The sequence below is a fragment of the Molossus molossus genome, unplaced genomic scaffold (assembly GCF_014108415.1).
Source record: "Molossus molossus isolate mMolMol1 unplaced genomic scaffold, mMolMol1.p scaffold_m16_p_5, whole genome shotgun sequence".
Lineage (NCBI taxonomy): Eukaryota > Metazoa > Chordata > Mammalia > Chiroptera > Molossidae > Molossus > Molossus molossus.
The window spans coordinates 54216519-54288607 of NW_023425388.1; the positions used below are offsets into that span (position 1 = coordinate 54216519).

At 38.4% G+C, this 72089-nt stretch overlaps 1 protein-coding gene across 1 annotated transcript; it reads right to left on the minus strand.

Moving 5' to 3' along the window:
• Positions 1-10156: 10156 nt before the first annotated feature.
• CLDN1 (claudin 1) lies at positions 10157-23966 on the minus strand. The gene is made up of 4 exons (XM_036243783.1): positions 23516-23966; positions 14396-14560; positions 12130-12214; positions 10157-10446 (listed from the first exon to the last, which is right to left on the minus strand). The coding sequence occupies exons 1-4, from the start codon at positions 23736-23738 to the stop codon at positions 10284-10286; spliced, it is 636 nt and encodes a 211-aa protein (XP_036099676.1). The 5' UTR covers positions 23739-23966; the 3' UTR covers positions 10157-10283.
• Between the last annotated feature and the right edge of the window lie 48123 nt (positions 23967-72089).

A 72089-nucleotide genomic window follows, 5' to 3' on the forward strand; every position in this document is an offset into this window, starting at 1 on the left:
TCACTATTTCTCTCTCTCTCTCTTTATATATATATATATATATATATATATATAAACATATATATTAATATATAATTAATTGTTGACATTATTATAGATGTCCCCCAATTTCTCCCACAGTTGCCCCCCACCTCCCAGCCCCTGCTCAATCCCAGGCCTTTCCCACACTATTGTCTGTCCATTGGCTATGCATATATGTATATAAATTCTTTGGTTAATCCTTTCCCATCTCTCTACTGCTCTCCCCTCTGAGACATTTGTCAGTAAGTTCCATGCATCCATGTCTCTGGATCTATTTTGTTCATCAATTTATTATGTTCATTCAATTCCACATATAAGTGAGATCATGTGATATTTATCTTTCTCTGACTGGCTCATTGCACTCAGCATAATACTCTCCATGCTGTCATAAAGGGTAAGAGATTCTTAATTTTTAAAGCTGCCTAGTATTCCATTGTGTAATTGTACCACAGCTTTTTAATGCACTCATCTACTGATGGGTACTTCTGCTATTTTAGCTATTGTAAATAATGCTACTATGAACATAGGGGTGTATATATTCTTTCTGATGGGTGTTTTGGAATTCTTAGGATATATTTCTAGAAGTGGGATTACTGAGTCCAGAGGTAGTTCCATTTTTAATTTTTTTAGTAAATCCCATATTGTTTTCCATAGTGACTGTACCAGTCTTCATTTCCACCATCAGTGTACTAGGGTTCCCTTTTCTCCCCATCCTCACCAGCACTTGATATTTGTTGATTTATTGATGGTAGCCATTCTGGTAGGTATGAGGTGATATCTCATTATAGTTTTAGTTTGCATCTCTCTGATGATGAGTAAGATTGAGCATTTTTTTATGTCTTTGGAAATCTGTATGTCCTCTTTGGGGAACTGTCTGTTCAAGTCCTGTGCCCACTTTTTAATGGGGTTATTTGTGTTCACTTTGTTGAGTTGTATGAGTTTTCATATATTTTGGAAATCAACCTCTTATCAGATGCATCATTGGCAAATACGTTCTCCTATACAGTGGGTTCTTTTTTCATTTTGGTGATGGTTTCCTTTGCTGTGTAGAAGCTATTCAGGATTAGTCCCATTTGTTTATTTTTCCTTTGTTTTTCTTGCCCTTGGTGACGTATGTGTGAAAATTCTGCTACGTGAGATGTCTGAGATTTTATTGCCTATGTTTTCTTCTAGGATTTTTATTGTTTTGTGACTTACATTTAAGTCTTTTATCCATTTTGAGTTCATTCTTGTGTATGGAGTAGGTTGGTGATCTAGTTTCATTTTTTTACATGTGCCTGTCCAATTTTCACAACAGCATTAATTGGAGAGACTGTCTTTACTCCATTGTGTGTTCTTGCCTCCATTGTCATATATTAAACTACCATAATGATATGAGTAAATTTCTGGGGTCTCTCTTCTGTTCCATTGATCTATATGTCTGTTCTTGTGCCAATACCAGACTGTTTTGATTACAATGGCTTTATAGAGTAATTTGATATCTGGTATTGTAATCCCTCCAACTTTGTTGTTCTTTGTCAAGATTGTTGTGCCTATTGGGGCCTTTTTTGGTTCCACATAAATTTTTGGAATATTTTTTCTAGATCTGCCATTGATATTTTAACAGGGATTGCACTAAAGCTATAGATCATTTGGGCAGTATGGCAGTATTAATTCTTCTAATTCATGAACACAATATATGCTTCCACTTGTTTGTATCTTCCTCTAGTTTTTTTTTCAGTGTCCCATAGTTTTTCAAGTACAGGTCTTTTACCTCCTTGGTTAAGTTTATTCCAGGGTATCTTATTTTTTTGTTGTTGTTGCAATGGTAAATGGGATTATTACTTTATTTTTTTTTATTTTTTCTTCCTGAGAGTTTATTGCTGGTGTATAAAAATGCCATTGATTTCTGGACGTTGATTTTGTATTCTGCCACTTTGCTGAATTCATTTATTAAATCTAGTAGTTTTGGGTGTAATCTTCAGGTTTTTCTATACACAGAATGATGAGAATTTTATTTTCTCCTTTCCAGTTTGGATGCCTTTTATTTTTTTCTTCTTGTCTGATTGCTGTGGCTAAGACTTCCAGTACTGTGTTGAATAAGAGTGGCGAAAGCGGGCATCCTTGTCTTGGTCCTGTTCTTAAGGGAAACACTCTTAATTTTTGCCTATTAAGTATGATGTTGGCTATAGGTTTGTCATATATGGCCTTTATTATGTTGAGGTATAATCCTTTTATTCCCACTTTGCTGAGAATTCTTATCAAAAATTTGTGCTGAATGTTGTCAAATGCCTTTTCTGCATCTATTGATATAATCATGTGATTTTTATTGTTCATTTTGTTTATGTGATATATCACATTTATTGATTTGTGAATATTGTATCAGCCTTGCATGCCTGAAATAAATCCTGCTTGATTATGGTGTATGATCTTCCTAATGTATTGCCGGATCCGATTTGCTAATATTTTGTTCAGGATTTTAGCATCTATGTTCATCAAGGATATTGGCCTGTAATTTTTTTGTTGTAGTGTTTCATCTGGTTTTGGAATTAGAATAATGCTGGCCATGTGAAAAGAGCTTGGAAGTGTTCATTCCTCTTGAAATATTTGGAATAGTTTGAGGAGGATAGGTATTAGTTCTCTGAATGTTTGGTAAAGCTCAACCTGTGAAGCCATCTCTTAATTAAAAAAAACAAAAAAAACTAACATCACCTGAAGAACAACATTCTTTAAGGTTATTTTGTCCCAACAACCAAGTCACTGATTCGTATAGATTCAGGCTTTACTTACATTGTTCCTACCATATTAGTTTAATATAAACCATAAACTACATTGCTCATAAAAATTGGATTAAATAGATTTTTTGACAATGTCTTAAAAACTCCAAAACAAGTGATCAATGCAAGGATTAAAACATAAAGTTTATCCCAAATTTTATATTTTCTCCAGTAAAATAAAAATATAATGTGGAGACTGCTCTTTTATAGCTTTATTTTAATCATCTTCTAATAAATATTTAAAATATGAAATCCAATTGAGGTGATCATCTAAGGCCTTGAAAGCTGTAAAAGCTAAAAAAACAAAAACAAAAACAAAAAACCCTACAAAGTTTTACGATACTATAGGCAAGACACATTCATGTTTGTATTTAAAGAATAGAAGTTTTCAAATGCCCACTTTCTGCCAGGTTCTTCTCTAGACATTTTCTTCTAGTTCTGACAGCCCCAGGATTGAGCTTGGAGGGGTTGTCACGCCCACCTGGTGAACAGAAGCAGCGCGTGGGTTACATTCAGCAGGATGCAGGGAATTAAAAGATTTATGACGTGCAATAAGCCGGGGGGGGGGGGGAGCATGAATGTTACAAGTGTCTGAGGAAAAACAAGTCTTTATAAAAGGAATTTTCCTCCCTCTAGCAAATCTATAGATTAAGTTTGGCTGAGAGGATTAATCCTGATATTTTCTTTAGAGGAATTGTGTTCTGTTTTGTTTTGTTCATTTTCTTTTTTTCTGAGTGAGCCTCCTGCACAGTGAGGTAGCAGTTTAAATTTTAAAAGATTAAATAACACAGGGGACTTCATCTTAACCTACTTAATTTCCTAGGATTCCTGGCCCTAATACTGGGCTGTTTTGTAAATGTACAGCAACCTGAGATTACAGGAGGGTTTGAGTTTGTGTGTGCAGCCAGCTGGGCAATGGAGTGAAAAAAAGACCAGGATTTATACCCAGAAGATCCAAACTTAAATTTTAATTCCATCATTAATTTTGTGAGTTTGATCAGAACTCTTCCATTTCTCAGATCTCAATTTACCTATTTTCATATGAGGAGATTGATAATTATATCAGTCATCAGTCAGGACTCTTTCAGAAACAAATCTCAGAAATTCAAATCAAAGTGAATTAAGAAAACAAGAAATGTGTTGGTGCACATAACGGAAAAGTCCAGGGTCGCCACGGGCTCTCAGCCTGGCTGGACCCAGGGGCTCAGGTTATGTTACCAGGCTCTGTTCCTCCTCACCCATCTGCTCTCCTCATGGAGTTGGCTTTATTATTATTATTATTATTTTGGTTCTAGGCTTTTATCTTTTTATCTAGCAACTTTTAGAGAGAATTTTATTTCTTCATAATTATAATAAAAGAATGGAGTCTCTGTGGTCAAATTTAATGTTCTTCATTAAGTTAATCACTATTAGTTTATTAATTTATTTACTAATTATCATTTCAGCTTGCCTATGGAATAGACACCGATTTAGGCATCTGTGATATAATGATAAACTGACATAAAGAATGTATATAAATAAATAAATCCCCAGCCTTCAGAGATCATTTATTCAGTGGGACAATCCAACAATACACTAACACACAAATAAATATATATCCTTTTTCCATTCTTGTCATATTATAAGAAAAAATAAAGCAGGAGAAGGGAATAAAGAGTGATAGGGTCCTATTTTTGTAGGGTTATCAGACAAGTCTTTTTTAATAGGGCAATATTTGTGATTCGTCTGGGTCAAAAGTGATGCTGGGAGAAAAACAATAAATTTAAGAAGCTTGTGGGTATCATAGGAAACGCAAGGAGACCTGAGTGGTTGGAGCAGGATAATTTAGGACAGTATGAGGTATGAAGATGGGAGAGTAGCTAGTATCAATTTTATTTTAAGTTTATTGGAGGAAGATTTAGAACAGTCGAGAGGTAGGAGAATTATCTGATGTCTTCAAAGGATCACTGCCATTTCTATTGGAAGAATAGACTGTAGAACACAGGACTGGAAGCAGAACATCTACTGGGAGGTTATTCCACTGGTCTAAGTATGAGATGGTTGTGGTTTGAATTATAGTAGCTGGTGGAGTGAAATGGTCAGGTGGTAGATTCTCAACCAGCCCTCAGTGATTCCCTTTCTACTAGACTTCCTCAGAATCTCTGAAACTATTAACTGCTCTCTGCCCCTGGGCTCCCTTCATCACTTAATACCAATAATTTCTCCTTTATCATAACATATCACACTTGCATTAGTTTCTCAAAGTTATAATCTCAAGTTAACATTACTGGCTCACATCGAAAGGATCCATTTTATTAGATATTTTAAAATGGGCTCTCCAGAGTAGTTTACCAGTTCATGCTTCCAAATAAGGATGAGAACTCATTTCCTCATAGCTTAGCCAATCCTTGGCATTTTATATTTTACAATTTTTTCCAAAATCTGAAGAATGTAAAATTGTTTTTCACTGATTATTAGTGATCATTCAAGGTTCTCATAAACCTTTATTTGTATCCTATTTGATCTATATTTATATTTTTCTCAGAATTTCTGTTTCTGAGGCCCCTGTGTGTAGTGCTTTGGGCTATACACTGCAAAGCTTCTAGGGGGCATTGTTCACATAGACCACGATGAGAATGGTGCACTAGGGTGCTGCAACAAGGTGGCTCTCAGGCAGAGGTTGCCTTCCTACCTCTCTATACAAAACTGTGCTGAGATCAGGATTTGGCCTATAGTTACCCCGAAATAAACTACCCTAGAAAAGTGGTAGTTTTACTCATATTTCAGTAACATTGCTTTGCTTCCAATATCTCATGAGGAAGTAAAATAGTTTAATGGCTTCACTTGACATTATTTTTATTGTATCTGCTTTTACAGTTTTATTGTTTTCTGCAAGTCACATCATCAGGCAATGTGCTTGTCTATATGATGTATTATGACCTCTGGCTTCTTAATTCTGTAACATGGGACTCCCAATACTGAGTTCATATATTATAATGGAAGACATACATTGAGGTAGGATGATATTTGAGGCCAGGTAAAGGATCCTACCCAACTAATTGTGTACTTGAATTTGTCAAGACAAAGGCTTTCATTTCACAAAAAGAATTATTCTTGTGAACCTTAATCCTTTATATTTGTACAGTAGTTTTAGTTTGCAAAGGATATTCACATATATTATGCCTTTTGACTTTCGTCAAAATCCTCTGAGTTAAGTTGAATATATATTGTTTCTGAGCCGGAAAGATCTTAATAAGCTACTCAAGGCCATAGAGCTAATGTGGCAGGCAAAATCTGATTTTAATGGGCAGTGGTGTGCCTCTCTGTAAAACCAAATATTCCAATTCATTTGCTGCTGAATGCAACCATGGGAAACCATGCTATCCAATGAGAAATAAAAATGGAATTTGGCTAAGAATTTGCTTCATAACATATTTCTTTTCTCTGTCATAGACATAGCATCCCATCTTTTGCAATTCTAACTCTGCTCTGGAGTTCTGCTTCCCAGAATACGTACGCTAATACATTTGGTTTCAGCTACATTAAATTACTAAAATATAATGAGTTAAAGATAGTGCTAGTAACGGGTCAAATCAGGACTAAAATCCAGGGCAGGCATATGACTCTAATATGCCACACTCTTTGATAACACTCTTAAGGAGAATAGTGGACTAAATAACTTGGAAGATGATGAAAGATTCAATAATGGACAAACAGGTTTGTTCCTCACTCTTATTGACCTTTTGGCCTAGTGATTGTAAACATCAACCTAAATGTCCAAAGACTGATATTTTTTCAACTTGATAAACCATATGAAACTGGTGTTTGATTACTCTCTTTTCTTAAAAACTCTTTCTTCATTCCAGTTACCTATACTTCTTTTGTTTGTTTTTTTCTACTGCCTATTGAACACCTCTACTTGGATATGCAATTGGCATTAAACCTAACATGTTCAGTGTGAAACTTCTGATCTTCTCTTCCAGTCTTGCTCCCCTACAGTCTTCCTTCCCTTGGTTTTTGGTAGCTCTTTCCCATCAATTGCCGAGGCCCCAAATCTCGGAGTCAACTTTGACTCCATTTTTAATTTCACACTTCATATCCAGTTAATGAGCAAAACCTGTTTGCTCTATTTTAAAGTAATATCCAGGTTTAACAACTTTTCACTACCCACTGCTATTACTTGTCAGGATTATTGTAATAACCTCTATCTGAACTCTGTGCTTCTTTTCTTTCTCTCTTATAAGTCATTCTCAATACAATACGTAAAATGATCCTATTACATCATAATTTAGATCTTGTGTCTTCTCTGCTCAATATCTGACAATATCTTTCTGATTTACTAAGAGAAAAATGAAGTCCTTACAATGGTCCTCCATGCCCTATATAGTTCAGATTCCTCTTCCTTTCATGTCTTAATTTCGTATTACTGTTTTTAGCTTAATCCATTACAGTTACACTGAACTCATTGGCCAAGGCTCCATGTGAGATTTAAACCTGTAGAGTGAGAATTCTGGTGCATCTGCTCAATTTGAGGAGAATTTAAATTAATCTGACAACCATCTTAGTTTCTCAACTATCATGCTAATGCCTGAGAGTCCATGCAGAGCTACAATCCTTTGTGCTTGTCCCTTTACTATGAAAATTGCCCAGGGAGAGGCTATAATTATTTTTGAATAACCAGTGTACACATTTCATCACTTGCTTCCTAATAGGTACTTTTGACTGTAATCAAAAACAATAATGAATCTTTCACTCTTCCTCCTTGTGAGGAACACAGACACCGCAGGCTTGTAGAGTGCTTCATAGTTGGTTATTTTATCATTCAGTCCTTCATTACAGTATGTCCCCTTTTTCTGGATGAGTAAAATTAAATAATTTCTCCTTGAATCCTCTCCTATTACCAGCTTTGATAATGGGGGAACTCAGTTTGAGAAAAATAGGGCATTCTAGTAGGTGGAGTCACTCAAATATTTGATAGATGGCCCAGACGCACCACTGTTCTTCAAGAACAGAGTGAGTCAGATCCTATCTCAAGTCATCTTCTCTTCCAAGCATGAAAATCTTGAAATAACAGTTAGAAAAACAAGCCAAAAATCTAAGTTTTTATTTTAAAAAAACAACAACAATTTATTGAAAAAGAATAATGCTCTATACAAATTTCCATTACAAAATCCCAAATATCCATTGGGTTTGTTTCCAGGTACAGTAGCAGAATACAAAAATATCAAAATGGACTAATTTCTGGTGTAACAATTCTGTTGGTCATTTGGGATTATAGATTTCTTTGAAGAATTTAGCAATGAGTAAACCACGTACATTTACAGTTGCACATTGTCAGGATTTATGTATCTAACAAAGGCTCTGAATTATACCTTCCAGAAGCATAGACTCAGGTTTGGAAGACACCAAAATTTACTAGATTCAAATCCTCATCATATGATGCAATCCTTTGGATAACTTTCTCATGTGGTTTCACTATGAATTACCCTTCACAAACTATCTTAGCAGTGTTAGCAACACCTAACAGGAACACTTCTGAAGGCATCACTTAATAGATATCCACCTTGAATATCCTTGCAAGTTATTGTAATTCAAAAAAATCTTCCATATTTGACTTTGCCAACACTTACACTCCCGTTTTACCCATTACATCTACAGGCTTATCCTAGGTCAAGTCTATATTCCCAAGAGAAGAAAAGCTTAGCCACAAAAAAAGCATCAGACCATAACTGACTTCCTTAGAATCTTCTTCATTTAGTAAGCTGAATTTCACTGTAGTGCCTCATCACTTGAGAGACTGGTTATGGCAAGAAACTAATTCTTTAACGTTTCTCTTTTCAGTTATTTGAAAAGTAACCCCAAACTTATGCACTTAAATTCCTTAGTTCTTTTCTTTATTACAGTACTTTTTACCTTACAAACCATATTTGCATATATTCTATCTCACTACATTCCCACAAAAGCCCTGCGAGGTAGGCAGGTCAGGAATTAATCCCTTTTTTTAAACAGATGCAACAATAAATCTGGGCCACTCAAGTGCCTTGCTCAAACTCAGACAGTAATTGATAGCACCAAGACTAAACCAGGTCTCCAGACACCAACACCAACACCCTTTTCATTACATCATCTTGCTCAGGTAAGGTAGCATTTTCCACTGACAAGAAAACTAAGAGCAATTGTTAAAATGGGACAGAGCACCAACAGCACGGTTAGTGCAGCTGAAAGAAAGGAAGTGGACTGGGGGGGGGAAGGAAGGTACAAACAACGTGAGGTGTGTGTCCAGGTTTGGTTCAGTAAGTTCTAACAGCCAACTGAGCAAATAAAAACACTACTTAGACATACTTCATGTTTAAAGAATGAGCATAATACCACCTAATTAATACTCACACCACCTCTACCAGCTAGTTAAGTATCATTATCTCAATTTGACAGATGGGAAAAGAGGAGAAGGAATAAGTGACTCGCTTATAGCTACAGAGAGAATATTTGTCAACAGATTATCACTACAGAAAATCTAGCGCTTTATGCAGAACAGCAAACCATACTTCTCTGGCAATAGGTAAACGATATGATAATTATATAAGAGCAACCACAGAGCTGAGGAAGGAAGGGGGAGAAAAAGGTTGTGTAGAGGGATACAACTGTAAATAAAAATTCAATCAATAAAATTGTGTTACAACACTGAGAAAGCAGCTGCTCAATAAGGCAAATATTTTCAAAGCAAACAAGTATTACAGGTCAGAGTACAGAGGTGAGGTGGGAAAGGTCAATGGGAATATATCATCTGGCCATGCAGAAAGATTTGATTCTTAATGATTTTAAAATCAAATAGTATGTTTAGGAAATGTGTTGTTGTTCAATTCAAGAATTAAGCCCAACGTAATAAAAAACAAAGATATGAAGAATGAATGACTAATGACAAATCAAGTGCTGTAAGATCATGGTTAAAAGGTAAAGTAAGTACATGTAAAGGGCACATGTGAAGATCTAAAAGAATTTATACTTACTTTAGTAGGTTAGATCTTATGTCAAAGACACTAAAAGCTGATGGAGGAGGGTAAGTGATATTTGACCTATTGTATATGTGTACATATAGAAAGAAGAGACATATACCAAAGATACTGCTTATTTAATCAATATAGACTTAAATATATATGTATATTTAGATATGTTTTAAGTATGTTGATACCAACATAAGAGATTTTACTATCTAATTTTTATAGAAAAACACGTCTATATACATATCTATAATTAAGGAGCACCACTCCCCACATTAGAGATGATTACTCAGTGGGAAGCAGTAATACAAATGAAAAAGGCTTCCCTCCCATATTAAGGAAAGGAGATAAAATAAGACTAAGTTATTTTTAGCAATAGGTATTTAAAAAAATAGTTTGTTTTTTGTTTGTTTTTTTTAGTAACACCACAGTTCAGAACAATAGTCAAAGTTCAAGGTCTTTAAGTCAGTGACAGCATCTCAGTGTCCATTTTCTGCTTGCTCCAGGGTTGTCTCGTTTTGCTTCTGTGTCACACGTAATCCTTCCCACTGGAAGGTGCAGGTTTGGGATATGGCCGTGGTGTTGGGTAAGATGTTGTTTTTCGGGGACAGGAGCAGCAAAGTAGGGCACCTCCCAGAATGCAGAGAGAAGCAGCAGCCCAGCCAGTGAAGAGAGCTGGACCAAATTCATACCTGAAGAGGAAAAGACAATGCATTTGCTCAATCAATGAATCATTGAAAACTTCTAAAAACATAATTAGAAATGTCATATTTTTCCCCCCAATGGAAATAATCCCCCATGATCCCTGGGGGAAGTACTTTCAGGTCTGTGCTCACACACACAAGAATGTTTGCATTGCAATTGTTGACGATTTGCAATAGCAGATCAGGCAACACAGCATGCAACACCAGGTTAATTACACAAATATTTCCAAAGACTTCCACGTGTAGGAGACTTGTAAAGCACGTTTATACACTTTAGAAGTCAGGTCTGAACTACAATTTCCAGACTAAAGCTTAACAAGTCATGTTATTACCAAGTTGCAATCACGTTCTATAAAGAAACTGCTCAAGTGATAGACCATTAGAGTTTTTAATAGTTGATCCCAGATACCTATTATCACTGAAATCTGAAATTTATGCTTTTGTAACAAAGACTTTTAAGCAGCTCTTGGAACATTCTAGATTAAGCTGATCTAAGTGTTGTATGAAGCCAGACTCTTGGGGAAAGGATCTATGACTGACGGATACTAACCAACAAGAGTAGACAAAGCTAGCTCTAGAGTGATAAGGCCTAGATTTGGATCCAGATGCAAACTCTCAACTGCTGCAACTGTGTGCTACTGATTTCACTTCTCAACCTCACTTTCTGCTTCCCTTAAAGGAGGATGATCCCACCTGCCTTGCTGGACAACTTTCATGATCACCTGAGACATGAAAATAATATGTGTATGGTGCCTAGCAACTTATAATAAGTGCTCTCGCATCCACTGCTGGTAAAATTTTAGCCTGCTGACCTCCAGCAGTTTCTGTCCCTGCATTGTAAATCTTATGGGATGGCTCCAGTACAATCATTGCGGTGTGTGTTCTCCTGTACGTGGGTGATTATATAAAAAGAATCACATCTTGTCTATCCAACCACTGGGATTTTCACCTGTTCATCCTAACACTCACAAACAATAATTACATCTTAACATCCTGACTTGGAATGTAGTTATTAGGCTTTAAAGACATGAACACAGTGAGACAAAGGGCCTTGTCCCTGACCAAAGAGTGTCATTACACGACAGCCAAGAATTAGTCCTTGAACTTCCACAACTTGCAGTATTAAGAAAGATGACCTTTGGAAAGTCAATTTTATAGTTCTGATAGAACATAAAATTTCAAAGTAGTATCACAACTTATTTTTTATAAACAAATTAAACTTTTTTTCATAAATAAAGTTAAACTATTGAGAGTGAAGTATTCATTAGGCCATAGAGTAGTACCATTTTTTAAATCATAATCTGTGTGCTAGTTACAAATAATCACAATTAAGTGTTATAAGTATCACAATATACTTCAGATAGTACATTCCAAATATATTAAAATCTTTATTATTATTTAAATAAAAACAAGAGAAAAGGCCTAGCACACAACTGCAAAGTATAAAGCTTGGAACTTTTCTACTTTAAATACGTTCTGTCATCAATATAGGCTGTTAAAGCAATTATCAAACTCACTTTAACATGAGTCACAGGCCTTTCAAATTATTTTCCAGTTTGACATAGAATTCTGGAAAGCAAATCTGGGAAACTGTGCCACTAGCTGGACTGTGCAGAACATAAAAAGGGTATTTTCTCAGAAAACAAGCTACTTTAACGTGAATAGCATTACCTGGCATTGACTGGGGTCATGGGGTCATAGAATTCTTGAACAATTCTATGGCCATACCATGCTGTGGCAACTAAAGCAGCCAGACCTAGAGAAATTCAAAACAAAAGACTGTTAATCACCATGGAACACTGAGCATGACTATACAGCCCATTACATTTATAAGGATTTTACAAGAATTAAATCTCATCAATAGTGCTGACATTTTTAATTTTTTCAATTTTAATTTGGACTATTTTAATTTAGGGAGATTAGAAGTACAGATCTGATTTATTCCAAGTAGTCTGTTAAAACGGATGAAAATAGTAGATCAGAGTGAGGCATAGTTTATTCTCTGTCATCTATTCATTTATAGTTTGTGGTCACTGGCACACATAAAGCTTTTTTGGAAACAATTCAGCAGGTTCATGCCATTTAAGATCTTCAAAGATACAGTTACACATCAGTGTACTAAACTACTTTTCATAAGATCAATGTCCTTATTACTGTAGATGAATCAAATGAAAAAGGGAAGAGGAATACCCTTCTACATTCTTCTTGACCAAACTGCCAAATTTACATTTCTGTAAGATCGAAAGGAAAGTAAGCGGTGGGACAGCAGGGAAGAGCAGGCCCTGTCTCAGAATGGACCAGCCCACCCAACTTTCTGCTGCTCCACTGGCCAGGCCTGCCAGGTGTTGCCTTGAGATGGCTGAGGCGCACATCACATACATTTATGCATCACACTCAGTTTTCCATACATTTCCTATTTCAGCAATACCAAAGAAACTACTTAGTCAAAACAATTCATTCCATCATTTGAAAGAAGTATAAACTATCTTGATTTTTCCAATCCAAAGAAAGTAAATAACTTCCTTTCGTAGTCATTCTAAGAAACCAACAATATAGACAGATTAAATCTTTCAATGCTTCATCCTCCTCCCCCTCAAAAGAAAAAGAGGTGATCTAAGCTAATTGCCTCTAATACTTGAGAGAAAACACTAGTGCTTTTGTCTGCTCAGATGCGCTGAGAATGCTCTAGGATGCCTGACCCCCGCTCCCTAGAAAATCCTTACACTGAGCTGGGAGTGATGCAGTCCCTTAGGGGAGTTGCAATAAGGCCGGCGAAGGAAGTGCTCTGCAGAACATTTATTCCCAGCCTTTGTGTAAGATTAAACTTCTGGGAATAAAACACCATTCATGGGTTTGTTTTTTGTGGGGAGATAATTTGGATAAACTGAAAGACTGGTGACTTTCAACTAACCAGATCTCTAGCAAAGCCACAGGCACTCTTTATTATTGGTTAAATCCACTAATTAGGCTGGGGCAAAAGCCCCTACCAGGTCTTTTGCCAAAAAGATGAAAAAAAAAGTCTAATTCTAGTTTCTCCTAGTGGTAGATTATATCACTGGTATTTTCAAACACAATAGACTATGATATATATTATGTGTAGTATATACTAATTTCAAAAATAGACCATATATGTAAAATACTACTTTATACACACAGATGCAATCTTATTTAAAATAAGCATTATTATAACACTGAAATGGGGCTGCCATGTCTTCTCTGGCTCTCATTTTCTGAAAGGTCACATATCTAGCATGAATCAACATTTCAATAAGGCAACAAATACATATTGGTTTTTTTAAGGCCTTTCTGTATTTTTTTAATTCTTAATGCATTTAACTTAATTTCCTATCATCCCAACATTCTACCTTCGCTCTAGTTGGCCTTTCTCTTCACTGATCTATGGGCACATCTGCTTTATTTTGCAACCAGACCTGCCCACCTGAAATGATGTTCTCATTTTTCTCCAATAATACCAATAGCATCCATTCCTCAGATGCCTGTGTGATTCACACATTCTTTATGTTCTCTCTTACTACTCTCCATCTTTGCCATATATTGTCTCTGGGATGCCACAGAAAGGTTCTATGTAAATAGAGTTGTTCCTTAGTGTTTGCTAGATAGAGATCTCTCTCTTCACCTGGGAGAACTGGTTCTCATAAACCGGTTGGCACCCGAAACCTCAAAGAATAGACCTGGCCACCGTGAGCACAGATACCACATTTTCACTTGGTTCCTCTTTAAGAATGTGAACGTCAGCTGGACGAAAGGTTTCTCTGTCTTTAGGTTTTAAAGGGACTGAAATACATCAATTCAAGTGCAAGAAATCCACCATCACTGAAGGAAGTGGAAAGCTAGATCTCAAACCATGCCAGAGGTAGTCTAGTAAGGTAAAACCATGCCAGAGACAGTTTAGAAAGAGGGGCAGGGCCTCGCTTACCTGCCGTAAGAAATATCACGCCTCCAATGACAGCCATCCGCATCTTCTGGACCTCATCATCTTCCAGGCACTTCATACACTTCATGCCAATAGTGGCCACAAAGATAGCTATTAGTCCCAACAGGATGCCAACCACCATCAAGGCACGGGTTGCTTGTAAAGTGCCTGGAAGAAAATATTTTAGACCATGTAAAAATAATCATGTGTAGACCAACAAGAGAAGAGTGGTAGACCAACAAGAGAAGAGTGGTAGACCAATATATTTCATGTTGTATGAAAGAAAGAAAATTAAACTAGGAGTCAGGAGACTCCAATTCTAGTAGGTAACCAACATGGCTTCTTCAGAAAAACAGTCAACTGGCTGGATATGAACTAGAAGCCCTCCAGCTCTAACAGTTTATGTTTTCAACATTAAATTCAAATTCCTCTGAAAGAATAATGATTTGGTTGAATAGGTTTAGCTGATCTAATACATCTTTAATCCTTATTAATGGAATATTTTAATTCTGAAATACAATCATATGTGTTATCCTTAATGTTAAACCATTTATAATGAAAATGGTTTACAATATATCTTGGTAATAGTAAACAGCTTTATACCCCAGCCATCAAGCTTCAGAAAAAACACAGGTGAATTTGGAAGATAAGAAATAAATTTCTCATAAATTATCATGGCTTAATAAACAGTATTTCTATCTTCAGTGACTGACATGATATGAATGCCATTTTCTAAGAACAATACTAAATAACCTTGCAATTGTTACTTTAGAACATAGTAGATTCACATTCAGAACCACCAGTTTTTACCACTACGCAGGATTCCACTAATTGTCTAATTTCCTGTTATTGTCATTTCATACTAAGTCATTACCACACCAATGGGGGCAGGTTTCAAAGATTATGCCAGCATGTTTCTTAAAGGGTAAAACCATGACACCATAATCATGGCAAGCGATGCTAGTGAGATGAGTTTGATCAGTTCTAGATTTATTTCCTCCTTCACACAAAGATCGTATCTCACTGACAGTGCTAACATGTAACAAGCATTTCTGCATATATAAATACTATTTATATCCTAACAAACCATGCTATTTTCAGTAAACTACTTATTATTCTTTGGGACCATGTTTCTATTATATACAGTCCGAGTGATGGTATCTCTGACCAGGGAGTTGAAACAACTGGCTTCTTGATGCTCTTCAAAAGCAGCTGACATGAGAGAAAGATTTCATATCTCACTGTCCAATTTAGACTGAGCTCAGTCTTGGTATTTTCAGAGTTGAGAACTTAAGTTACCACTCCTAATGGACACTAAGATGTCTAAAACATCATTGAATTTTATATTTTTGATATTTCCTTCCCTACCATAACCAACCTATGATAAAATCATAGTACCCTCGATCTAAGAAGTATCAAAGTTTTTTTTCCCTGTATTTGAGAGATATTTTGGAAGCCAAGGCACATTTTTACTTGATTGAATTAAAAAGCAAACCAGAGACACTCCCCTCTGCCCCCACACATCCACCTCTTCTTCATAAGTAGGTGTGAGCACAGATGCACCTACCTACACACTTCTCCTAAGACTCCTGCGTGGTATAAGAGCTGCTGAATCAAAACACAGTGGTTTGAAGAGGAAAGTACCAAGGACTTCACCGTGAGGGTGTGTCTTTCCTTCTGATGTACCAACAGTTTTTGCAAAGACAATCATTACTAAGAAGGAAAATTAAAATAACTAAGCTCTTATACACAACACAGATTTCAAATTCCATTCAGAAGGAAAACATTTCAAGCAAAGGCATATTGGTAGAGGAAATGCTGAAAGTTACAAAGGTGATCCACATGGCTGGAGGACAGGGTGACTGCCGGTCCATTTGCCTGGATTGTCTTGGTTTTTTTGTTTTGTTTTGTTTTTTTATCCTCACCCGAGGACATTTTTCCACTCTTTGTTCAGGTAGAGTGGGAGGGAGAGAGAAGAACAGAGAGAGAGAGAAACATCGATGTGAAAGGAACACATCGAGTGGCTGCCACCCGCACAACCGGACAAACTGCAACCGAGGCACGCGCCCTCAGCGGGAACCGAACCCGGGTCTCCCAGGACCGCAGGCCGACGCTCTAACCGCTGAGCCAAACCGGCCAGGGCTGGATTGTCTTGGTTTTAAAAGTACTTGTCCTACACAGACACTAGTGTGGAGAAAGCCTGGGGTGGGGCGGGGGCTGGGTGAAGGGAGGCAATAGGGTAAAAATGGGGGATATCTGTAATACTGTCAACAATAAAATATAAATAAAATAAGTAAAACTACTTGTCTTACATCCAAAGAAGACCCTTGATCCTGGACCAACTGGGACAGCTGGTCACTCTACTGGAGGATGATAGGATGTGCAAAGTAAAACAAGGCAGGGCTTTGCAAGTTAGGGTAAAGAGTTTGGAGTTTATTCTAAGTGCAATCATAAGTCACCAGAGGATCTTAAAGTGGGGGTCGGGGGAGGATTTTTACCCTGGGTATAGAGAGCACAATCAGTCAGAATTCTTTCTATGCTGGCCCTTTAAATATGCAGAACCTCCTACAGCTGTCAGCCACCTCCTCTTTGCTCTCTCATAAATACTCAGTTTTCTAACTCTTTATTCATTACTTCTGTTTCTTTCTCTGATCTCTCTCCAAGCTTTCTACCTTGTTGAAGTTGTAGGGCCTCAAACCAAACCCAGCTTCCATAATAATCATTCTGGTGTGCCCTTCACATAGAAACAGCAGGCCACCCGCCCAGCAGGTCCGAGCACTCTGATCACAAGGTGTTCTTCACAAGGAGTCTGCTGGGCCTGTCTCATGAGTCAGGTTTGTAGGAAGCCATGCAGGCAGGGAGCACACATGGATGAACTACTTCAAAGCTCCCCTTGTGCTCACCTGGAATGAGCTAAGATTCAGTTTTGATCGCTAAGTTTTTTCTCTTTTAAGTTTCCAAAGGAAACACATTTGATTCATGCTGTACCCATTTTATTCTCCCACTTCTTTTACAAAGTTTCCGTGGGGGAGAGGACAAATCCTGGTGTGTTTTATGTCCCTATAGAATAATGTCTTGCTTGATGCACAAAAACAATGGAGAACATTAAAACAAAACAAAACAAACAAACAAAAAAACTTTAATTAGGAGTCATAAACTCTATAGAGCAAGGGATTTGTGTTTCATTTTTTAAAAATCTGATAAAGCAACAGTGCTTTTTTACAAAGCAATAGTTTTTCATTTCGGTCCTTGGCATCCATTGACTCAGGATACATCCTTGTATTGTACAACACTAAGTGGGCATCAAACACAAAATCTCATCTGGCCTCATTGGAGACGTTTAGATTAATTCTTAACTATTGTGATGCATGTAGGAAAATGTAAAAATGTGAAGGAAAGAGGCTGAGAATCACAACAGCATAAAAACTCAGTAGCTGGGCATATGTAATGATGGATTAAAAATCAAAGTAAGCAAGTGTGTTAGAAGTTATGAGGGTTTTATGTGCAGGTAGAATCTAAATTTCACAGTTTTAAGCTGGAACCAGGTGGATTCTTCAAATTAATGTCTACGAAAGTATTTTAAGTCAGAGATCTAAAATATATCACTGTGAGCTCCTTGATGACTTGGGTCAAATATTTGTTCATATTTCCATCCAAAGAACTAAAAATGGCACCTGACAGGCTATGGTACCTAAACAATCTGTGTTCAATGAATTTAAATTAAAACATGTTTTTATTCTTTACAAATTCTAATATTAGAATAGATAAAAATACTATCTTGTGTTAAGCTTAACCATTGGGGAAAAATGTACTGAGAAATGCCTCACTAGAGTCTGTGCATACAAACATTTAACTACATAAAACCAGACTCAGTTTAGAACATTAAAAGCTAATAACTCATACAGGGAGGAAACATTCATATATTTTCCTTAACCAGACTTATTTTTTTAATTTTCTAAAATTTTAAATTATATATTTAATGAGCTTTCAAGGAGGTCCCAGGTTGGGACCTCCCCCCCCCCCCCCCCCCCCCGGCAGTAGAATGACGATCAGCAGAGCAGACAAGTTGAAAAGGGTGTTTAAAAGCTACAAAATAGCCCTGGCCGGTTTGGCTCAGCGGTTGGAGCGCCAGCTTGCGGTCCTGAGAGACCCGGGTTCGGTTCCCGCTAAGGGCATGTACCTTGGTTGCAGTTTGTCCCCGGCTCTGGTCAGTCGTGCGGGTGGCAGCCACTCGATGTGTCCCTTCACATCGATGTTTCTCTCTCTCTCTTTGTTCCTCTCTCTCCCTCTCACTCTACCTGAACAAAAAATGGAAAAATGTCCTCGGGTGAGGATAAAAAAAATAAAATAAAAGCTACAAAATAATATTTTGGACCAGAGAGGTACAGCATAGCCTTTGACTATTCACTCAGAGCCAGTCTGATTAAATCAAATCTAGAAGCAAATATGTTCCTTCTCTAGCTCTTTACATTTGCAGATACCTCTATAATATCATCACTAAGTAAAGTCATCTGCGGAGAAAATGGTTAACAAACATTGGCCACCTATTGTTTCTCATCGTTATTCAGCAATATGCGGAGAAGGCAGTCTTTTAATTATACTCAGCTAGACTGATAATCTTGGAGATGAAAGACTCTCTGAGAAGTTCTTACCACTTGTAACCTGAAAGTATAATTTGAAAAAATATTTTAAAAGATCTCTACTTACAAGACAAGAAATGAGTTAGAAGTTACTGATCCACCACAGTTAGGTTAATCAACATAGTGGAGCAAGACAAGCACAGACAAGTGGGATTGTATTTTTCTGAAGCTTTTCTCAAGTTTTACTGTACAAGAAGCAGAATCTTTTTTAAACACCTGACATTGTTCATGCTATTTATTGGCCATATGATTACATTACTACACTGTGTATTCTATATCATAAACAAGATAGATTTTAAGTATATCTACATCCTCACATAGTCCCACTTTGCATCAGTGGTTGCTTAATAAGTAATAAAGAAATCGATGAACTGAACATTGGGTCAATGGAATAAAGCTGCTTTCATCTCCTCTGCAATGAAATGAGCTCATCACAGAACTATATTCCCATGGCCTTTTCACTTGCTAAATCTTGCTTTTACTTAAGTTCAAAGTTAAGTGTCCTCATTGTTAGCATTTCCATTTTATTGATGCATAAGATGGTGGCCACTGGGTATGACCTCAGGACACCAGCACAGTCAGAAACTGAAGTGATCTGGGATGAGGCAGGACTTTCCACTTTTCTAAATGTCCTAAGCAGTTTTCCTTCCTTCCTTCCTTCCTTCCTTCCTTCCTTCCTTCCTTCCTTCCTTCCTTCCTTCCTTCCTGCCTTCCTTCTTTCTTCCCTTCCTCTTCCTCTCCTCCTTCCCTCCCTCCTTCCCTCCCTTCCTTACTTCTTTCCTTCCTCCAAATAATTGTCTCATAATGACATTTATGTTTCTATATTTCCTCTATGCCACTTACCACTCCAAACAAAGAAACCCAACCTGTGCCACCTAACTTTTTCCCTTCAGTCACTGCAATTAGTAACAAAGAATGTTGGTACCTGAAGAAATCAACTTGAGTACCTCATATATCACCTTAGCTGCATCTCTAGGAGCAAGACAGCTCACGTTTGTGGAAGGGAAGAATGAATCATGGATCCATCTCGTTACTCCCCTCACATTGCCCTATTTTATAAGTGGGGGAACTCTAGCCCAGAGAGACCAAGTGGCTCACCATTATACACATGACTGGTTAGTGCAAAACCAGGGTAAGAATTAAGAACTTCTGATCTCAAGCCTGGATTTGGTTTTGACTTCCATCATTCCAGGAGTCATAACTAATGCTTGAAACAGACCTGAACACCAATGGCTCCTGGAACACCCTTGGTTTAGACGCATACTACAGTCTGGAGAAGTGTAAATGGGTGCCCTTTTCTCTGCCTATGCTTCAAAGTCTGTCCAAGTTAGTGATTTTGTCTCTTTAATTGAGCCTGACATCATGGTGAGAGTGCTGGGAAACCTCACGGACAACCAATACTCATTAAGCACTCCTACACACATGTGTATTCATGCAAAGCAAGTTGAACAGGCTAGAGGAGCTTATAAACAAATTACAGAATCCCAAGGTTGGATGTGACTTAGAGAGTCTAGTCTAACCTCCAATTGTCTGGTGCTTGTATTTTCCCTACAACATTCCAACAAAATGCTTACTTAGTTCTCTGCTTATCTACCTCCTACCATGCAGCCTCCTAGGGAAACCCAATCTTTGGACACTGCTAGCTATTAAAGCCAAACAAGAAGAAGCAATTAACTAAGCACACAAAATAAACACTAGCTTGCTAAAAGTTTGAGAAGTGGATCAGAACATGGCAAGATGTACCGCTTAAGCCAGAAAAGTCTACTCTATTAGTATCTGCCACTCTCCTTTGTACATTCCAACTTTCAGCTGCAGGCATTATCAATGTCAATAAACATCATGTACTTTGGATGGAATTGAAGTGGTCTTAGCCAGTGTTAGAACTAAAATGCACAGCGCAACATTTGTTTCCCCAGGAAGTGTCTCAGTTACATTTTCATAAACTGCTCTGCAAGAACCACCTAAAAATCAAACAAACAAACAAACAAACAAACAAACAAAAACCCTGCATCTTTCAGTTCCTATATTGGTTTAAGCACACAGTATCTCTTTAGACACTTATGGAATTATTCTTTTTCCAGCTGACAGTATGTAGAGTGGGAGAACAGGGCTCTTAACATGTTTAGCACTACAACCTTGATTAATCTGTGTATCTCCACCCTAAGAGTCCAAGTAGGCTCCATTGGCAAAGAGAACAAAATTCAATTTCAGGAAACATCTAGCCAAGCTTTTCACCCAAAAGCACTTCAAGGAATGCAGCCTTTTACAAGGAAGTCTTCTTATAACTACAGATGATCCTGTTCACATTTAGAGGTGACAAAACTATACCAAAACCAGTCAATGAATCACCACCCCAGGTCTCTACATCAGGTGGGCGTGAGCACCATTGCCCAGGTGGAGAAATGGAGACAGGTTCTTTGGGCTCCATCCAAAGGCATCCTATGAGTCATTTGCAGGTTGAAGAGAATACCTGTGCGTCAAAGCTCCCTCTTCTGGGAATTGGTTTTGAGAGAAAGGCATCAGCCCCACCTTGAATAACCTCCAGCTTTAACCAAAACCAAAAGAGGAATCTGATCTGGAGTGATATATAGAAATCTCCAAAATGTGTACTGGGGAGAGGAGGAGCACATTGTTTAATTCTTCCATGGTAACTCCAAAAACTGTAATAGCTACAGTAACTAAGAATAAATGAAAATCAAACATTTTGCCATGTTATCGCAGGTAGGGATGGCCTGTTTGAGCATTTGCAATGTGAATCAATCTGATCCCATTGGTCATTTAAGGAAGTTAAAGGAACACCTGTTTAAACAGTTTGAAAATGAACTATTTGGATACAAGGAATCAGAGACCTCTCTAGAATTGTCCTTAGAACCTTCTCCATCTGCCTGTTCCTTAACGTGATACCCCAGAATCCTGACACCATCTGTATTTATCTTTCCATGGGGAAAGTCAATGACTATATAAAGGAGTATATCTAATATATTTCTTACATTTGGTATAAAGAAATCCTAAAATGGGAACTTTGAAAAGCTAAAATGACAACACTCAAAACCACCAAGAACACTGACTAACCAAATTCCACAGGTGTTCAAGGCATCGAAACAGATTTGGAGCAGATTTAATAACCCGAAAGTATATGGCTTTTCACAAAACCACATGAGGGAGCTGAACAAAGCAACTGAAGTAAACTTGAGCTAGGACAACACTGCTCCCCCTCAGCCCATTAAAGGGGCTGGTGGGCAGGCTGGTCTATCTAGGCAAAGACTGCGGAAGCTTTTCTTCAAGTTCGAGGGCATTACAGACCCATGCAACATGAAAACCAGTGTAATATCTGAAGGAAGATACTCCAGCCGTACATGTCTATTACCTAGGTATGTGGGAATTTAATGAGTTTCAGACAAGGCACTCCAAAGCTTTTATTTAAAAAATAATAAAAGGGAAAAGAGCCATCCTGTCATCCTCCTCCCCACTACCCTTAGGAATATTTCTCTCTACTAATCCTTTTCAGCTGGACGGAAATAAGGAGCAAACGTCCATTACGCAGAAAATTGCTTCCGGAAGATGGAAACTAGCAGAGAAGACTCGCCCTCTTCCTTCTGCCTTCCTACTCCAGGTGGCCTCTGCTGTCACTAGCGTTGTCTCTTCCATGGCACTTTGCTCAGTATCTCCATTCTCCCCTTCAGATCACAATGGGAAGTTATTCAGAACTTTTCTTTTCGTTATCATTTTCCTACCTGCCACCAACCTTCACTTTCCAAAATAACCTACAAAACCTGCCTCCTCTGAAGACCCCTGACTTAAAAATGTTCAGTGGAATCTCAGGAGGCTGCTTCAAAAAGTCGTGAAAGGGGGTACAAAGCCTCCCTCCCCCACTTACTGGATCTTAAATATCACAAGAATAAAAAGATTCAAACTTAAATGTGAGGAGAAAGCTCTAAGTTGCGGCATTCCATGTGGGAATGTGACTTTTTCTATGAAAAAATCACAGTAAAGATAGATTGGGGGAGAAATCATCGAAGACTTTGAGATTACCTATTTAGTTTTACAAACCTGAGAAGCCACCAGGCTCTAAACTTTTCAAAGCATTCCATTTTCTTGTCCAAACCCTACCATGCTTCAGTTCACACAGAATCTTAGCATGTCCAGGAGAGGCCTAAGAACTCAAGTTCAAGTTTGGCCTTCACCTCCCAATCCCCACCTCATTCTCATTGGAATTTAAAATGAAACCACACCTAGAGGAAGAGAAAAAGTGTTACCCAGGGAATTTGAGGCGCATTTAGAGCTCAGCCCTGAGCCTTCCTTTTTCCAAACCACAGTCCTCTCTACTTTCTCTCGACATCGATCAGAAGAGTTGATCAACTGACGATTGATAATCACATGTAATCACACAACAGAATCAGCTGATAGCCATTACCCCAAAACAGAGCCACTGAGGAGTTGGGGGTCTTGGATCGCCGCTGTGGGGGAGGGGAAAAGCACTCACTGTTCAGATTCAGCAGGGAGTCGAAGACTTTGCACTGGATCTGCCCCGTACTCTGCGACACGCAGGACATCCAAAGCCCCTCGTAGATGGACTGGGCTGTCACGATGTTGTCGCCCGCATAGGAGTGAACCTTCCACTGGGGCATCGCTGTACTCACTATGGCTCCAATCCAGCCCAGGAAGGCCAGGATGAAGCCCAGTAGTTGCAGCCCCGCGTTGGCCATGGTTCACTCGGGCTCCCCGGCTGACTCAGGGGTGGCAGGTGCAGCAGATGGAGTTTGTAGAGGCTCACTCGGAGCTCCCGGGGCTGGCGGAGCCGCGCAGACGAAGTTAGTGCAGGGAATCCTGCTCCCTGCGCCGCCGCTGGAGAGACTGTAGGTCCGGGGCCAGATCCGGGTTGGTGCTGGAGTTGGGGTGCGAGAAGCTGCGGCTGCTTCCAGGCTCCGGGACTGAGACGCCAACCTGTGGGGCGCCGCAATTTAAAGCAGCTCCGCCCTCCGCCCTCCGCCCTGCGGTCCAGCCCGGCCCGGCCCGGCCCGGCCGCCGCGCAGCGCCCCCTGGCGGTTTCAGGGCGGCTCGCTGGGGAAGCGGGCAGCGGGCGAGCCCGCGGTGGCCCCGCGCCCTGGGCGGAAAGGTGCGGCCGCGGTGTTGGGAGGACCTGAAAGGGATCAGGTACGCAGGGTGCTCCAGTGCTCGCTCCTTCTTATTTCTCCCCCAGCTCTTTTTTTCTCTAGTTAGCCGTCTCAGGCCCTCCATTCATTCAATCTTTATTTCCCCCCAAATTACCCTGTATGTGAAAACACTGAAAATGCAAAAGATGAAAAGTATAGAGCCCTCATAAGACCCAAAGCTCCGTTTTTAACTTTTTTCCTTGTCTATTAAAAGGTATATCTTATCTACCCCACTCCACTCCTCCCTTTTGTTCAGCTTCCTCCCTCCCCCTTCTCCTCCCCTTCCTCGGCCCCTCTTCTCCTCAGGGACTCTCCTAGAACCATGCATTTCTGCAAGGATGGTAAGAAGTCATTCTATTTTATAGAATGGGAAACGGAGACCCAGAAAGGAAACATAATTTCTAGAAAATCACACTGCAAGTTAGCAGCATATCTCAGTACTTGGTTCTCAGCCCACTCTGCTTTTTACATCTCAACTTGGCTGAAATATATGTCCTTTAATTTATTATCGTATCTCTGAAAATGCAGCCTACCCGCCCCGCCCCCAAACACACACGCACACCAGCCTGGTCCCCACAGCAGTTTGTCTTAGAGCAGCAATTCATTATAGAAGGGACCAGGACGGCCCTGGCCAGCTTGGCTCAGCGGCTAGAGCCTCAGCCTGTGGACCAGAGAAAGAAGGACCAGGACAATGCTCAATGCACAACCCCCCACCCTGAAGTGTTTCATTAAGAATTATCAGATGTTATTCATCAAAGGCAAGAGCATCTAAAAAGTCTTTCCCCAGTAGAAATAGGACTGGGCTGGGAGGTAGGAGGTCTGGGTTCTGACTGGTTTTGCAGTGACCGTTATGGTTACCCCCTCAGGTTTTACTCTAGTTGAGCCTTTTTTCCCCCTCCATGGGTCTCTAAAGCTTCCTTCTCTGTATTTAAGTGGTGTTGTGGTTTGGAATAATTAAAATGTTTTCCCAACTGTTTTTTGTGTGTGGTGTGAGTGTGGTGGAGGAGAAGCTTCTATGGTTTTGTTAAAAACAGACTCACCTTGGAGGCAGAAATAAACATGGTAAGGAGAAAACAAGATATGCCCTAATATTTACCATGAGAGTTGCCAGTTTGTAACAAGGAGGGAAACGTGAAGGGTTCAGGGTGTGAGTAAGAAGAATGAAAAAACCGACTATTTGGGGGATGTTGAGAATGAGGGAGGCTATGTATGTATGTGTGGGGGCTAAGAATGCATAGGATTCTTTGTACCTGTGTCCCAATTTTGCCGTGATCCTAAAACTGCCTTAAAAAGGTTATTTTTATTTATTTATTTTTCATATTTGGTTAATTTATTTTTGTTATAAATGTTTCTCCTTTTTCCCCCCTTAGACACCCTCCTCCCCATCCCGCCACCCCACCGCCCTAGCATTGTTGTCTATGTCCATTGGTTATGCATACATGCACATAAGTTCTTTGGTTCATCTCATCCACCCCCCCACCCCCCTACTCTGAGGTTTGTCATTCTGAACTATACTTTCAATGTCTCTGGGTCTATTTCATTCATAAAGAGTCTATAAATAAAAGTGAAAAAACAAAGACCCCCACACTCCACCAGCCTCAGTTCCACCTGGCTATCTCCAGATAACTTCTGAAGGCTTATATTCAAAGGACAGTCTGCAGAGACATTTGGGGGCTAGCAATGAAGAGGGGAGCACATGTGCTGAATGAAGAGATCCAATTAGGGGTAAGCAAGATTAAAACAAGTGGATGCTGTCCTTCTGAAAGCCTCCCCAGACCCTAAGGAAGGCTGTTAGTCAGCTCTGTAGCGCAAGGCTGCATCCGGGCTGAGTCTAGGCCCGAAGTCAGTTTTTCCTTTTAGGTTCCCCCTGGATGTCCTGTGGATGGAAAAGTATCCATCACATTGCATTTATTATTCTCCAGGATTACTGAGCTCAGAGGAGGGTCTCAGAATTTGCAATTGGGCTAGACCCCTACCATGTGAATCATATAATTTTATCTTTTTATTGTTCCAGCCAATTCAGAATTTAGAATATTTTTAAAACATTTTTTTCTTTTTTTTTTTTAAATGGTGGTAGCCTTTTAGATTTGGCATATTTATTTATTTATTTATTTATTTGGTATGTGCCCCTAGCGGGAACTGAACCCGGGACTCTCTGGTCCGCAGGCCGATGCTCTAACTGCTGAGCCAAACCAGCCAGGGCTAAAACATTTTCTTTGTTGCTCAGATTGGATTAATGAAGACAAGATTTGAGTTCAATAAATATACTTGTATACAGAGCCTTTTAAAAGGCGAAAGATTTATGTGATCTGAAGAGAAACTAGAGTATATACAGGGCCTTTTAATCTACATTAGGGCCTGTTTCTATCAACCAGAAGTTGGCAGGGAGTTGGAGGGATGAATTCTGCGGTCACTATGGCCCGTGTTTTTGTTTTTATTCATTCCAGGTCTCTCTGAGGCTGGTTACTTCATCGCCCACAACCATGTTTGTAAGGCTGCGGTGGATGCTGATTACCCTGCTGTGACCCATGCCCATCTCTGGCATCCCTAATTCTGTCTAGTTTTCTGAGAGCAGATAGGTGAGAGAATGACTCATCATAAATCTATGAACTGAAAAGGAAAAACAACTTACAAACATTGGCCTTTCACATAGGATGCATAAACAATAGAGATAGCACTGTGGCCAAGAAGCTTCTAGAAAGGCTGACAATAGTAGGGCAAATGTCCTGCCTGTGGAATAGGAAAATCTGCTATGCACGCTCAGATAAATTACTTCCTTTCTTTTTTTCAGTTTTGCTATTAATAAAAATTAGAAGTTGACTTCGAAAATGTCACCTGAGTCTAAAGCTTTATGACTCTAAGTGATAATAGCCGACACATGTGGGTATCACACTGTCCTCACCAAGTGTTGAGCTACGAGTTTTATATGCACTGTCTCCTCCCATGTGAAGGTGACAGAGCCACAGAGAGGTCAGATCACATTCCCATGGTCATGTTCGGCATTTGGCAGCATGGGATTCTGAACTGTACACTTTGACCCTGGTGCCCGTGCCTTGAAGCCCTGCCCTACAGTAGTTCCCTGTGTGAACCAGATCCATGGAGGGCAATAGCTGCTAGGGTGTAACCACTCTCATCAGGGGTTTCTTCCTCCAGGCAGTGGTGAGATGTTCCACTCTGTGACTGTCCTTCTGCTCCTTCCTGTCACTTCTTAATTTCTGCTGCTGGTACATCAGGAGGGTACACAATCATGTGAGAGAGTGTTGCTGCCGAGGAGGGAAGTATGGGTGAGAACAGCACATGGCTCACTGGTTTACCTCGTGTCCATGTGTGACCGATGCTTGGGCTCAGCCTTGAACCTGAGAACCAGGAAAAAGTAGAAGAGATACTCAGAGACATGAAAGTACAGATGAGGCTCCCGGTGATGGAACAGAGTGTAGACAAAGAAACACAATCCCAAGAGCCAGGCTGGCAGATTCTCAGATATAGTTAAAGATAAGAGTAAGAAAGCCTTTGGCAATGCATGTTAACATTGACTTTTTCGGGTGTAAAAGCAGAACGGATGGGCACATGTCCTAGTAAACAATCTGCAACCTGCCATGTAATTATTTAGGGCTTGAAAGAGGGATGAAAGTACAAATGTAAAAATTTAACATGGATTTCAGTATTAGAATGTGAGGGTTACTAAGACTAAAAAACACTGGTGTAGGCTGTCATAACTACTTGAAACAGGCCTTTGACTCTCTTTGGCATTTTTGAGAGGGTAGTGAGATATGAGTAGTTACAGTACCAACTTTTTGAACCTTATTTCTATCATTTACTAGCAGAGTAACCTTGCAAAATTGGTACAGCATTCTTGTGCCTTAGATGTTTCCTTTTTTAAGTAAGTAAAACTCCCTTCATAATGTTGTGGTAATTAAGCAGGTTGAAACCTGTGCATCACTTAGAACAGTAGCTGGCTCATGCAAGCACGTGGAATGATAGTTATTGTTTCAAGCAGAACAGATGCATTTACTCTACTAATCCTGCCATTTACAAAATGATCCTCACGTTTGTTCAGAAAGACTCTTTCTTGCCTTGATTCTTTTAATGGATGCCATAGTTAAATCATGGTGACAGATTATGCAGTGTTTCTAGCAAGGAAGTGCACTTTTGTGTTTAGGGGGGAAAAAGTCAGCAATGAGAGGGGTGGGGGCTTTCGATGAGATTTCTAGGCCTCTTGTCCAGGTCCTAAACAGGTGCCCCCTCCAAGTTCTGTGTAGTTTCCATTGGCTGGGATTAAAGGCTCTTTCTGAGATGGGGCGGACCCAGAGCACAGGAAGGACTGAGATATGGTGCCAAATGGTTTTCTCTGCAGATCAGTGTGGCTCTTCAGAGGGCCCGGGGAAAAGTCCATAGTGTAAGATTTTTGTTAAGTCTCTGCCTCATTATCAGGTGGACTTTATAAAGGCCCTTTAGACACCCTCCTCACTCCTAGCCTATCAGATCTATCTCTTTAGAAACAAAAGGGGAAACAGTAGAATTTCAACCATCAAAATCTACTTTTTAAGTTATCAAATTATACTACAAAGCTATGGTAATCAAAACAGCCTGGTACTGGCACAAGAATGGGCATATAGATCAATGGAACAGAATAGAGAACCCAGAAATCGACCCAAGCCATTATGCTTATTTAACATTTGACAAAGGAGTCAAGAACATACAATGGAGTAAGGGAAGCCTCTTTAATAAATGGTGTTTGGAAAATTGGACAGGTACATACAAAAAAATGAAACTAGACCACCACCTTACACCATATACAAGAATAAGTGCAAAGTGGATAAAAGACTTAATTGTAAGTCACGAAACCATAAAAATCCTAGAACAAGACATAGACAGCAAAATTTTAAACATCTCACATAGCAGAATTTTCACAGATACATCTCTCAGGGCAAGGGAAACAAAGGAAAAAATAAACACATGGGACTACATCAAACTACAAAGCTTCTGCACAGCAAAAGAAATCATCACCAAAATGCAAAGGGAACCCACTGTGTGAGAGAACATATTTGCCAATGATACATTGGATAAGGGGTTAATTTCCAAAATATGTAAAGAACTCATACAACTCAACAAAAAAAAAGACAAACAATCCAATTAAAAAATGAGCAAAGAATCTAAATAGACACTTCTCCAAAGAGGACATTTAGATGGCCAAGAGACATATGAAAAAGTGATCAAAGTCACTAATCCTCAGAGAGATGCAAATTAAAACAACAGTGAGGTACCACCTAATATCTACCAGATTGGCTATCATTAATAAATCAACAAACACCAAGTGCTGGCCAGGATGAAGAGAACAGGGAACAATAGTACACTGCTGGTGGGAATGTAGACTGGTACAGCCACTATGGAAAACAGTGCGGAATTTCCTCAAAAAATTAAAGATTGAACTGTTGTTTGACCCAGTGATCCCACTTCTAGGAATATAGCCTAAGAATCCTGAAACACCAAAAATCTACCTTGAAACAAGCTGATGAAGGATTGTTGCCTTACTTTATTTCTTTGCTTGTGTTCTGTTTGGGGAAAGGTTTCCTTTTAGTCAGTAGGATGCTAGAAACACCTCCCTAATTTGATCATCAAGAATCAAGGTAAAATCACTGAGATATTTTACTTTTAATCTTCTTAAGGCAACACTAACTGTATTGGGCAGTGTTCTCCACAGAAAAAGAACCAATAGATTAGATATATTGATAGATAGATAGATAAATAGGTAGATAGATCCCTGCATTAGACATGATGTTATATGGGGCAAGAGAGAGTTTAAGGAATTGGCTCATGCAGTTGTGGGAGCTGCCAAGTCTGAAATTTGTAGAGCAGGTCAGCAGGCTAGAGACTCAGGTGAGAGTTAATATTGCTGTCTTGAGTCACATATTTTGCAGTTTTAAGGAGAATTTTTTTTTTCTCCCCACCACCAGCAACTTTAATCTTTGTTCTTAAGGCCTTCAACTGATTGAACGAGGCCCACCCACATTATGGAGGGTAATCTGCTTACTTAGAGTCTACCGATTTAAACGTTAATTATACCTAAAAACACCCTCACAGCAACATCTAGACCGGTGCCTGACCAAACAACCGACCACGATAGTCTAGCCATGTGGAGACATAAAATTAATCATCACACTAACTAATGCTTACTAATTGTTTAGAGTCTAAGGGTTTTATTTATATGAACTTAATTTTCAAAAAAGTCAGTGAGTTAGGTAACAATCACTATAGATGAGGAAACGGAGACCCAAATAAATAAAGTAGTTTGCCCCAAGTTACAAAGTGGGTAAAGGACGGAGTTAGCATCCCAGCTGAGTGGATCTGGCTCCTGGGTCAGAGAACTTCATGCAGGGCACTGGACTAACCTGAAGCACATGCCCATGTTCCGCCTTTCTGATTCTCCAAACCACCAGGACAAACTGAGCCTCAAAAAGACCCCAAATTAGAGTCATATCAGGGTGAAAAGTAAGTGCTGGGTAATTAAGTATATCAGTGAACAGGTGGATGGACCAGCGGAGAATAAATCTTTAGTCTTTATGATGAGGAATCTGAGGCACTGGAACACATCGCTGAGTTTTGACTCTCAAGGAAATCCTGGTTTTTGTGGTGGGTTGGGGGAAGATAAAACAAAAAGATGTGGCAGTGTAATAGAGATTATAGTTTTTAATACCTTGGTCTGAAAGACCAATGCCTCACCTGACGGAGATGGTAGAGATGAATTTTGTCTGCCTTAGTGCTTTTTGGTGCATTAAGAATGGTCATAATTTTTTTAAAATGCTGGGTGGTTTTGCCCACCGTCACAGGACAGAGACATGCGTGTCCCTGAAGGAGAGCATGGATGGGGAATAGGGCTTTGATTTCCTCTCGGTTATAACCATTACAAAGATGGGGGAGAAGCCGGACCTCTTGGATTTACACAGTATGTCAGACTTCAGTATTAGCTGCTTCCTAGGAGATTTTCAAGGACAATTATACTATGGATGATTTTAGTCTGTAAAATGCAACTCTGCTACATTGTATGGAGGAATAATAAGATTTGGAACAGGGAGGAATAATGGGCATTGAGATAATTTCCAATTAATATGTAGATGTAAATCATTAGCTCTAACTATAGTTATTTGGATTTTTGTTGAGGGCAATATAAAGACATGAAAAGGTTTCAAGTAGGAGCCAGACTGAATCAGGTTTGTTTGATAACGTTTTTCACACTATCCTGAGGAACGGAGAGTGGATTGTGGAGACCGGCCATGGACAGGCAGCAGTCATTCAAGCTAGAAGGGTGTGCCTATGTCTGGGTGGAGCTGGAGGCCAGGGCTAGAGGGTCTGAACTGTGAGAAAAGTGGGAATAACCTGTTGAAAAAATATGATGCGATTAATTAGTTGTATACTGGAGACCAGTTAACTGCTTAATTAACGAGCTATTGTCTTATTGTAGGACAGAGTTCCCTCCCCCCCACTTTATTATATATATGGGAGAATGAATGATTATATGTAATTCTAGGTGCACTAGCCATAAATATTTCCTAATCCAGGAATATAATAATTAGCCCGGCTGGTGTGGCTCAGTGGTTAAGTGTCGACCCATGCACCAGGAGGTCGCTGGTTCGATTCCAGGTCAGGGTACATGCCCAGGTTGTGGGCCCGATCCCTAGTGAGGGGCATGCAGGAAGCGGCCAGTCAATGTTCTCTCACATCCATGTTTCTATCTCTCTCTTCCTCTCTCTCTAAAAATAAATAATAAAAAAAACAGAGTATAATAATGAAATGTATTTGCGTCCTAACTGTATGCTCAGTAATTTAGGTCCTCAGCCTGAGACGTTCAGAAACTACACCTTGACTTTCCTCTATTGTATTGATTGCCAAAAGTTGGCTCTAAGAAATAAATAAACTAGCTATTAAATTACTAGATTAATTACACTATTTTATAATATTAACAAATTAATTATGATTCATCTTCTAATTTTCACCGGCTGCGCGTCATAATGAAGCTGGTGAAGTCAGTGTGGCAAAAACGGCCAACAGGGTCCTAGCTCCAGGTTTGTTGCATTGCAGTCCTGGTTTTGCTGATTGTTAGCTGTGTAACATTAGGCAACCTTAGTTACTAATTATCCTTCTGATTCCTCATTTCTTTATCTACAAAATAAGGATGCTAGTGTTGCTACAGCCATCCCTCCTTTATCACGGTTAAACCGTTCCAGACTCTAGCAGTTGCACCTGCGTTGAAGGAGTCCTGGGGTGCTCGAATACATAGGCCTACAGTCCATACGTACAGTAATTTTAATTTTAATATAATACAGTGATGTATAATTGACTCAGACAACCGAGCTCTCACTGTATCATTTTCACTGTCTCTATCAACTTTTTAATGAATATCTTTGAAAAAACCACAATAGAGTGAAGCTGCAAAAGGCGAAGCACAGGGTGGCGAGGGACAACTGTACCATCATTGGGCGGCTGTAAGGAGAGGGTTATTACATAAAACATTTAGAAGAACTAAATGTTAACTGCTCAATTAGTCTCATCTTTTCCAATAACTGTATGGAGGAAGACACTGAGGATCGAACCAGTATGTAACAATACAGGTGGAGAGAGGGGTGGGGGTGAGAGACTTTGCAATGGGAGGAACTGCCATATCATGCCATAATGAAGTATAAAAAAATAATTTAAATCTCATAACCCACAGAAAAATAATCAAAACGAACTGAAATTAATTTTCCAAAGGCAAGTGTGCGCATGTACTTTCTACCTTAAAAACAAAACTCTCAGAATAAGGTCTGCCCTCTCCCCCATTGCATTTCCCCCCCCCCCCGTGAGAAAAATTTAGAAAAGACTACTTCTCTGTGGAAGTTGCACAAGAGGTTCCAGCAGGTGGAAGTAGAATCAATAAGTAAACATGAGAAAATGGAAGAGGGCAAAGAACACAACATTGCAGAAGTCCCACAGTTAGAAGTGAGTTTAAAACCGATGTTCTGTTACTCTGACCTGTATTACCACACATTGTGGGGTCACGGCCACTAGATGCCAGCTGTTCGCTAGTTGGACACCCCTGGCCTTCCTGCTGCAGAGACCAAGCCAGCTCGCCTTTGGCTGCACAAAGTTATCTGCCCCCAGTAACTGTCTTCCTCTACCTTGCTAATGTTTATGGTGGCCACCACCACAGTCCCACAAACTTCGTTAAATATTTACTAACTATGCAGTTTACTAAGCATGGCTCTGGTACTTAAAATATACAAAGACTTGTTTCTGGTTTGCTACATTATCATTTCATAAGAATTGTCTTTCAATTCCTTGGTAGGATGTAAGGGAAAAGCATGCAATTATAATCCCCAGATGCTAACTAAATGTGCTGTCCAGTTTGGTAGCCACTAGTTCCCTGTGACTATTTAAATTTTAATGAATTAAAATTAAAATTAAAAATTCAATTTCTCTGTTGCACTGGCCACATTTCAAGGGATAGACAAGGGAGCTGCTTCATTCTGAACAGTGCGACTCTATAACACCCTCTCATCTCAGATTCTTCTAGTGCTCAGCACTGACCTAGAGCATTCTGGTCATGGTTCTACAGTTGATTTGAACAAAAAGACAGTTTCCACATCTTTTATTTATTTAACATATTTTTAACTGAGTTTTTTAGAGAGAGAGGAAGAGAGAGAGAAAGAGAAACATGGATATGAGAGAGAAACATCGATTGGCTGCCTCCTGCATACCCCCTACTGGGAATCGAACTGGGACCTCTCTGTCCATGGGAGGATGCTCAGTCCACTGAGCCACACCTGTCAGGCCAGTTTCCACATCTTTAAACTTTTCTATCCCTCTAAAAATGAGTATGCTACTTTATGCATACTGTAACAAATTGCCACAAATTTAGTGGCTTAAAACAACTAATGTATTGTCTTACAGTTCCGTAGTTTGGAGACCAAAATGGGTCTTACTGAGCTAAAATTAGGTTGTCACCTGAGCTGGCACCTCTCTGTAGGCTCTGTTTCTTGTCCTTGCAGGTTCCACAGGCCACCTGCATTGACTCTTCCTCACTGTCAGTCAACAACTTCGGGTTAAATCCTTTTCTCCTTACCATCTCTTTAGTTCTGTCTGTTTTGCCTCCCTCTACCACTGATAAGGACCCTTGTGATAACATTGGGTCCACAGGGATGCTCCAAAATAATCTCCACATCTCAAGGTCAGTTGATAAGCAATGTTAATTCCATCAGCAGCCTTCCTTCCCACTTTGCTATGTAATGTAACATATTCCCAGGTTGGGGAACTAAGACACAGACATCTTTGGGTGGAGCTATTATTCTACGCATCTCTATAAGTAGATGTTTTATAAAGGACAAGTCTTTTCCTAAAGAGAGATGCTATTCGTGTACATTACAGGTAATTTATTCACATGTTTCTGATTTAACAAAAATTTTGACTACATATCATGACATAATTTAAATTAGTTAATTGCAAGAAAAATGAGATACTAATAGCATATACTTAGTATGCACCAGAAACTGACATTTAAGATTCTAAGAGCTTACATGTATGAAATTATTAATGAATGAATGAAGGAATAGAGACATTAAGAGCACTTTAAGTAGTAGTGTGGAATAAATGAATGTGATGTAGGGGATATTAATCAGAAAATTGGAGTTCTCTTTCTAGCATAGACACCTATTCACCTGTGAAATTTCTCTGAATTTAAGTTTTTTACGTAGATAAAAGGAGAGCAGATACAATTATCTCCATGATGCCTTCCCACTCTTAAATTTTGTGTGAGAATTAAGGTAGAAGAAGAGATAAGATTTCTTAAGAGCACAATATTGAGCAATATAGCATGGTTCCATATTGCCTCCAAATAAAACAAAACAGTAGGTTCAGGGAGACTAAAGAGAGATGTTTTCAGAGATAGCAGTGTGTGTTTTTATTTTTGTTATAAATTATGATGCACTGTGACTGAAGAGATAAAAAAAAAAGGGGAGTGGGTGGTAAAAGTAGTCCACCTAAGCATGGCAACAATAATTGCATACACTGCTTATGAAGAATCAAGCATAGAGGAAGTAATACCCAGAGGACACTTGCATTTCCAGTTGGGTTAGACTGAGAGTAATTATTAGTCAAAAACATGTTTAAACAATTTTTCATCTCCCTGCTTTACTTGAATCAGGTGTTTAGAGAAACACAAGAATATTATTGACACTAGAAGGGCTACAGTTTTTTTTTTTCAAAAGCTATTTGACTTTTCACAAATAAACCTTTGTACTCAACAGCGTTCATAAACAACCGAGACTCTGCGGTAGGCATCAGTGTGTGTCATGAGGGAGCTCACTGAAAGTTCACCCCAAGGAATGCAATTAAGGCTTTTTCTCCATAAATTCTGCAAGGAGAAGCTTTTAGAACAAAACAAACCTTGGATTTGAGAATCCTGAAAAGCCAGAGCTTTCAGATCAAGGTGTTTTAAAACTATTTTGTCTAAAGGTGTTATTCTAGAAATCACAGAGCCTCTTAGACCTCTTTGGGCCAAGGATCCTCTTAATATATTAACATATTACCAGTGATGAGTACCTTAAAACATCATTGCTGAAATATATTCTTACACAAAAACTATAGATAAAATTACATGTATTTTTAATTTAAAATATTCCTATATAGAGAATGAGAATTAATTGGATAAAACTACTAGATCTCTATATCTATATTATCTATCTACCTACCTATCAATCATCTGTCTATCTATAATAGTCTGTCAACTATTGTGCGGCCTATTGAGCATGCCACACATTATAATTCCATTATAATTTCAAATTCTTCCCCTTACTCTGAAAAAGAAAAGTATGCTCTCTCTCCTGGAGATTATATGGGTTTTCACTGTTTATTACTCACTTTCATTCATTCAATTATTCATTCATCTTTCATATTCTTTTTTTTTTTTTGGCTGGTTTCAGTTTTGTTTTTATTAATTTATTTTTGTTACAGATGTTTCTCCTTTTTTTCCCCATTAACACCCTCCTCCCCACCCCCACCAACCCCACCCCCAGCTTTGTTCATCTTTCATATTCTTAAAGGACCTATGATTTTCCAGGCACTGGAGATACCATAATGAAAGCCTCACATTCCAGTGGGGGGGACAGGCACCTGAACAAACCATTTAATGCCATATGGTGAGTTCTATGAAAAATGTAGGTAAAAGGTTATGGAAAAAGAGTGAAGGAGCACTTACAATTTAAGACAGGAAGGAAAGGCTACAGCTGGTATTAAGATGTTACTTAACACTGAATCTTGAAGGATACAAATAAATCATTCCTTATTTTTCCCACCCACCATTCACTCATTGCTACTCTGTGCCAAAGCAAGGCAAAAACAAAGCCATCCCTTTTCTGAAGTAATTAAAAACCTATTTGGGAAATAGACCTATAAAGAGCTAGAGTACAGAGTGGTTGTTATTAGGATAAAACTGTGTATGGGGCACACTAGGGAGGAGAGGTGGTACGGCAGCAGGAGGTGCTGAGGGCAGGGAGGGAAACACCTGGGAAGAAGAAAAGTACTCCAAAAATGGAAGTCTGAGAAATTTTGGCCAGAATATATGTTATATTTGTTAGGGAACCATGAAATATGAAGCCTCAAGACAGGCAAGGAAGAGAGGCTCCGAAGAGCCCTCATGCTGAGGACTGTGGGCTTTATCTCTGGGGTTATGTGGAAGCCCTGAATGCTTTTCCGTCGAAGCACTAGATATTTCCTGTGTGCTCTTCCACATCCATTCTGCAGTACGCTCCACCCTGCTCTGTGTTCCAGGAGGAGAATCATTGTAGTTGCATCTGGGGTCTCTCTTGCCTTACAACTTTTTTTTATCCTCACCCGAAGGCATTTTTCCATTTTTTGTTCAGATAGAGTGGAAGGGAGAGAGAGGAAGAGACAGAGAGAGAGAAACATCAACGTAAAGGGGACACATCGAATGGCTGCCACCCACATGACCTAACCAGGGCCAGGGACGGACTGCAACCGAGGTATGTGCCCTTAGTGGGAACCAAACCCAGGTCTCTCTGGTCTGCAGGCCAACGCTCTAACCATTGAGCCAAACCAGTCAGGGTGCCTTACAACTTTGACCAAAGAGAAGCACCTTTAGGATATCTGAGGGCTGGAGAAGAGCAATGTGGCAGATGCTATTGGTGTTCTAACCTATCATTTTGTCAGGATGGTACATCCACTCATTGTACAGGAGCTTCAGGTTGTTGCTAACAACTTATACTTTAGCAGTAAAAGAAGAGCCCTTGTATAGTGACGGCCATCTTACCAGGAGATGCCTAGAAGTTATGCAACCCTCCACTTTATCAGTGGCCTTTAACCAGTGATTGACCAATGTAAGGGTATAACAGCCCAGACCTCGAGCTAGCAGTACAACCTCTATAAACAGTTGGGACTCCAGAGCTCTTTGTGGGTTCAGGCTGAGGATGAATTTCTACTGAAACCGCATCTTTGTTTAGCTTCTTCCCTAGCCCTGTCCTGCTTCTTCTATCCCTTTGAAGGTTTATTCTAATTGCACTCCCTAAATAAATAATTTGCATAAGATTCACTGTCCAGAATTATCTTCTATGGTACCTGCTTTAAGATAGTTGGTACTAGAAATAGTCCTGCGAAGCAAACTCTGAAGATTTAATACTGGAGCTGGGTCATATACCAGCTAGATGACAATGAAGACCCTGTTTCTTGTGGTAATTTGTGTGTTGATAGTTTCTTAAATGTCGTAGCAGTACAACTGCTTAAGGTGATGATGATGCATAACCTCCTAGAGTATCTCTGGCATTTGAGAGACACAGGGAAAATAGTAAAATTAAGGATTATGGAATAGGGTGGCTATAGATGCATGCTTGCCGAAGCATTCAGAAGAGAAAATGATTGATCATCAATTTAAAGCTAAGTGTGAAAGTCAGAGGTCCTCCTTGAGTCTTTAGAGAGATCCTTGTCATAAGCAACTGGACAGCATACTGAGTTGCTGAACAGGCACAGGGCTTCACTAAAAGGTTAGCAGAACTTCAGAGAAGGCTGGATTCGCAGCCCAGGTACAGCTGGGGATGCCATGGCAAGGTATGTGCTTCAGAGAGTGGAAGAGATATGCCATGCAAAGATTCATTGGTTTATAACACCCGTGACACTTTTAGGGATCCAGGTCCTGGGGCATACTGAGGAATCCTTCCCATGAAAAGGGGAAAGTATTGCACCTTATGGATCCTATCATTAAAAAAGAGGCAAAGACCATCAAACACCACACTTTTAAATACTACACTGAACGATTTAGCAAATTAAATGGAAAGCTGCCAGTGTTCAGTCAGGGCCTTGAGCAAGAAGGGGCATGCCCAGGCTATAGTACAAGCAGTCTTACAACTTGGATTAATGGAGCAAGAGTTATCTGAAGCAGATAAAGATTCATGTGGAGTCTCTGACAAGTCCCAACAGAAGAGTTTCAAAGCAGACAACTGAGATTCTGGAGCAAGATTATGCCACCTACAGTAAAGAACACCATTCTAAATGCAACTGCTGGAATGCTACTGGGCATAGTGTATTGGTCAGGGTTCTCCAGAGAAACAGAACCAATTTTTATATATATATGTAATACAAGTACATATATATATTTGTATATGTTATATAAAATATATAATATATAACATAATATATTACATATAATAATTATACATGATTATATATATATATACATATATATATGGAGGTTCATTATAGTAATTGACTTGAACAATTATGGAGGCTGAGAAGACCCATGATCTGCTGTCTGCAAGCTGGAGACCCAGAAAAGTCAGTGGTAGAATTCAGTCCATGTCCTAAGGCTGAGAACCAATCTCTGAGAGCTGAAGACAAACGTCTCGGCTGAGGCAGAGAGCAACTCCACTCTTCTCCTGCCTTTTTGTTGTAGTTAGGCCCTCAGTGGATTAGGTGATTCCCACCAGCACTGGTGAGAGAGCCCTTCTTTACTCAGTGCACTGATGCTAATGCTAATTTCTTCTTAAAACAAGTAATGTTTTACCAGATCTCTGGGCATCTCTTAGCTGAGTTAAATTAAACATAAATTAACCATAAAAATCCACCCCTTGTCAACTTTGCATCTATATGTATCTCCATAAACCATGCTTAATCTCCAAATAAAAACAGTAACAATATCACAATTCCACCTTACGTGATACAACTATCCTGTGTACACTAATACACTAATCACTAATCCCTTCTCCAGAAGAAGAGGTAATATCGTCGAGTGATGGTTACTCTTCTCCTATCGTCGAGTGATGGTTACTCTTCTCCTAATATCTCATAACTTAAATACCGTGATATAAAATTAATGATACCTAAATACTATTATAAAGTCATTATATCTTATGTTACATGATAAGAAATAAGAGAGGAAAGAAAGCAAGGATATTTGTTTAACATATGTGTATATACACACAAACACATTCCCAACAAAATTAGGAAGAAATACTCATGACAATTAAAGTCCTTGAGTCTGTAACTGGTTACATGGTCATAACTGGTATCTGTAACTACCTTCTACTACCCACTCTGTATTCCATTTGCCTCAGCAAGCACCTGAGCTGGTCATGGTTCTTCACCTGGCAAGGTGACCTACACCTTCATTTCTAAAAGGTCATTAGTACTACTGCCTGGATGGGGTTGTAATTTTTCATTGACCTTAATTACAGGGAATGCTGATACTAAGAGGTGTCCAAAAAGATCTCCTGTATTCCAGTCATACCCTTCCTTATCTTCATTGTGAAATAGTCGTCTAATTTCCCCTTGGTAGTCAGGATCACAGAAAGGGTAACCTCTGACCAAATGACATCAAGCAACCATGAGACCAGAGCTGCTTATAGTGAGCTGATTGCTGTCAGACCCCCAAGTCATAAATGCTAGCACTACCAGCAGCAATTATTAATAAAATGGAAGAGTTATATTTCAGTCAACCTTAAGTAGGTCCAAAAGTCACAAATAAGCTGACTTCCATGTCACCCTACACAGTCTCAACAGCTCAGACAGCTCACAGTATAGCCTCATGGGAAACTCCTTATGACCAGCTTACTGAGGGACAAAACAATTCAGTTTTAGCTCATGGATGGTTCAGCTTGGTATTTTAGTGTAGGCTAAAAATAGGCTCTTATTACAATACAGTCCCACTCACGGGCAGCCTTGAAAGATAGTAGTAATGAGAAAATCTAAACAGTAGACAGAGCTTTGGTCAGTATTACTCATCTAATTTTGTGAAGAGATAAGTGGCTTAAAATAAGGATATACATGAAGGTGTATGTAGTTGTGAATGGCTTGGCTAATTGGTTAGAACCCTGCAAGAAGCAAAATTGGCAGACTCAGGACAAGGAGGTCCCAGGAATAAGAATGTGGATGGACATATGTGAATAGCAACAAAATAAGAGGAATTTACCATCCAATACTGGTACCTATCAGAGAGCACCCACTGTCAAAGAGACACAAAACAACCAGGTATGGGTGATAATCCAGTAGATTATCAGCCAACCTCTTTGTTTGCTCAATGGACTCACAAATGGAGTAGCCATGGTGACAAAGGTAGAGATATCTATGGACCCAATAGCATGGGCTCCCTCTCACTGAAATGGTTCTAGCCAAGTGCCACAGCTAAATATCCAACCTATCCAGAGATACATTTTAATACTGAGCCCCTGATATGATACCTCCTTTAAGGAAACCAATCAGACACTTGGAAGCACATTCATAACACTGAATCCCTTTCCTCCTGACAAGGGCAACAATTAGTCCTGAGCAGTAATGACACATATTCCAAGTATATGTTTACCTTTCTAATCAGAACCTCAGAACTGCAGTCAGCATCACACACAAGGGCTCACAGAGTGATCTTTTTGGATTAGATTCTTCATAATACCACCCTAAATCAAGACAACCCCTTAATGGCAAAGAAGCATAGTAGTGGGAGCAGAGCAAAAAAAATCTGCTGGTCCTACTATGTATTGAATCATTTGGGGACTGGAAATGCCCTTTTTAAGGCACAACTATAGGGTCAACTTGGAAATGAAATCCTCATTTGGGAAACCGTCCTTCAGAAAGTAGTCCATTTATCCTAAAACAATGGCCTTTTAATGATGTTGTGTCCCAAATAGGTAGAATACATGAGTTCAGAAAGAGATGGAGGAAGTAGTGGCTGTACTTTACCACATCAGGGCCCCATTAGGAGAATTTGTATTTCCTGTCTCCTCAACTTTAGACCCTATATGTCTAGAGCTCCCATTTGCCAGAGACACAGTGAGAATCCCACTACCTTAAGCTATGGCTGGTATCTGATCCCTTACAGTTCTCAGGACATAAAGGAGTACCATACTAGCACAACTACATACACTGGAGCATTTTAACCTGATTATGTTAAGCAAGTAGGACTGCTAAATCAGGGCATGGAGGAATATGTTTGGTACTCAAGTGAACTACAGGTATCTCTTGGTACTTTCATGCCTTACTTAATGAATAAGCATGTACAATAATGATTGCCTGGAAGGGTATGGTAACCAGGGTATCAAGTTTATCAGGGGTGAGAGTCTGAGGCATCTCACCAAACAAGCTACGTAGGCCATCTGCAGTTCTAAGTAAGAATAAGGGGAACTTAGAAGAGTAGGAGAAGCAGATGATGAGTATCACTTACACACTTGAAACCATTTGCATCAAAGAAGGTTGTAATTTATCCTGATAATACTCATCTAACAAGTTTTCCCAGAAATTGAGATCAACCCAAATTTTGAAGAAGCTGAGAACAGTTGGGAAGAGTTTATTATGAGGGCAAATGGATCTGAGAAACGCAAGTGGTGGACTGTGACAGACGCTATGGGGACCTCTCCAGCCTGGGCTGGTGTACCCATCCCCTGCTGGCGGCAGGTCTTGGCCGATAGCTGCTCAAAATGATGTATTTCTCTGAAAGAGTGCTCTAGGCTGACTAAAGCTGCCACAACCAGAGATTTCTGAGAAGTTAAACTGTCTTCGCCCCAGGAGCCAGCTGATAGCCAAAGACTGACTAATGTGCAGACATGGCACTGCAACCCTCCTTTCTCTGAGCAGCAACATCTCTGGTTATTTGTGTTCTAGAACATTCTACGGGATGAGACTGAGCCTAAACCTCTCCTGAAATCACATTTTTGCCTAAGTCCCTCCTTTGCCTTTTCTCACTCCCCTTTCTTCCTTACAGATTTCAGTTGCGTACTCCTTCAAAAATCACTTGGCACGAGACTCCGTATGCTCTGCGTCTAGGTTACCAGATCTGAGTCTTGGCTGTGGCCCCGACTGCGTTCCTCTGCTGAGGACCACAGGCTCCTCTGGTGGTCATGTTCTGGAGCTACAGCTTTCCAAAGGCTCGCTCCCCTTTCCCTTTTAGGACACCTTGTGGCAGTGGCTTCGTCCTGTACATAGTGCTGGGTTACCATTCCTTGAATCTTGCTCATGCCTTTGAAAACGACTTCTTTATTTAACTCTTCTCAATTCCTCACTTCGTGTGACATCGATTGTCTGTCACAACCCTGGCTAATGAAGTAGGGACAAGTAGGGAGTGATCTAATCAGGCTGACATTACAAAGATCAAGCTGAAATCAGTGTAAAGGAGAGAGTGTAAGAAAGACAAGTCCAGCCGCAAAGAGGTTATTTAGTATGTTATTGTGATAATCCAGGAAATAATTGGAATAGTAGCAACTTTAATACCCATGGAGATAGCCAGTTGGGGGTAAATTTGAGCTAGGTAGGCAGTAAAATTTGTTTAAGGGTTAAAGTGTCCTAGATTCCTGAGAGAACCACATATGCTATCATATGACTCCATTAGACAATGATCGTGTTCCCATAGATCAAATAAATTCACAGTTACACTCTACAAGTTGTGTTCTTAATGGAATATCAGGCTTATTTGGATAGTTGTTTCAAAGGGCAAAACAAAGTAAATGTTACACTATACTATAGTTATAAGCTAAAGACAGTGAAAGTACATAGTGAAGGACAGTCATAACTCTAAGGTTATAAAGTATAGACTTGCCTAATTTTTATAACCAAATACATCTTCAGTGAAATGTTACATTTCCCAAACATCTCTGAGTAACTACTTAAAATTCCCCAAAAGTCATGCATGGATTTTTAGACATTCATCTCCCAGGGACTATGTTTAATTATGTTTAATCATATTTGCTACTGTTGTTAAAAGAGTTACAAAGAAATTGTTATTATTAAATATTATTTAAACAGTAATTAGCATTTGATGGGTTCAATTTAAATTGCTAACTCTAAAATTTTATATAAGTATAGTGGAGTAATGAATAGTGTACATGTTATTTATATAGACTTTGTAATTGTACATGCTGCATACTTTATTATATATTATATATGTATACATATTAAAATTATATAATATATTAAAATTATATGTGGATATAAAATTTTAACCCATGTTTTCCTTTCGACAAAACATTCAGAATCAAATTACTAAATTTATCACTTGCTCTTCCAGAGATGAATAATAAGCAAACATATGAAAATGTAAAAAATACCTAGATTTCAGAGAACAGTGTAGCTAGAGTATAGGTTGTACATGCCCAGAGAGGGTGTTATAAAATTAGCAGAGGCCCCGTTATGAAAGGTCTTCTTGTCCGTGCTTGGAATGGCTGGGACTTAGGGACTGATTGGATATTGAGGGAGGAGGGTCAGGTAACTGAGCTTTCCAGACTGATGGATAGAGGGGATATAATTCTGCTTACAGGCCTGCATGGAAGATATTGTAGGTCCCATTCCAGACCATCGCAATAAAGCAAGTTTCAATGTGAAGCGACTCATAATCTTTCTGCTGGTGGAGTGTCTTACCCTAAATTTGTGACCAGCGTATCTGTGAAGCCCAGTAAAGAGAAGTGCAATAAAGTGAGGTATGTCCACACTCAGAAGTGTAAGTAGAGGGAGTAGGAAGACCGGGCTTTTACTCAGAAAGAATGTGTAGGAAAAATAGACAGAATTTGGGGACAGTGAAAGAGTTAACCTAACACCAATGTTGCCACTGCAATGTGTGGATTTAGGAGGTAAAGGAATCTGACTAAAGACACCCGTACCCACCCTGACACACACACGGTACTGCTGTGTTACCTGTGTTAAACAGCTTTGTTAGTTCCTGGTTCTTTTTCTCTTACCAACTCTGATGGCAACCAGGGAGATAGCGTGAACTGTTAGGGGCAAGTAGGCAGGCAGGATTTTGTCTTGGATGGATGCTTCCAGAAAAAAGGTCTTTCACAATTTTCTTTGTTCCTTCGGTGGGTGTATCTCAGTTCAGGGGATCTCTCTTCTCCTCCCTGATCACACTGTGGCTGCACTCCGGGAATTTGACTTCTCCTCCCTTGGTTACACATTCTCTCACTGCACTTAAGGAATTTAGTTACTTCCCGTCAGTTTTGAATCACCTTCTTTGGCAGTCCCAGAGTCATTCAACCATACTCTCATCTCATTGCTGTTACTTTTGTCCTCTGTAAACAAATCTGGTGTTTTCCCCGGGTTCAGTCCTTTAGTTGTCTTATCTATCTCTTATTCATTTATTTTTATTCTTCACTGGAGGATATGTTTTTATTGATTTTAGAGAGAGGAGGAGAGAGAGAGAGAAAGAGGGAGGGAGAGAGAAGCATCGATGTCTGAGAGAAACATTGATCGGTTGCCTCCTCTACGCATCCTGACTGGGATTGAAGCCATAACACACACACTGGGTATGTGCCCTGATGGGGAATTAAACCCATAAACTTTTGGTGTACTGGACGACACTCCAACCAACTGAGCCACCTGGCCAGGGCTCATTCATTGATTTTTTAAAGGTTCTGGCTCCACCTCCCTTTCACGGAAGCAGCCTAGTGCCGTGGAAGGACTCTTTGAAGAGGAAAAGGCATTTTAGTTCCAGTTTGTCCATTGAGGGATGTTCAGCTTTCAGCAAATGCTTCACCCCACTGAGCTTCTGGTTACTCATTCTGACCAAATGAAACGCGGGAAGGGACTGAAATAAATGCACTTGAGTGACTTTTTTATCCACAGAGTTCTATGACTCTTAGTTTGTCCTAGGTGACCTGGGAGACTATCCATCTGTTCTCCTGTGAAGTCATAATTATAGGTTGAGTATTGTATTTATTATAATGCATTTAAGTAATCTTATTCATTTATTTATGTAGTATGTGTTTATTGAGCTAGTGACTGACTCTATGCTGGATAGTGGCAAAGCACAAAGAATAAGACAGTTGTGGCCAGTCCTATCCGAGCTTCCAGTGTACCTGGGGATACAAATGAACATTCACAGCTGTGATGAGCTGGGCAGAAGACAGAAGCAGAGGGCACCAAGGGATGTAAGACCGCAGGATCTCTCCTAATCAGGAAAGCCTCCTTAAAGGACTTTACGCAGAAACCTAAAGGCTGAGAGTGTCCTGGAAAGAAAAGGAAAGAATGGGCTAGAGGGTAGCTCAGTTGGTTGGAGCATCATTCTGATATGCCAAGGTTGTGGGTTCAATAATTGGTCAGGGCACATACAAGAAGCAACCAATGAATACATAAATAAGTGGGACAACATACCAATCTCTCTCTCTCTCTTTCTAAAATAAATAAATAAAAAAAGAGAAAAGAAAAGGCAACAACCCTCCAGACAGAGGGAATAACATGTTAAAATGCATGGCCCTGGCCAGTTTGGCTCAGCGGTTAGAGCGTCGGCCTGCGGTCTGGAGAGACCCGGGTTCGGTTCCCGCTAAGGGCATGTACTTCGGTTGCAGTTTGTCCCCGGCCCTTGTTGGTCGTGCGGGTGGCAGCCACTCGATGTGTCCCTTCACGTCGATGTTTCTCTCTCTCTCTCTCTTCCTCTCTCTCCCTCCCACTCTATCTGTACAAATAATGGAAAAATATCCTCGGGTGAGGATGAAAAAAAAAAAAAAATGCATGTAGAATGGGCGAGGACGAGGATTTGAAAGGAGGTCTGTATAGCTGGAGAAGAGAGTGTGAAGGAGAAAGACTTATATAGAGGTGGGTGTCTGGTCAGACTATGTTTAGGGCATTTTGAGGTATCTTAAGGTTTTGGACTCTATCATGTGGACAATAAAGAGCCTCTGAAAAGTTTTGGGTAGGAATGTGTCCTTACCATAGTTACATTTAAGAGTTTCAATCTGGATTTATAATGATAATGAAAACAAAATAACTTCTATGGCATACTTACTATAAATTCTTCACATACATTGTCCTACTTAAACCTCAGAACTGTATTCATTTCTTAGGACTACTGCAAAAATTGCCACAAACTGGCTTAGAATAACAGAAATGTGTTCTTTTGTAGTTCTGGAGTCTAGAAGTCTGAAATCAAGGTGTGTGCAATTCTTGGCATTCTTTAACCTGTAGACTCATCACTCCATCTCTGTCTTCATTTTCATATGGCACCCCTCCCCCCACCCAGTGTCTCACATCTTCTTTCCTCTGTCTGTGCCCTTTTATCCAAACTTCCCTCTTCTTTATTTTTAATTAATTTATTTTTGTTACAGATGTTTCTCCTTTTTCCCCCATTGACACCCACCTCCCCATCTCCCCCACCCCCAACATTGTTGTCTATGTCCATTGGTTACCCACACATGCATATAAGTTCTGTGGTTTATCTCTTCCCTCCCTCCCATCCTCCTCCTCTGAGGTTTGTCAGTCTGTACCCTACTTCTATGTCTCTGGGTCTATTTTGTTCATCAGCTTGTTTTGTTCATTATATTCCACAAATAAATGAGATCATGTGATACTTGTCTTTCTCTATTGGCTTGTTTCGCTTAGGATAATACTCTCCAAGTACCTCCATGTTGTCTCAAAGGGTAAGAGGTCTTTCTTTTTTACAGCTGCATAGTATTCCATTGTGTTTATATACCACAGCTTTTTTTATCCTCTTCTTATAAAGGTACCATTCATTGGATTTGATTGACCTAATCCAGCGTGAAGTCAACTTGATTACATCTGCAAAGACCCTATTTCCAGTGATTACATTCTGAGGTTCTGTATAGACATGGATTTAGGGGAGGCTATATTTAACCTACTACAATAACTGTAAGAGGTTAACACAGTTTGAGAGGCGAGGCACTGTGAAGTTAAGATATATGGCAAAGCTGCTGGTGTCTAGATGAGTCTAGCCTAGATTAATCTAAATAAGCCTGTCAATTCATAAGCATCCAAATTAGAAAAATGAAGGTTCATCATGAAAACCACTGCGTTTTGGGGTGGGTTGGTGCACAGCAGGAGCTAACGGATTCACTAATCTCTTATGAAGGTGACCTAGTTGAACAAGCTGTAGGATCATGAGGTATTGATGAGTGAGTCAGGGAAGGGCATGGAAAAAAGCAATTGGTCATCTCCTACATCTAACTATATACCAATATTTCATGCACATTCTAGGAGTCCAGTAGAAATGTCTGCAGATTTGGTTTGAAAAGGAACATATTTTTGAGACATGATTTATTTTATTCCCCATATAAAGCCTGCTGAATTGATCCAAATTCTGAGGTAAAATGATAGATCTTTTTCTACATGAGAGCAGTGCTTGCGGTGGAAGAATCATCATTTATGATGACATATAAGCTTCATTATAGATGTTGGATTGCATTATTAAATTATTTACCATCTTAAAGAAATTGAAAATAATTTACTTAATGTTAAAAAAAAAGAGAAATGGCAAAGCCTATTTTTCTTTTTTATTTTTTTAATCCTCACCCGAGGACATTTTTTGCACAGATAGAGTGGGAGGGAGAGAGAGGAAGAGAGAGAGAGAGAAACATCGATGTGAAAGGGACACATCGAGTGGCTACTAACCGCATGACCAACCAGGGCCGGGGACAAACTGCAACGGAGGTACGTGCCCTTAGCGGGAACTGAACCCGGGTCTCTCCGGACCACAGGTGGATGCTCTAACCGCTGAGCCAAACCGGCCAGGGCCAAAGCCTATTTTTCAAAGCAACTAAAAGTTGCTAATTCTGATTTTTAAATGTGGAACAAATTATTACCAAAATCAAGAGAACCTGCATATAAGGGTCATGAAAAATATAATAACCTTAATGGTAAAGGGATAGTGTCTGCAGGCATGGGTTTATAGGGTTGAATTTCAGCTTCATCACTTAGCTAGCTGTGGCAGCTATGAGAACACACCTCTCAGAGCTACAGGGAGCATCACTGACTGCTGGCCCTCATTGCTGGCTTTAACATTTTTTACTATGTTTGGGTTTACTCCTTGCCTTCCACGGGTGCTCTGGCCAATGACTAAAAGTGACAGAAACACTAGGGTTACCTATTCTCTTTAGTCAGTGACTTTGGCTCATGGGCTCCTAATAATTTTGACAAAACTTCCTTAGACTATAGACAGTAGGATGTTTTCAACCAACTTCCTCTTCCTCTCTCCTTAATTGTGGGTCAGGCTTATATTGTAGTCTGGTTTTTCTCCCTTCTTCCTCCAGCTCGCTCCATATTTTCTTCTAGATAAATATTTCCTCTAATGAAAATTTTGCACATTTAGTCCCATGTTGGTAGCTGCTGCTTGAGGACACAGACTAAAACACTAGCGACCCTGAGTCTCAATTTCCTCATGTAGAAATAGAACCTTTTCCATAGGATTGTAATAAGATTTAAATGAACCAATGAATTTAAAGCAAGTTTGTACAATGACTGGCATTTATAATGTTTAAATTGATTAATGAAAACTTTCATTATTATTATTACTTAAATTACTCTTTCTTTTTCTCTCTTCTTTTTTGGTCAAAAACAAGCCACACTTTAGCAGATCCTGGGCTAAGAACTACTTGTTGCTAGGGAGAAATAAGTGTGAAATAAATAAAAAATGAAATAATAAACAATAAACACACTTATTTTATACACAATTAATGCAAATATAAGTAGCCAAAAAAACAAAATCACAAAGACCTAAGGTTATTTTACTTATTAGTCATCTAAAGTGAAAGCTGATATTTGATCCCAGGGTGAGGTAACCCTGCCTTAGTGTTAGAAAAACATTGGGAACTAAATTATCTTTTGATTATGGAAAAAATTAAGAGTATTCAGGTTTAAATAGGCCTTCCCAAATATAAATTAAAATGTCAGAGAGAAGTCTAGCAAGTGCTGTAGAATGCTTTCTGTGGCTTGAATTATCCCAGTAATTATATACATTCTATATCTCGTTTAGGTTGAGGGCACAAAGGTAATTAATGGTCTTAATTTGCTAGTGATTACAATTTGTATCATGCTTTACTCAACATTGTTTGTCTGAAAATGAAACTGGAGGGCTACTGAAGGAGAAGTTTATTTATTTTTTAAATTGAAAATTTTCTCAATAAAACAGTAAAAGAGCAAGGAAGTTTTAGGATTACTTCTTTCCAATGTCAAACATAATTATTATATTTTTTTTGAATAAGGAAGGACTAACAAGGGGATTTAGTTTTCTTTTTCCAGACATTGTGCCTAGCACATAAATTCTCAGTAAATGTGTTGTATTTAATTATTTTGGAATATTTCAGAACTAGGAGACAGGATCAGAACCATCTTTATGTAGATCTGACCTACAGATCCAATGGAGAAGGATGAACAAGATAAATATTCAAGGTCATTTCCAACTTTAGGAATATTTATGACACTGTTTTGGAGTGTTTGACCCAAGAGTAAATTCTACTTTCTGTAGCAAAGTACCATTTGAATTACTTATGCCAGATAGACTAACAGTTGAACTTCTAATCATGTAATCAGAAATCAAATTGGCCATGGCTGAGAAAATTTGCACAGAAAACTATTATATTTGAATGTGATGGCTTTCTTTTTCTTAGTAGCTCATTAGTATAAGCCAACGCTCCAATTCCAGAACATTAAAAGGACCTTGAAATGCTGCTGTTTATCAGAGCTCTTTTCTCCTGTCAACTACCTCCTGATGAGGGGTGGATCACTGGATTTAAGGAATTATGATAATGCTAAGTTATTTCATGTTTTTCTCTTCTCTTCTGCCCCTCATTCTGTCTTTTAGAAATAGGTGTCAGATAGACCCGAGTGTGGTACCAGCCAGTATAAAAAAGCTGTGTGACCTTGAAAAGGACCTTGACCTCAACTTAATTTTAATTTTCTCTTCAATCCCTAATAAAGTACTAAACCTATTCTAAATGCTCAATAATATTTGTTGATTAACGATTTTGTAAAACGGGATCCACCCTAAAGCATTATTATGAGGACTAATACAGTCACAGATACTGCCACATACTTGGCATTACTGTATGTCACTTATTACTATATTGTTAACTATATTAACTGTACGACTGTGCTACCTTCATCCACAATCCAGTCGAAGTGACCTAGTGTGAGCAATCTACTCCAAGTACCTTTTAACTGGTCTGTCCTGTTTGACCCCTACTTTCCATACTACTACCAAAGTTATTTTTTTAAAACATTTTTTTCTTTACTTATTTTAGAGAGAGAGGAAGGGAGAGAGAGGGAGAGATAGAAACATCGATGAGAGAGAACATCAATCGGCTGCCTCCTGCATGACTCCCACTGGAGACGCAGCCCACAACCTGGGCATGTGCCCTGAGTGGGAATCAAACCGGCGACCTCTTGGTGCATGGGTTGATGCTCAACCACTGAGCCACAGCAGCCAGGCCCAATGTTATTTTCTGAGATATAAATTTTAGTGTAACAAGACTGTGACCAGAAGTCTCCAATAGCTTTCTATCTTTTTTTTTTTTATTGGTCAATATGGTCTTCAAATTCCTAACAATAAAATAACGCAAAACAAAACATGTACTCCAGAAATATGTATATTCAATTTATTTTTTGTATCCATGGACCACTAAGTTGTTAAACTACTTAAAAACTACTAACATTGCAAACACCTTCAAAATAAACCTTAAAAAAGTTGTAATCAAGATTAAATAAACACTAGTTTAAAAGATTTTGCTGATCTTGGTGGCTCTACTTTACACTTAGGTTAAAGTCTATTTTAACCATTGAGATATCAAATAGACCTCTTGGTATATAAACTTTACTAGACTCTTGAAATAGTCATTTTTGTTCACAAAGTTGTTGACAATGAGCTGGCTCTAGTATGAAGAGAGAGAGCCTAGATCTTTTTGTGGTTTCTCTCTTCTTATATTTTTAGTCTTACCTTCTTTCTATGGTTTCTGTGTGGCTTTTCTACTGCTGGCCACAATAGAAAGTTATCACCAATTCGCTGACTCCTGACCCTGAAAACTGAGATGATAAATGGATGCCATTTTAAGCCATTTAGTTCATGGTACATTGATAGCAACAGGAAATAGTAATGGAATAGCAATACAGAGCCATTGAGCCTTTTGCTACCACTTAGGGTAGTTAAAACTAGATAAAGTTGTCCAGTAATCAGGATACATGCAAACTGTGTCACATGGCTAGCCTCTCCATGACAGTAAATGAGAGGAATTGCCACTGGCAATCATTCAGTATACCTCCCAAATTATTCATCTTAGGAAACTTTCTTTACCGCAGGTCTGACGTGACCAGTTGACTAGTTGAGTATCTGACTGGTCTGACAGTATCTGAAATCATTACAATGACATTTAAGAACGTCTACAAGGTGATGTCAACCTATTTATTGATTCCGCTCCTTCAATCTACTTCCTATTCTCATGGCCCTTTTGTTAAAACAATGCTGGGACACTATCTGATCTCCAAAGGCACAGCTGTTTTCCACCTTTTCAAAAATTCTGTATCAACCACTTCACTAAGAATATGCTTGTTTCCTTTCACTTGCTAAATTCCCTTTTATTATTCAACACCTGGTTCAAATATGACCTCTTTGGGAATATTTCCCAGCCAACTGCCATATTTTGTATAGGTAAAGTTTGTATTGCCATATGTCTGTTCATTAGGCCTTTACAATTACCTTTGGTATAGCACTCATATCATAGTATTAGTCAGTTTTATTGCATTAATTGCCAAATTGTGAATTACCTGAGGCCAAGAACTGCATTTTTTTTTTATGAATGAAGTTATTTTTTAAAATATTTTTATTTTTAAAATATTTTTTAAAATTGATTTTAGAGAGAGAGAGAAAAAGACAGGGAGGGATAGAGAAATAAAAACATCAAAGAGAGAGAACATCGATTGGCCCCACACTGAGGATGGGGCCCACAACCTGGGCATGTGCCCTGACTGGGAATTGAACCAGTGACCTCTTGGTGCATGGGTCGAAGCTCAACCACTGAACCACACCACCTGGACAGAACTACATTTTATTAAAGCTTCATTTTTGCACTGTGGTGGGCATCTTCTCTTCTGATAATAACACCTCCTTTTCTTTGCGAAACTATTTCTTTTCCATGTGTTCTGGGTTGCCCATCACAGTCTTCTTGTCCCAATGATGGCAAGACAGATAAAGCAATTATTGTACCAATACCTGGGCTGCACTAATTCTGGGATGGCATGTGACCTAAACTGAGCCAATAAGAGCCCTTTTATTTTCTGAAAATGATGCCAATAGGAAAGAATTCTGTTCATTTTGTGAAAATGTAGAGAATGTGAGCTTAGGACTGCTGGAAACTGTGGATCAGACTTAGTGGAGCTTCTGTCCTCAGAGAATGAAGCCAGTAGATAGGGAGAAGAAAAAAGAAGAAAATCTTAAAAGGTTTAATACCCTGGATTTGGATGTCTCTGAAACTAGATCTATCCCTGACCCTTTACATGTGAGCACATAAAATCTCTTTTGCTTGGAGTAACCAAGTATCTATGCACCTTACAGATTCTGCTAACACATCTAGAGTACCTAACAAGTGCGTTGACTCACAGAATGTGTTCTCAGTGGTAGTTTAGTGAATAAACATTAAAGATCTCAGTTTAGGGGAGGGACACTATTAAACTTCCTGAAGGAAAGGAACTGGAATCTCAAACATAAACAAAACATTACAAAGTTATTTTGAGAACTTCCTTGTGTGAGACTTACTCTCTTATACACAACAAACCCTCCTTGTAATCTGGCCTCTCTTTCTCACACCATCATTACACAGTATCAGAGATAATTAAATGTCTATGATAAATAGGGATTGCCATGGCTAGACTTAGCCTCATTTGCTTTTGTCTTGCTGAAATTTAACTTGGCTGTTTTTATATTTTCATTTCTATGAACATACTGATTTCTATGATCTTTCTCTATCCCACTTTAGCCAAATATTTAAATAATTACTGACCTGTGGAAAATCCCCAAATCCTAATTCTTTCTATTTGAACTTTTGATTTAGGTCAACAAAGGCTATGTGCTTCTTTTTATATATTGTTTTTTTGAAAACTTTCTAATAAAAACTCCTTGAATAGCCCTGGTCAGTTTGGCTCAGCGGTTAGAGCGTCGGCCTGCGGTCCTGAGAGACCCGGGTTCGGTTCCCGCTAAGGGCACATACCTCGGTTGCAGTTTGTCCCCGGCCCTGGTCGGTTGTGTGGGTGGCAGCCACTCGATGTGTTCTGTTCACATCGATGTTTCTCTCTCTCTCTCTGTTGTTTCTCTCTCTCCCTCCCACTCTACCTGAACAAAAAATGGAAAAATGTCCTCGGGTGAGGATAAAAAACAAAAAACAAAAAACTCCTTGAATAATACTTTTGTAGAAAGCTCCACCTTTTCCCTAATATGATTTAAAAATAATAAAAAATTATTATTTTTATTTTTAATTACGCTTGACATACAGTATTATATTAGTTTCTGGTGTACAACATAGCGATGCGATATCTATATAACTTATGAAATGATCACCCCAATAAGTCTAGTACCCATTTGACATCATACATAGTTATTACTTATTGACTATATTTCTTATGTTGTGCTTTACATCCCTTGACTGTTTTTATAATTTCTAATTTGTGCTTCTTAATCCCTTCACCTTTTTCACACATCCACCGAAGCCCCCTCCTATCTGACAATCATCAATTAGTCTGTGTATCTATGAGTTTATTTCTCTTTTGTTTGTTAGTTTGTTTGTTTGGGTTTTTTTAGATTCTACATGTAAGTGTATTCGTATGTTATTTGTCATTCTCTGTCTGACTTATTTCACTTAGCATAATACTATTTAGGACCATTCATGTTGTCACAAATGACAAGATTTCATTTTTTTTATGGCTGAGTAATATTTCATTGTATATATACGATTTCTTCTTTATCCATTTGTCTATCAATGGACACTTAGGTTGCTTTCATATCTTGACTATTATAAATAATGTTGCAATGAACATAAGGGTGCATATATACTTTCAAATTTGTGTTAGATTTTTTTTTTATATATATAAATACTGAGCAGTAGAATTGCTGGGCCATTTGGTAGCTCTATTTTAATTATTTGAGGAACTGTTTTTCACAATGGCTGCACCAATTTGCATCCCTACCAACAATGCACAGGGTTCCCTTTTCTCCACATCCTCCTTAACACTTGTTGTTTGCTGATTTATTGACTGTAGTTATTCTGACATGTATGAGGCAATAGCTCATTGTGATTTTTAATTTGCATTTCTCTCATGATTACTGACATTGAGCATCTTTACATATGTGTATTGGCCATCTGTATGTCCTTTTTCAAGAAATGTCTATTTAGTTCCTCTGCCCACTGAAATTAACAAATTTAAAAGAAAACATCACATCTTAAATTATTAGAAAAATGTGTGATTTATGGGCTTTGCATATCATTCTCTAGTAACTCTAAAAATAAGTGTTTATCTTGTTACAATATTTTTAAAAGAAATTTTTTCTTATAGTCCAGTGAGAACCAATAAGGCCATTTAACGGAGTGTTCACATTCACAAATATCCCAGTAGCATGCACAGAGTCAGTGTCAGGGGATTGTCCACATAAAAGGAAAATAGTGAAATAACTAATTAATGCTGTAGCTTAAGTGTGCAAAGAAGAAAAAAAAAAATGGAGGGGGGCGGGGAGCAATATCCAGGTTCATAGTTAGAGTTCTAATTTGTGGATTTAAAATAATCTATTTGAGACACATCTGCAGCCCTGCATTTTTACATTTTAGGATCTTTCACAAAAAGATCTTCAAAGTCATTAAAAATTGAACTGAGCCTAAAAGAAATCAGGAGGAAAATCAATATGACTTTTTGCAAAAACTGGTAAAAACCATCATTTTGGTGGGCAGGGCATGTGAAATCTCTTTTCTTTACAGGTTCTTATATCAAACACGTCTAAGCAATATATTAATAATTGCTTCTTTAGCTTACTTTTTATAACTGCATTTTATGAGACTAACAAACAATAAGCTTGAATATATCATTTTTTTAGATTGTTCTGATTTAATTGCTGATAAAACACTGTCATAGTAGGCATAATATGATCTTAAAACTATAGTAACTTTCAAATTTAGATATTTTTTGGTAACAAAATGTTTGTACACAGGGAGCATAGATACATCATGTCTGGACTAATCTGTAGACTGCAGACTAATGTGCCTGTTGATGGAAATTTTCTGAGCTGCCAGGCACAAATAACACTGCAGTAAATTACCTACCTGTCTGTGGCAAACCAAAGCCACGTTTATCCAAAAATGATTAGATAACCTTCCCCAGTCTCACTTAAAACCCAATGTTATTCATACTCAAACATACAAAACAATATACTTTGTAACAAAGGTGGCACTTAACAGCAATAGAGATATGATATTTAATAAGTGGTATTGAGATATCTGTCTATTTTGAAGAAAATAAAGTTGTATCTTTTTCTTACACCACAAAGTATTGCTGAAATAAATAGTGCTATAAAAAAGCAAGAAATACAGTCTTGCCTTTCATTTTCTCATAAGATAAAAATTAATACTTCTTACCATGAAAATTTCTACCAATTGTTATCTAATATATGCAAAGTCCTTTTCAATATGTCTGCCTTAAAAGGATTCAATTTAATTATAATGCCAATTTTTTTAACTTAAAAAGAAGTTACCTTTATTTTTACAGAGGATGTTTACATGAAGTGACTTTTCTCCCATGGAATATGTCCTAATACCAAATTTTGGCAGAATTTTGGAGGCATACTTCTAAGACATGAAACTTCCCCAAGACTATGCAACTAGTTAGATAGCAGAACTAGGATTCGAACCAAGATAACCTTTTGATTCTATTTAATCATTAAGTCATACCCTTTATGAGAACTTTGAATTTTTCTCTGAAAAAGTTCTCACATTCATTGCCTCTTTTTAATATCATAACCAACACTTTGGTTCAAGTGCTCTGTATTTAAAAAAAAATTTTATTGTGGTGAAGTATATGTAACATAAATTTTGCTAACTTACCCATTTTCAAGTATACAGTGCAATGGTTTTAAATACATTTATAATGTTGTGTGACCATCACCATCATCTGTCTTCATAATTCTTTTCATTTTGTGAAACTGACACTCCATACCCTTTAACAAGAACTCTCTATTTTCCCCTCCTCCAGCCCTTGGCAACCACCATTCTCCTTTCTAACACTACGATTTTGACTATTCTAAATTCTTGTATTATTGAAATTGTAAGTGCAAAAGTTTTAAGACCCAATTAAATGTGTGGAAAGTTTCCCCCACACATCCATCAAGCAATTCTCTGTGATGCTATCTGGATGTCCTCCAAATTAACTCAATTCTGACTCTATTAACCTGCAGATAGCATCAGATCCCACAGGTTAAAGGCTCAGCCTTACAAGGTATCTCCCCACCCCCACCCACACCCCCACCCACACCCACACCCACACCCACTTCAGATGCCAGTTGAAAGCCCAAGTTATCACCTGTGATTCTGACCGACTGCATATAGATCAGAGGTTGCAGTGACCCCATCTTTTGGTTTGATTAAATTGCCAGAGCAGCTCATCAGAGTGGATCATGGAACTCAGGGAAACATTTACTTACATTAACTGGTTTATTAGATGATATGATAAAGGATACAGATAAATAGCCAGATAAGGAGAACACAGAAGTCCCTGTCCTTGTGAAGTAGGGGTACCTCACACTCCTATTGTGGAGTGTTTGCCTACCTGGAAGCTCCCTGAACCCCATACTAATGAGATTTTATGGGCGGCTTTCTCACATAGGCACGATCAATTATCACCTCTATTTCCAGCCCTTCTCCCCTCTCTGGAGAGGGTGGGAAGGAGCTGACAATTCCAAGCTTCTAATCATGGCTTGATCTTTCGGGTGGCCAGCCCTCCATCAGGAGTCCACCTAGAGTCACCTCATCAGAACAAAAGATCTCCCTAGTGCGTCTATCACTTAGGAAATTAGAAAGGTTTTAGGAGCTTTGTGCCAGGAATGAATATATATATTTCTATCATCTCACATATAGTATTTGTCTTTTTTTGACTCTCTTGTTTAATTTAACTTAATGTCTCCAAGATTTATCCATGTTGTAGCATGTGCCAACATTTTCTTCCTTTTTAGAGATGAATAATATTCCTTGTATGTATATTACATTTTGCTTACCTATCAGTCTTTGATGAGCACTTGGATTGGTTCCATGAATATGGTGTTAAAATATTTTTTGAGGCCCTGGTTTCAATTCTTTTGGGTGCATACCCAGAAGCTGCATCATATGGTAATACTATTAGTAATTCTTTGAGGAACCTTTATACTGTTTTCCATGGTGGCTGTATCATTTTACATTCTACCAATAGTCAATAGGGTTTCAATTTCTCTACATCATTGCCAACATTTGTTTTGTATTTTTTTGACAGTAGCCATCTAATGTGTATGATTTAGCATTTCACTGTAGTTTTTATTTGCATTTTCCTAGTGATTAGTGACACAGATCATCTTTTCATAGGTTTATTGGTGACTTGTATATCTTTTTTAGAGCAATGTGTATTCAAATTATTTGCCTTTTTTTGAATTGGATTGTTTGTCATTTTGTTTTTGTTGAGTTTTAAAAGTTATCTCTATATTCTGGATGTTAATTCCTTATCAGCTATGTGACTTGCAAATATTTTCTCCCATTCTGTGGGTTGCCTTTAAAACATTTTTTAATTGATCTTAGAGAGAAGAAAGGAGAAAGAGAGAGTGAAGGAGGAAAGAAGAGAGGAGGGGGAGAGAGAGAGAGAGAGAAACATCAATGTGAGAAAGAAATTTCTATCAGTTGCTCCTCTCATGTACCCTGACCAAGAATTAAACCTGCAACTTGGGTATGTGCCCTGATTGAGAATCAAACCCACTGCCTTTTGATATATGGGTCAATGCTCCAACCAACTAAACCATGGGTTGCCATTTTATTCTGTTGATATATATATATGTATATGTGATACATTTTAAAATATTCATGAGGTCCACTTTTTCCATTAAAAAAAAAAATCTGTGCCTTTGGTATCATATCCAAGAAATCATTGCCAAATCTAGTGTCCTGAAGTTTTTGTTTTATGTTTTCTTCTGAGTTTTATTGTTTTTGATCTTGCATTAAGACTTTCATTTATTTCGAGTTAATTTTTGTATATGGTGTTAGGTAAAGGTCCAACTTCATTCTTTTGCATATTGATATCCAATTTTCTCAGCACCATTTGTTCAAAAGACTGTCTTTTCCTCATTCAATGGTCTTGACACCCTTGTCAAAAATTGTTTGACTGCATGTTAAATGAGAGTTTATTTCTGTGATCTCTATTTTATTTCATTGGTCTATATATTTGTGTTTATGCATATCCACACTGTTTAATCACTGTAGCCTTGTAGTAAGTTTTGAAATCAGAAGCATGAGTTTTCTAGATTTGTTCTTTTTTTTTTCCTCTTAAGATTATTTTGGCTACTTAGGGTTCCTTGAGATTCCATAAGAATTTTAAGATGGGTTTTTGAAAAAAAAAAATCATTGAGATTTTGATAAAGATTACATTGAATCTAAAGATTGCTTTAGGTAGTTTTGATATTTTAACAATATTAAGTCTTCTAATCCATGAACATGGAATGTGTTTCCATTTATTTATGTGTTCTTTAATTTCTTTTAGCAATGTTACGTAGTTTTAATTATACAAGACTTTCACCTCCCTACGTTAATATCTAAGCATTTTATTCTTTTGGAAGCTATTGTAAATGGAATTGTTTTTGTCATTTCTTGTCAGATTGTTCATTGTTGGTGTATAGAATTGCAGTTGCATTTTTTTTGTGTGAGTGTTGACCTTGTGCCCTGCCATTTTGCTTTGATCATTCATTAGTTCCAACAGTTTGTGTGTGTTATCTTTAGGGTTACCTATGTATTACATCTATCATCTGCAAACAGAGATTATTTTACTTCTTCCTTTCCAATTTGGTTACTTTTTATGACTTTTTCTTTCCTAATTTCTTTGGCTGGAACTTCCAGTACTATGCAAGTGGTCTTTATCTTTGCCTGGACTAAAGCAACAAGCCCTATTTTCTTTTCTTCATTTTAGTATTCTTCCACAATTTACTTTGTTCTTGTGGGATCTTTCTAAACTCCAAACATGATCTTTAAGGGCCTATGGTTTACAAAAGGCTATAAAGTTCAATTTCTTAGCACAGCACTCAAAGTTCTTTACAGACATGATCTGAACTTACCTTTATGTTATACAACACCTTGCACTCTCTCTGTGTAGAAGTATTTTTTTATTTTTTCACTATGCTGCTTTCCTTAGGGTTTTTCATCAGCTCAGATTATAGGTCTCCCTCTTTCTTGCCATTCATAAATCTTCCCCTTTTCTTATAATCAAGTTCAAATATCTCAGCTTATTTAAAGCCATCTTTGAAAGTGATGAACTCCTTTAGCTTTTTTTGTATCTGGAAAACTCCTGATACAAAGCAGTATTATATGAAATGTTGAAGGGTCTTCTTGAAGGAGAAAAAGAACAAAAATATGAACAATAAAATGGTAATTAATACATATCTATCAACAACTGAATCTACAAACAAAATGAGCAAGCAGAACAGAAACAGACTCCTAGATACAAAGAACTTTTTGTTCATTGCCAGATGGGTGGAGGCGGGGGGCTGGGTGAAAAAGATGAAGGAATTAAGAAGTACAAATTGGTTGTTAGACTGATGAACCTCAAAGGGAAGAGGGAAGGGAGGGTGAGATGAAATATACCAAAGAACTTCTATGCATGTATGCATAACCAATGGACACCGACAATAGTGTGGGGAAGGCAGGAGGGGGGCAGGATTGGGGAGGAGGGGGTCAATGGGGAAAAAAGGGGTGAACATCTGTAATACATTCAACAGTAAAGATGAGTTGAAAAAAATTAAGCCATCTTTGAGCATTGCTGTCACTTATGTTTCCTTTTTATGCTCCCACAGCATTTTATACTAGTCTCAAGGCCGTTATTACACTTTAATTCATATTAGCATCAATTTATTTCTCTGCCACAATTTTTACATTCATTCAGGGGAGGGATTTTTTATTTTACTTTTGTATTTGCATCTTCTCTGGGTCATAAAGAGTAACACAGAAACCTCTAAGTAGTTAATGTTCAATACATAGTTGTTATTGATTGGGATTCTAAACATGAAACTTGAAATATTGAGGAATATGAAGTATAAAGTAGCAAGAGTCTGAGATTTTGAACTTGGTTTCTTAGGTTCTCTCTTTACATTTTCTCAACAAATAAGATTTAATATAATCTTCTTTGTTATATGAGGAAAGTTTGTTTTTTTTTTTTTGCCTGAAATTTCTGTTTTTCAAGTTCAGAGTGTGGCTCTGTCATAATACAGGACACTGGGAAGTGCTATAAAGATAAATCAGAAATAAAGCATGATTTATGAAGCATGTTTTCTCTTACAATGTAAGAAAAATACCTAACAATTAATCTATTAATTTCCCCAATTCAGCAACTTTCAAAGTAGAAATGCCACATAGGACTGAATATGAAAGCAAAATTAAAATCCGTTGAGTCCTGCCCGGCCAGTGTGGTTCAGTGGTTGAGCATCGACCCATGCACCAAAAGGTCGCCGGTTAGATTCCCGGTCAGGGCACATGTGCAAGTTGTGGGCCAAATGCCTGGTGCGGGGCATGCAGGAGGTGGCCAGTTGATGTTTTCTCTCATTGATGTTTCTAGCCCTCTCTTCCTCTCTCTTCCTCTCTCTCTCAAATCAAAAAAGAAGAAAAAATTGAATAAGTAAAATCTGCTGAGTCCCTTCTGAGTACAAACAAATGGATCAGCCATACAGAGAAGCTCTTTACATTTTCCCTCCCGTACAACAGATTGGCTAGAAAGTACAAACATCTCTAAGCGCAGCAGTCCTTGTAAAATGACAGCAAATTGTGTGGGGTTTTGAGATGAAAGCTACCTGCTTATTCCCAGGATGTCCTAATCTCCACAGTGAATTTTTCTTTGCAGAAACTTCAAGCATGAATCCATTTTTCAAGACTTCAACAAGCCAAGATTGTATTGGAAAACAGATGATGGTCTGACCCATTGTATTGGCCTGCCTAAATTGAAATTCAATGGACAAAGTCTGTTAATTAAATCCAATTCTGTTGCAGATCATGTTTCTTCCAGATGTCCTTCTCAGAAGGACATCAATAGTTATTGAAGTTTATTGTTCAATTTAGTAAATAAATTTACCTAAATAGGAGAACTTATGGTCCTTCCTTTGAAAAATATTTGATCTAAGACATTCCTGAAACCTATTTTATTATTTTTTAAAAAGAATACAATTTGTAAAACTTCAGATGGTCTCAATCTTGGCTAACTTTCTAATATTTTGTTGTTCTGATGCATAATATTTACTCCGATTAACTAATAAATTGTTGAACTTTTGAAACTTTTCTTATAGCGTAGTGAATATGATTTGCAATTGGGTAATCAATTTTCTGTAAAACTGAGTACATAAAGTGCTAGAATTTGGTCATTGAAATATTGTAAGCTCTTTCTGCAATCTTTTTGTATTATAATTTGCCTTATTTCTGCAAAAATGTTGTTGCATAAAGATTATCATTACTTTTTCTCCTGAATAAACAACCCTAATATATAAATTCAGACTTCATGCACCTCACATTAAGGATTTATCTTCTTCTGTACTCTGTGTTATTAACCCTAAGTTCCCTTCATATATCCTTGAGCTCTAACTCTATGTTAGCTCTTAGTAAATTGTAGTTGAAATAAATGAGTGAATTCTCTTCATTTTTATTGCAGTTCTACAATTACTTCTAACCAGTTAATGGGTATAACTCTCTATTCTTTTATTGATAGATTTCTTGTTCTAGATTGTGACAAACTATATATTCAGTCAACCATCACCCAATGAAAATCTTTTTTAATATTAGCATTAGTATTAAGGGCAAAGAAGATACTATGATAAAATTGTGGCCCTGGCCAGTTTTTCTCAGTGGTTAGAGCGTGAACCTGTGGTCCAGAGAGACCTAGGTTCAGTTCCCACTAAGGGCACGTACCTCAGTTACAGTTTGTCCCCGGCCCTGGTTGGGTCATGTGGGTGGCAACCACTTGATGTGTCCCTTTCACGTTGATGTTTCTCTCTCTCTGTCTCCCTCCCACTCTATCTGAACAAAAAATGGAAAAACGTCCTCGGGTGAGGACAAAAAAAAAAAAGTGTCTCTCAGTTTAATGACTGGAGCAGGCAGATACTGCTTATAACTTAATGTGATCTATACTTGTTTAAAGTAGTATGAGGGCATTAAGGAAGGGGAGGTGGACTGACTCTGCTTGGAAAACATTTCTCATAGTGTGTATAAGATTTGAGACCCGTGTTAGAGGATGCGTAAGAAATTCCAAAGCCCATAAAATTTAGAATATTTTAGAAATAAAAAAGAGGAAGTATAAAGATGCAAACAAATGACAGGGAAAGGCATATGCAAAGAATATCTGAAATTTTGGTATAGCTGTAAACTGTGGCTTAAGAAGGAGGTGTGGGGTTTCATGGGAAGGATACTTGCTAATACTGTGATTTATAAGAAATGTATATAATTGGTCATTCAGATGACAAAAATATACTTCTCATATATTTTTGGTCTTCATCCACAGTTTCTGGACTACAGGTCCCCAAATCCTCAGAATTGATTGAGTGATGGAAGCACCTTTTGCCATAATATGTATTCTCTTGTCCTCAGTTAGTAAAAACACTTCAGAGCCATAAAGGTGTTCTTTATGTGCCCTTTCTGCAACCACTAGGTTCATATTAATGAAGGTGACTTTTAGAAAGCACCTAAGGATGAGGGCTTGTTGCCAGGGGAAACAAGGATAAACAGAAGGTTGGAACTTCCAGTTTCCTCCCCTGATTTCTAGAGAGAAGAGAGGGAATAGAGACTGAAATAATCACCAATGATCTGGCCGGTGTGGCTCAGTGGTTGAGTATTGACCCATGCACCACGAGGTCACCAATTTGATTCCCAGTCAGGGCACGTGCCCAGGTTGTGGGCCCAATCCCCGGTAGGGGGCATGCAGGAGGTGGCCAATCAATGTTCTCTCATCAATGTTTCCATCTCTCTTTCCCTCTCTCTCTAAAATCAATAAAGAAAAAATAAATAAAAAAAGAACTAATGGCCAATGGCCAATTAATTAATTAATCGTGACTGTGTAATGAAGCCTCCATTAAAACTCAAAAGAAGAAGGTTCAGAGAGCTTTCAAATTGGGAAACCAAAATGTCCCAAACTGGAGAAGAGGGCTATGAATTTGTTCCCTGGGATGATATTCTGAGATATAGGCTGCTTTCTACAAGGGAGTATATGCTTGGATGAGAATCTCTCTGTAACTCAAAGCAGTACTTGTAAGAGGGTCTCAACTATGATTGACTAGCATCCAACATTTCCAGACAGCTTTGGGAAGTGAGTATCTCATGTCTTAAGGGGGTTTGGGTAACAGGTTACAGCTTTCACTATATCTTATATGATGTGATCTGAGGCCTCCCAAAATAAGAATGTCTGAGAATTGCAAAGGCCTTATAATTGCTCCAGGGCAGGATGTGGGAAAGTTCAAGGAACAAGATCAATATAAATATTCAACATTGTCATTTGGACACAAAATTTGAAACCATGCCTTTTTAAAAAATGCTTCTCATCTCCATTGAAGACTATCTTTCATATCTTCATTTTCAGTAAGAAGTGTGAACAAAATCCAATAAAATGCATGAGAATGAAAAAGGAGAGACTGACTATTCAGAATAACAGTTTGCAAACCAAGAAGGCAGAGCCTAAGGTAGAAACCAAAAGTGGCTCTTTGCTGAGACAAAGGAGACACTGTTTTTTAGAGAAAACTTTCTATCCATAGTTTCTATATCATTGAGTTTCATGTAAAATGAGATTGTACAGTTTGGACTGTTTGGTGTAAATGCAAACAAGGGCACTTTTTGGTCAGAGCGGGTCACAGTTTACTGGTTGGGTGACAGCATGGGGTGAGGGGATAGAAACCTCCCTGCAGCCATGGAAGCAGACAATGACAGCGGGCAGGTATAGTGTGAGGAACCGAGTGAGCTTGTGCTCCTTCCCGACATACAGAGTGGGTAAGGCCCCTGTCAGGGGCCTGCTGCGAGACTCTGACTTTGAATTTAGACCCAGTTCATCATTAGGAAACTGACTGTTCATCTCAATAAATACATTCTTTCTGGGGCTCACATTAGATAATTTTCTACTCTGGGTCCCCAGGAGATTCATTTGTCATTCTGATAGAAAAGGTTTCTTACTTCTTTATTTTATGATGGGACAATACTTTCTGTCCTAACTACAAAGGCTTTTTATTTGATCGTGGATATAAAAGTGCATAGTGAAACTGTAGAATATGTAGAAAGCAAGATAATATATTTCATTAGTACTTCCAGGGAAAATTGATGATGCTAACACTTGAAATTATTGACATAAATTATCTTCCCTTAGGAATTTACTCACTCACCAGAGGAAGCCTATCGAATAGTGAAATTTGGTCTGTGAACTAGAGATTCAACTACTCCTCTAGTGTGAATTTCTCCAGTGAGAACATTAAGTACATGCTTGTTGATTAAGCAAGGAGTATATAATATATTATGGTTAGAAGAGGACCAAGGTGAAAATTTTTTCCAAATGTCCAATGAATTATTTGCCAAAGAATATTCCATAGAAAATGAGACTATAAAAACACTGTTTTGAAAGGGACTTATTCTCTAAAAATAAATGTTAGTTTTGTTTAGTGGCCTGAATTTTTCTGGCAACAGAGCCTGCTCTATTATGGAACTCCTTATAACTCATGAAATTTTTAATGTTCCTTGGGAATACTATGAATTTAATTTATGTTGGATTCCCGTGTGGTATTAAGGAAGGTGATATGCTTCTGACTGCAGAGTGGTATTAGCTTCCAAACAGCCCCCAATAGTCTGTCTCCTCCTAGTATTCACACCCTATGTAGTCCCTGTGCACATTTTATTGGTGTTGGTCTTCGTGACCAATATAATTTGCAGAATTGATGGTATATTACTTCTGAGATTGGGTGATAGAGTATGGCTTCCTTCTTGGGAAGCCAGCAGGTAGTGGAGAGGCCCATAAAATTGGCATCTGAAATAATCAGTCAATAACCAGTGAGGAACTGAGGCCTTCCAACAACAATAGAGCAGCAGCAGATCCTTTCTGAGCTGTGGCTTCGGATGAGACTGCAGCACTGGCCAGCAGTTTGACTTCACACGAGATCTCGAATCAGAAGCCACAAAGCCTCACCCTGAGTTCCTGACTTGTGGCAACAAATGTTTGTTGTTTTAAGCTGCTCAGTATTGAATCATTTGTCCCACTATAGTATATACCTAACGCAACAATTTAAACTAAGCCTAGGAGTGCATTTCATTTCTCTGACCATGGTGATGGGAATGAAGTAGGCATTTGACCTACCTGGTCCATTCAGAGTGTCTGCGAGAACTTTTAGTGGGGATTCTAGTACATGGACACTCTCCTTCCTATCTCCCAGATGGTAAAATGTGTGTATATGTGAATGATGGAGCCATTTTGTTCAGATGAGGAAAGTCAGTTGGACGACAAAGCTGCCATTCCAAGTAGGGTAGAACATAAAGAATTGTGTAGACAGAGCCAAGAACCTGGACATAGACAATAGTGCAGTAAAGGCCGGGGGGTTGGCGTTGGGAGCGGCATGGGGTCAGTAGGGGAAAAAATGGTCTATTCAATAAATGATGCTGGAAAAATTGGACAGATATGTGCAAAAAAGAAAAAAAGAAAGAGAAAGAAAGAAAGAAAGAAAGAAAGAAAGAAAGAAAGAAAGAAAGAAAGAAACTAGATCACCTTCTAACACCATAAACAAGAATAATCTCAAAATGAATTCAAGACTTGAATGTTAGACCCGAAACCATAAAAATTATAAAAGAAAACATAGGCAGTAAAATCTCAGACATTTCTCCTTCCATTATTTTTTTTTCTGCTATATCTCCTTGGGAAAGCAAAACAAAAGAAAAAAAAAATGAATAAATGGAACTACTTCAACCTAAAAAGCTTTTGCACAGCAAAGAAAACCATCAACAAAGTGAAAAAACAACCCACTGATTGAGAGAACATATTTGCCAGTGATATATGAATGATGGGTTAATCAATTTATAAATAACTTACACAAATCAATACCAAAAAAACAAACAATTCAATTAACAAATGGGCAAAGGACCTGAATAGACACTCAACAAAGAGAACAGGCAGGTGGCCAACAGGGATATGAAAAGATTCTCAAGGTCACTACTCATCAGAGATGCAAATTAAAACCACAATGAGATGTCATCTCACACCTGTCAGAATGACTATCATCAATAAATCCACAAAAAAGTGTTGGCAAGGATGTAGAGAAAAGGAAACCCTCGTGCACTGGTGGTGGAAATATAGGTTGGTGCAGCCACTGTGAAAAACAATATGGAACTTCCTCAAAAAATTAAACATGGAACTGCCCAATGACTCAGTGATTCCACTTCTGAGAATATATCTAAACAAACCTGAAACACTAATTCGAAAGAATATATGCACCTCTATGTTCATTGTAGCGCTATTTCCAACAACCATGACTTGGAGGTGGCCCAAGTGCCCATCAGTAGATGAGTATATATAAAAGCTGTGGTACATCTACACAGTGGAATACTACTTGGCTATAAAAAAAGAAAGAAATTTTACCTGTTGAAACAGCATGATGGACCTGGAAAGTATTATGCTAAGTGAAATAAACCAGTTGGAGAAAGACAAATACCATATGATCTCCCTTATATGTGGAACCTAATGAACAAAATAATCTAACAAACAAAACAGAAACAGACTCATAGAGAACAAACTGACAGCTGTTAGAGGGGATGGGGTTGCAGGGCTGGATGACAAAGTGAAGGGATTAAGCCCCCCAAAAGCTCTACAGAAACTCATAGATACAGACATCAACATGGTGATTACCAGAAGGAAGGGTGTGTGGGGAAGGTAGAAGAGGGTATAGTGACAGAAGGAAACTTGACTTGGGATGGTGAACACACAATTCAATATACAGATGATGTATTATAAAATTCTATACTGGAAACTTATATAATTTTATTAACCAATGCCATCCCAATAAATTCAATAAAAAAAAAAAGAATTATTTCATCTGCAAAAAAAGTGACATTTTTACTTCTTAGTTCCCAGTCTGTATGCCTTCTATTTCTTTCTCTTGTCTAATTGCTCTGGCAAGAACTTTCTGTACCATGTTAAATAAGAGTGGTGAGAGTGGACATCCTTATCTTATTCCTGATCTTAGAGGAAAAGCTTTCAGTTTTACATCATTGAGCATGAGATTATGTCAAACATGGCCTTTATTATGTTGAAGTACTTTCCTTCTATATCCATTTTATTCAATGTTTTAATAATAATTGAATCTTGTATCTTGTAAATGCTTTTTCTTCATCTATTGATATATGATCATATGATTTTTATCCTTTATTTTGTAATGTGCTGCATTACATTGATAGATTTGGGTACACTGAACCTACTTAATCGTGATGTATTATTTTTTAAAAATGTATTCTTATATTCAATTTGCTAGTATTTTGTTTATGATTTTTCCATCTGTATTTATCAGAGATATTGGTCCATAGTTATTTTGTGTGTGTATTATCTTTGTCAGGTTTTATTATCATGGTTACGTTGGCCTCATAAAACATGTAAGGAAGTATTGTTTCTTCTTTAATATTTTGGAAGAGTTTGAAAATAATAGATACTAATTCTTTGAATGTTCGGTGTTCACTACTGAAGCCATTTGGCCCTGGACTTTTACTTTTGGGGAGGTTTGATGGTTGTTTCAATGCCCTCTCACTGTTGATTTGTCTATTTAGATTTTCTAGTACTTTATGATTCAGTCTAGAAAGATTATATATTTCTAGGAACTTATCCATTTCTTCTAGGTTATTGAATTTGGTGTCTGATAGTCTTTCATAGTATTCTTGTATGATCCTTTGTATTTTCATGATGTGTATGGTTACTTTTCCTCTTTTATTTCTGATTTTGTTTATTTAAGTCTTTTGTCTTTTTTCCTTAGTGAGTCTAGCCAGAGGTTTGTCAATTTTTTAGATCTTTGCAAAGAAACACCTCTTGGTTACATTAATTTTTGTAGAGTCTTTTGCTTCTCTATTTCATTTAATTCTGCTCTAATTTTTATTATTTCCTTTCTTCTACTGAGTTTGAGCTGCTTTAGTCTTTTTTTTTTTTATCCTCACCCGAGGATATTTTTCCATTTTTTGTACAGACAGAGTGGGAGGGAGAGAGAGGAAGGGAGGGGAGAGAGGAAGGGAGAGAGAGAGAGAAACATCGATGTGAAGGGACACATCGAGTGGCTGCCACCTGCACGACCAACCAGGACCGGGGACAAACTGCAACCGAAGTACGTGCCCTTAGCGGGAACTGAACCCGGGTCTCTCCGGACCGCAGGCCGACGCTCTAACCGCTGAGCCAAACTGGCCAGGGCGGTCTTCTTTTTTTTTTGTTCAGGTAGAGTGGGAGGGAGAGAGAGGAACAGAGAGAGAGAGAGAGAGAAACATCGATGTGAAGGGACACATCGAGTGGCTGCCACCTGCACGACCAACCAGGGCCAGGGACAAACTGCAACTGAGGTACGCGCCCTTAGCGGGACCAAACCTGGGTCTCTCAGGACCGCAGGCCGACGCTCTAACCACTGAGCCAAACCGGCCAGGGCTGGTCTTCTTTTTATAGTTCTTTAAGACATAATTTTAGGTTGTTTATTTGGGAATTTTTTTGTAGCTAGTGATAAGCCTGTAATTATATAAATTTCCCTCTTATTGCTGCTTTCACTGTATTAAAGAGGTTTTGATATGTCACATTGTCATTCTCATTTGTTTCTACATATCTTTTGATTTCACCTTTTATTTCTTCTGTGACCCAGTTGCTTTTTAGTTGCATGTTGTTTAATCTCCACATATTGGTGGGTTTTTTTTTCCTTGTCTCTTTTTTGAAGTTAGTTTCTAATTTCAAATCATTGTGGTCTGAGAATATGCTTGGTATAATCTCAATCTTCTCAAATTTGTTGAGGCTAGTTTGTGTCCCAACATATGGTCTATCCTTGAATATGTTCCATGGGCACTAGAGAAGAACGTATAATCTGGTGTTCTGAGATGAAAGGATCTGCAAACGTCAGTTATGTCCATTTGGTCTAATGCGTCATCTAAAGCCAATATTTTTTTATTGATTTCTTTTTTAGATTATCTATCCATAGCTGTCAATGGGTATTTAGGTTCCCTACTATGATTATGTTTTTGTCAGTTTCTCCCTTAGTTCTGTTAGTAGTTGCTTTATATATTTTGGTGCTCTTTGATTGGGTGCATTTATGTTGAAAAGTGTTTTGTCTTCTTGATGTATTGTTCCTTTTATCGTTATTGAATATCCATCTTTGTCTCTTGTTGCCCTTTTTTTTTTTTTTATCCTCACCCGAGGATATTTTTCCATTTTTTGTACAGATAGAGTGGGAGGGAGAGAGAGGAAGAAAGAGAGAGTGAGAAACATCGACGTGAAAGGGACACATCGAGTGGCTGCCACCCGCATGACCAACCAGGGCCGGGGACAAACTGCAACCGAAGTACGTGCCCTTAGCGGGAACCGAACCCGGGTCTCTCCGGACCTCAGGCCGACGCTCTAACCGCTGAGCCAAACTGGCCAGGGCTCTTGTTGCCTTTTTAATCTCAAAATCTATTTTGTCAGATATAAGTATGGCTACACCTGCTTTTTTGTGGATTCCATTTTCTTGGAGAAGAACATTCCACTGTTTCACTTTGATTCTATATTTGTCTTTGCAGCTTAGATGTGTCTCCTGAAGGAAGCATATGGTTGGGTTTTGTTTCTTGGTATAATCTGCTACTCTGTGCCTTTTCATTGTAAATTCAATCCATTTACATTTAGGGTGAATATTGATGTATGAAGATTTCCTATAGCCATTTTAGCTTTTGTTTTCTGGTAGTTCTGTGCCTCCACTGGTTCTTTTCCCTTGTGTTTCTGTTTTTGTTTGGTGGTATTCTATACTTGTTCCCTCTTTTTCCTCTTATTTCAAGTTATGTATCTTCAGTTTTTTCTGTGCGTGTTTGTGTGTGTGTGTGTGTGTGTGTGTGTATGGTTACCATTAGGTTTATGAAAAAGAAAATTTCATATATACAGTCATCCCTTTTCTTCTGAATGCATCTAATCTTCATCCCCCTTTGCCAATTTAAACCTTTATTTGAATGCCTTTTATGTTTCTGTTATCACAAATTATTCCTATTTGTACTGTAAGTTTATTTCTGAATTGCAGTAGCTATTGTCTTCTTCTTTTTTAAAAAATGTTATCTCCTTTAACCTTTATGTGCTATTTAAGTGTATAGTAGTCTATTCTAAAAAAAGGGGAGGGGTTGTAATATCCTGCTTCTGTCTGCCTGTTGGTGATCTTACTCATAGTTTTGTTACCTTTTGTTCTTTGTTTCACATAGAATAATCATCCTGAGTATTTCCTGCACTGGAGGTCTTCTGGAAGTAAATTCCCTGAGCTTCTGTATGTCTGGAAAGATCTCTATTTCTCCTTCACATCTAAAAGATGGCTTTGCTGGATATACTATTCTTGGCTGGTAATTTCTCTCTTTTAGCAGTTTGAATGTTTGATTCCACTCTTTCCTAGTTTGTAGGGTTTCTGCTGAGAATTCTAATGATAATCTACAGGGATTTCCTTTGTAGGTTACTGTTTTATTTCCCCTGGCTGTCTTGAGAATTCTTCCTTTGTTGTTAATGTTTGACAGTTTTAATACAATGTGCCTTAGAGAAGGCCTTTTTGGATTAAGATCATTATGTGTTCTCTTTGCTTCTTGGATTCAAGGATCTAACTCTTTCCATAGGTTTGGAAAATTATCTTCAACTATTTGTTTGAATAAGCTCTCTCTTCTTTTCTTTGTCTCTTCTTCTGGTACGACTATTATTCTTACATTACTCTTTCTGATGGAGTCAGATAGTTCTTTAATTTTTTTAAGGCCCACCTTCTCTCTTCTTCACTTGCATCATTTCTAGATTTCCATGTTTAATATCACTAATTTTTTCTTCCATCTGGTCAGTTCTATTTCTTGAGCTCTCTAGTTCATTATTTACCTCTTTTATTGAGATATACATCTCCAGAATTTCTGTTTGGTTCTTTTTAAAAGTTTCAATCTTTTTGGTAAAATACTCATTTGTTCATTAATTTCATTTTTTAGTTCATTAAACTGCCTATCTATGTTTTCTTGTAATTCAGAACTGCAATCTTGAATTTTCTGTCATTTAAATTACACATTTCCATGTCTTGACTTTTTTTTAGGATATTTAAAACTTTTTTTCTGAGCCATCTCATTACCTTGGTTACTCATGGTATTTGATAGATTCCTTCTGTGTCTAGGCATCTACATATAAGTGGTATTTCTCTACTTGATTGGTAAGAAGTCTTTCTATTGATTTCTAGTAGGTGGCACTGTCACCCAATTTTTTTAGTTCTTTTGCACT

Coding starts and splice junctions, on each gene's coding strand:
- CLDN1 (XM_036243783.1), bottom strand. CDS start 23,738: ATGGCCAACGCGGGGCTGCAACTACTGGGCTTCATCCTGGCCTTCCTG. Junction 14,561..23,515: donor CTCCCTGCTGAATCTGAACA/GTGAGTGCTTTT, acceptor ATTTTCTTCCAG/GCACTTTACAAGCAACCCGT. Junction 10,447..12,129: donor ATGACCCCAGTCAATGCCAG/GTAATGCTATTC, acceptor TTTCCTCTTCAG/GTATGAATTTGGTCCAGCTC.